Raw genomic sequence first — 72,089 nt, 5'->3', positions numbered from 1 at the left:
TTGGATTATAGAGCCCTATAGACTAAAACAAAATTGTTCATCTTACATGCCCTATGTCAGATTTAGCTTTTTGGGAAACCACCGAACTTTCTCCAGAAATGTACCAAATAGGCTTCTTAAAGTATACGTCTTCCTTCTAACAAAAAATGCCTGACAAACATAAGCAAAGAAATACCGAAATCCTAAATATAAGCATTAGGAGCACGTTTAGCCCACCTTTTCAAATAGTCAAGAGCCAAGCATTGTTAGATTTCACCTATATGCTTACATCCAACTTTTTCTCAGTGTCTTCGTCTCATTTGTGAGAGTACTAAATCGTATTGTTATTAAAACTCATGTAAATAGTTGTAAAATGCGGTGCATGTTTAATATTTGTATATAGCAAATTTATTAAAGCGATCATTATGTAGTAACCCAAAAAAATATATGCAAATGAGATTTTTTACCGCGCGTCCTCGCCGCAAACAAAATAAACAACAACCCCAGTCATGTGGCGGCAACAACAAAATAAACATTGACTAACGTCATATTGTGGTTACACTTTTACAAATCCTTTCGTTAAACTTTTGCATCATCATATCACGTTTTATGCGTTTTTGTGATGAAAACTAAAATGATAATAACGAAACACGTAGCCACACAGACATACACACACACACGCAGAGAGAGATATATGTGGTGAGGGTATGAAAATTCACATACGCACAACGCACTTTGGGAGAAACTTCTATAAGGCTCGAGCATATTTGCACAACTTTACCGCTGAAATGCTGATGTATGAACATATTATTATGTACATTAGGTTGTTGCAGGTTAATTTGCTGTTGAGGGTTTTCGGGGAAGTATTTGAATATTATTTTTCTTCGGATGTAGGTGTCATTTTCTCATAAGGCATTATTTAAAGTGTTGAGAGAGTTATATTGAACGTCGCAAGAATTTCAACTTAACCTAATGCATCCTTCGCATTTCTGTGTACGTGTTAATACATTTGTTTACAAACATTAATATTAGTGTTCGCCACATTAAAATCTACACTAAAATTTTGAAATCTCATTACTTAGTGCATCAAACGTAATCATATTTTGAACATGACAGTGCATGTGCACATAGTATATATCGGTGGATGTAGGTTTACGCATTTGCGCTAGTATACAACTAGGACCTATACCAATGGCTTATTTCATTTAAATATGACATTAAATAAAACAACTTAAGCTAAGTATCTAATGTCTGTTTGTATACACATGTACTGACATGCGTTATGTTTATTCAAACTTTTGGCGCTTCATGGGGGTGGAACGATAGGGTCGACCAATATTGTCTATTTCATGTCTGACCTAAGTCTGATATAATTATTACAATGGGCCAGATATACTGACTGCTTTCTGAGATTTGTGCAATTTTTTTTTTTTTTTTTTGAAAAATTTCCAAATGATTGCGGAATACCAGTTACAGTGTCTGGGATTTCCCCCCGGAAGTTATTTTTAAAATATTTTTAAAATAACTTCTGGGGAGAAAATCCCATACAAAAAACAAGGGAACTGATTAGGATTGGTGGCTCTTTCCGAAACCTAGGTATTCCCTGCCTTACCCCTTGGTTAAAATTGCCATCGTTCGAATTGGTCACCTTTGGCACGAATTATGGCCTTCAAACGGCAATGAAACCGTCACACGCAGCCCTGCTCTGCGGTATTTTGGCCCATTCCCAGCGAAGGGTTAACATTTTGAGTAGTCGTAACCTAAATGGTCTGAGGGTATACATCTGTCGGCAAAATCGACTGATACTTTTTAACTTGTTTTGGTTTCAAGTACACCATACTTGAATATACAGGGTGAGATAAAAAAAAAACCGCAACAAAGTGAAACCCCATAATTTTTAAATTTTTCAAGTTTTATTGAATAAAAGAAAAAAAAAATTCGGAATTATCATCAAATTTTAGAATAAGTTTAGATTTGTTCGAATTGGTCACCTTTGGCACGAATTATGGCCTTTAAACGGCCAATGAAGCCCAAATGTTGGCCTAGGGGTATTTTTGCCCATTCGCGGCGAAGCGGTTGCTTGAGGTGATCGACACTTTGGTATTTTTTAGTGCCAACATTGCTTTCCAAAATACTCAAGACACAATAGTCCAACGGATTGGTATCCGGAGATTTTGGTGGCCATTGTGCGCTGGAAATGAAGCGAGGAACCTCATTTTGTAACCATTCTTGGGTGGCGCGTGCTGAGTGCGATGGTGCTCAGTCCTGTTGGAATGTCCAATGTCTGCGGCCAAAATGTTTGCGTGCTCAAGGATTTAATACACCCACCAGAATATTTTCGCGTTGTTATGGCGGCCCACACCATTACAGTGACCGGCGCTTGAGTTCTGGTGGCTAACCGAAGGTGCACATTTCAGCTGACCTCTTTGGCAAGTAAACACGATAATTTTGTTTGTTTACAAACTGCTGGACAGCCATTGTTTTCTCATCGGAGAAAACCAAATTCGGCAGTTCACCATTTTCGAAGTAACTCTTTATCTCTTTTGAGTCTATTTTTTTCTGCTGCGGTATAAGTTCTAGCACATTTTGGAATTTCAATGGTTTTACCCCGAGCTCATTTTTCAATATTTGTTAACGATATGTTCAGTTAACGAGCGATATCATACATACCCCACTTCGACGCGGGTTTCGTTTAAGTCGCTTCTTTCCTTTTGAAGACTTTCTGATAATTGTTGTTGTTTTCTTCCATCTACTTCCTTGACGTCAGGCAACGCTACCAGTATCACGATAATGAGCGATGGTACGAGGCACAAGAAATTTATTCACATTTAAATGCTGGAGTGCTCTAACGATATCCACTTGTCGTTTTCCAGCCAAATATAAATAAATCACATTATCACGCCTGAATCCCATCACGAATAACTTTTTTTCTGGAAAATTCTCACCAAAATGCTCTTGTACGCTTGTAAATAATATAATGAGCTGTCACTGGAATAACTTTAACAGCTGTCGGACGAGTGGCTTAGAAATGACAGCAGTCAGAATACTGACAAGAATATTGGAATGGGCAACATTTAAAGAAAATTAAATACTTATTTTATAGGAATAATTGTTAGTCAAAAGTTTAACCAGAAGTAGTGAGCGGTTCTGGTTAATAGAAATATTGTTATACTCGAAATTTGATGAAAATCTCTGTTTTGTTTCAATTGTTAAAAGTATTAATTATTAATTATTCAAAATGTTGACCCCTTGTGAGGGAGCTACCAGAAGTATTTCAATAAACTCGATATTCCATATTCCGGTGGAATCCTATATAAGAACTATATCAAAATCTTAACCGAGAATTTCGACCAAATTTGACAAAGGCATTTCCGTTCCTTATGAACGAATGTAGCCATAGCTATATTCGAATTAGATGAGGTACCAGAAGGCGTCCACACAGATCTTGTGTTAGTGAAAATGTTTGTGTGTGTGAAATTCCCCATGTGGGGAAGGTGCCAGAAAAAATGGTCCGATCTCTACCATATTTATAAAATATATTGTGTTGATGGAAATATTGAGATGTTCATGAATGGTTCCGCGTTTTATGAGCTTCATGAGAATTCAAATTTTTGACCCTTTGTCCTGAGACAGATTTGGCCCAAAGAGCCCTAGGGTCTAAAACCGTTATTTCGATAAGGCACGTTTTGGCCGAATCATGTGATATATACCCTCTGTAGCCATATGGCTGAGGGTCTAAAAAATTTCTCTGAGAAAAACTGTAATTTCTATCTAAAATCTAAACGTCAAATTTTGCCAGTTTCACTAGGGTTTTATCTGTCATAACAAGTCAGCGATTCTTTACAACTTTTTATATCCAAATATTTCTCTCAGCCCAAAACACCATATTTAAATAACATTTCCCCATCACTTTATTATTCAAATTATCATCAATGGACTTTAGAATTTAATTTAAAATGTATATCCTTTATTAAACTATTAAATATAAAGTCAACACCACCACCACACCCCATTCATTTAAATTGTCACTCCCTATCAAATTTGCTCTATTGAACTTCCGAATGAAAATATTCATCTCTTGATATGATAAGATAGTCATCACTACTTTACCTTGGCATGCATCGGAACAATCATCATTCACATCATCGTCGTCGCCAGTAATATCTACTATCATGGCAATAAACTGATAGAAGCGAAAACGATAAATTCGATATGTTATCATCATTGCGTCGAGGAGTATGTATGATATTTGCCTTCCTTGTGCCGTCGTCGTACGAACTCATGTGTACAGATAGATGTACATCTGTATTTTGCTGCTGTATTCGAAACGAATGCTTTTGGGGGAAAAACAAAGTTTGCCTAACAGACAAAAAATAGTGATACAATCAACAACTCTTCCGCTCTTATTTCTTTCCTGTGCTGGTTGTGCGCTGGCTGGATGGCTCGCTCGCTGTCTGACTGACTTGGTGGTTGGCGTTGGAGTTCGTTGTCGCTGCCACAGCACAAAAAAAAAAAACTGTGCCATTTTATCGGTGTATTAAGTTCATGAAATTGACATTGATGATGATTATGGGGAGTAAATAGAATTGAAAATGTGTAAAAATTTCATAGAACGCTACGGCACAAAAAAAGAGCAATTGTCAACAGAAAAAAAAAACATTTTGCACACACAGACGCGCGCACATGTACATATGAATGTGCGGGATGTCTGTTAAACGATTCGAATGTCAATATAACCCAGTGAAGATACTGGTGGAGAAATGAATGTGTGAAACCAAACTACATATTAGAGGTGTTTCAGAAAATCAAAATCACTGACTGATAAGCTCTCCAAAAAAAAAAAAAAAAAAAAAAAAAAAAAAAAAAATCAAAATTTGTTTCCGAGAGTTGGTGGTCTTAGTAAAGGTCAAACTTTACATGTCTTTGATGTAATCTAAATTGAAGTCAGTCTCTTATCTGTTCGTATCAAGTTCGAAAACAGACATGTCGATATACCTCTCCCATAATTCTCCCGCTTATCATAGGCATTTAAAAAAATTCAATTCTATACAAGTAAAATAGTATCAGTCGGTTTTGCCAACAGATGTATACTCCCAGCCTTGAGATATGAACGTGACAGATTTGGACTATATCGACTACTCCTTGTACTTTATATGAGATATGTGCAATTTTTCGGAAAATGGAAATATGCGTCAAGTAACAGATATAGCGGACCAAAGTATTCCATTTTCATACTTCATACTTTCATACTACAGATAAAAAATATTGGTATGCGCAAAATTTGAAGGAAATCGAACATTCGTATCCAACTGTATGCGAAATCATAATTTCCGACAAATTCCATATTCATATCAGAATACTGGTTAAGAGAAATATTTAGATATAGCAAGTTTTAAAGAATCGCCGACTTGTTTCGCAAGTTATGACAGATATACAGGGTTGCCCATATTCGACGGACCCATGGGCCCATTCCAATCGACGAGGCTTGTCCGCAGGCAACATTCTTTGCGTCAATTGAATTTTGTACGGGAACAAATGCAAATCAATGCGAATAATCCGTTGTAAAGTGGACCGAGCCATGCCCAACTGCTGAGAACGGCGTTTTTGGGGTGTTCTTGGGGACCTCTCAACACTGGCTCGTACGGCAGCGATATGCTCGGCCGATCGCCTTGGTCGACTTTTATATGGCCTCTTCGGATAAGAAAGAGCCTTACCAGTCGAAAATTTTTCGTATAAACGCTTAATGGTGTTCTTAGAAGGCGCACTTCTCACATTTTTTTTTCACAATTGACTTCTTCTGTTGAATGTAAATTTCAACTATTTCAGAGCGCTCGCGTGGCGTGTATTGGTTCATGGTAAAAATCTGCTTGGACTGACGCTTCAAACGCGGTATTAAGCGATGTGACATCTCTGTCAAAAGTTATGGCGTTGCCAGATGGGTCCGTCGATTATGGGCAACCCTGTAAATATTGGAAATTGTGACCGTTTGTGGGTGAGGTACCAGAAGGGGTGGCAGATGTATATCATTTTCAAAACAGATCTTGCGTTAGCAATAATGTTTGTATGTTGGAAATTGTTGGATGGATGCATTGGGATGCTTCTGTCGAATTCCTTGAGTGTTTTGTTTCTTAAAATCTTGAACCCTATGTGGGGAGGTACCAGAAGAAATGGTACCTTTATAGCAGATCTTGTGTTGATGAAAATATTGAGAAGCATCAAGTCTGAATGGAATCGGATGTTAATTCAGCGTTTTATCACCCTTTGTGGAGGAGGTACCAGAAGGAGTGAATCGATACATCCCATCTACACACCAGATCTTGAGATAGTAGAAAAAATGGGACGTGTGTAGTATGAAGAGAACCAATGTTTATTTCGAATTCTTTGCTCGTTTTGGTTATTCAAAACTTAGACCCTTTGTGTGAGAGGTACCAGAATGAATGGTCCGATCTCTACCATCTTTATAAAAGATCTTGTGTTTAGGAAAATATTGAGATGTGCCAAGTCTGAATGGAATCGGATGTTGATTTAGCGTTTTAAGAGCTTAATAGATATTTAAAATTTCGACCTTTTGTGGGGGAGGTACTTGTTGGAGTGGACCGATATTATCCATTTTTGCACCTGACCTAGAACTGACGTTAATATTAGGATATGCAAAGTTAGAAAAAAATCGGATTATCAATTCTCTTTCTGTGCAGGAAAAAAAATATATATTTTTTTTTGAAAATTTTGACCATTTGTGGGGGAGGTACCGATATTGTTCATTTTCGCACCAGACCTAGCACTAACGCAAATATTAGGATTTGCAAAGCAGATTTGGAGCAAAATCGGATTATTGTTTATCTTTCTATGCAAAAAATATTTTTTTTTTGCAAATTTCGACTATTTGTGTGGTAGGTACTAGAAGGAGTGGACTGCTATATTCCATTTTAACACCAGACCTTGGGTTAACATAAATATTGGGATGTGTGAAATTTGAAGACAATCGGACTTTTATATCACATTTTATGAGAGTTGTAATTATTCAAAATGTTGACCATTTGTGAGGGAGGTACTTGATGGAGTGGACCGATATTGTCCATTTTCACATCTGACCTAGCACTGACGCAAATATTAGGATTTCCAAAGTTGGAGCCAAATCGGATTATCGTTTCTCTTTCTGTGCAAAAAATATTTTTTTTTTGCAAATTTCGACCATTTGTGGGGGAGGTACCAGAAGAAGTGGACCGATATTGCCCATCTCCGAACTCGATATATGTTTGACAAAAATATTGCGATATACAAAGTTTGAACCAAATATGATACTCCCTTCGAGAGTTATCGTGCGCACCAGCCAGATAGACAGACGGACGGACATCGCTAGATAGACTCCAAATGTTCTGAGACGGATTTGGTCCAAAGAGACCTAGGGTCTAAAACCGTTATTTCGACTAGGCACGTTTTGACCGTATCAAATGCTATATATCCCATATGGCTGAGGGTATAATTATTGAGAGAGTAAGGTTGTTGATTGATTCATCAACGGCCAGCTAAATTTACAATGCAGATGTTTTGCACCAGGATATTGGATATAAGAGTTGTACAATCCGTTAGACTATTGTGTCTTGAGAATTTTGGAAAGCAAGGTTGGCACTAAAAAATACCATAGTGTCGATAAGCTCAAGCAAGCGCTTCGCCGGGAATGGGCCAAAATGCCGCAGAGCAACATTCGGGCAGCGTGTGACGGCTTTATTGGCCGTTTGAAGGCCATAATTCGTGCCAAAGGTGACCAATTCGAATAAATCTAAACTTATGCTATTTGCGACATTTTTTGCTTTCATTCAATAAAATTTTGAAAAAAAAAATAAATTATGGCTTTTAACTTTGTTGCAGAGTGACAGAAAAATCGTTAACAGGTCTTAGAATTTTGTGCAAGTCAACGATAAAACTTCTCATTCATTCCCTTTTCTAAATTTCTTTACTGGGTTCTTTTTAAAATATAATGTCACAGTTTTTTTTTCAGCGTGCTCATGAACTTTCCTCTTAAGCGTAGACATCGTGAATTGGACGATTTTTTTCTTTTTCGTTGCCCTCTGTCAATCGGTAGGTAATGTGAGCATATAAATTGCAAAATCAATTGAGCGGTAAAATAGTTGAACATTCATTCGATTCGATGATGTTGATGATGATGAAGACAGCAGTTTTTTGCTGGCGTGTGTCTTCGCATATTTTTTTGTTTTGTTAGCTGTTCTTTTTATTTCGATAAAAGCCAAAACGAAAATTGTTTTAAAACTCAAGTGGTAAAGTAAAAAAAAAAACAACAACAACAACAGATGTAGACTTTACCCCCTCAAAGCAAGAATCATTTATACAGCATCCACCCTAGCAACGTTTCTCTTTAGCAGGATGGCTCAAATACAGGATGTGACATTATTCAACTCCTTTGCGATATATAATTTAAGAGTAACTCTTGTGGCAGAAAGTTAAGTTTTGCAAGGCGTTTTCATGTGGATTCTATTAAAGGGTTACTTTCAGCTGAATTGGGAATTAAAGGTAGAAATGTTTTCAGTTCACATAAAAGTTTATGTTTATTCCGTTTGCATGAAGCAGGGAGATATGTAGGACACATGTCCCAGGAAAAAATAAAGTTACTGGAGTGATGGATGAACTTTAAAATAAACAATGAATTAAAAGAGGAATGGAATTTTTGAAGTTACTTTTAAAGAGAAGAAAACCAGCATGGAAAGAACAAAAGTCTGGGGAGGCTGAATAATGCAACTTTATGTATTAACGAAAAGATTTTCGAAATTTGTACGTTACTTTTAGGGATTTATGTAAATAATCAATAGATGTATATTACGGTTAAAATGTGAGCTCTATCTTCAACTGAACCAATTACCACTGAATTTGAGAGAAAATTCAAAAATTCATTCTGTTTGTAACTCTTTGAAATTCCTATGTCAGACCAACAAAGTATATATATTCCTGATCAGTAAAAACCGTTATAAGTCGATTTATCGATGTTCATTTGCCTGTCTGTCCGACTCTTAGTATGTCTGTTGTAATCACCCTATCTTTCAAACGAATTGAAATAGAAGGCTAAAATATTGCACACTTTTGTCTGTAGACAGGTTAAATTCGAAAATGGGTCATTTCGGTCTACGATTTTATGTAGCCCCCATATAACGGTACCTCTCAATATTCGATATTTTAATGTTTTTTGGCGACATTATTGACCGGAATTGTGTCAAATTTCGTATTGGAAGGTCTTTATAAATAGTACATATTATGACAATAATTTGCGTATTCAGGCCCCCATATTACAGTTTTCATTTAAAAGGTATATTTCGACGAAAATTAAAAAAAAAAACACCATTTGGAACGAATAATTTTCAAAAAAAATCCGTAGAAAATTCTGTTAAAATCTTAGATACCCCGAATATAGCTATTATATTGGGGTCTATACGAAGACGTGCACCTGTAGAGTCAACTTTTGTCATAAGCCATTACAATATTCAAATACGAAACTTAAAAAAAATCCTTGAATAATTTAGCTAAAACCATCAAAATACCGTTATATCCGGAATATACGAAGACCTGGCTGTTGTAATTATTAGGAACTTTATACTTCCGGAGGATAAAGTACTCAGAAGGAACTCTTTTTGTGTATTTTCAGATAATGGAAATGACGAACTTGATATACCCTCATACTATGTATGGTGGAGGGTATAACAATGCAAATTCCTTTCAAATGGTGGCGGGTATTAAATGTTCGGCCCTTAGGTGTTTATTTTTAATTTTTTTATTATTTGAAATGAAAATTCAAAGACAAAGAGTAAAATATAATTTCATATAAATCGGTTAAGTGACTGTTGCGGAATTGAAGGCCGTGTTAGAATTTCCCAAAATATTAAATTAACATGTAAAAGGGGCTTTAATTTCAGATGGATCGAACTTTTCATACCCTCCACCACCATGTTTATCAAAGTAAAATTAAAATATGAAACGTTTTAATTAAAATACCAAATACCGAAATCTAATTAGGTTGGAAATTGTGGCAGAGACCTTCAAAAAACCAAAAAAATCTTGAGGTTTCGTTATATAGGAGCTATACCTCTAGTGGGCCTGAATCGACAATTTTTAGCAAGGAGAGAACAGACCTACCGAGGACCCCAATTGTAATGTTTCAGCTTATTTAGTTGGAAATTGTGGCTGAAACCTTCCAAATACTGAAACTCTGGAGGTACCGATACATGGAGGCTATACCAAGACGTGAACTCATATAGCCCATTTACAATACTAATCAGCATGCATATCATATAAACCTTCCTGCTAAATTTCTAGATCAAATAATATGGACTCTATCGCGATTTCAACGGACAGATGGACAGACAAACGGACATTGCTAAATCGATTAAAAATTCTACACTGTCCAACTATTAACATGGTTTTTGGGGTCTCCGACGAATATTTCTAGGTGTTGACAAATTTAATATACCCTCCATTGTATGGTGAATGACATTTAGAGGTTTCAGCATTGTCTGTAATTTAGTTTGTGTATATCATCATCAACATAGGCTCGCAATTTGTTGTATACCCCATACAATCTCTCCCGGTAAAATCATATTTCCCAAGTATAACATAAATTTCAAACAATTGTTTTATTGACTGAATCTTCGGAAGAAAGTTTTTTTTTATCATATTCAACAAGTTCTAAATACTTCACAATTGATTGGGAAAAAAGTCACACATTTATGTGAATAAAGATGCATTCTCACGTTGTCGAGACATAAATGAGATTGTTTTCACTTTGAAATTGTCTTTCAACTCACAATACAATCAATTCAATTCATTTCAATATATCCGATTATGTAGATTTTTGTGGAGTCACCAAATAAACATTGAAGGAAAGAAGGGTAGCTGGCAATATGAGGTTGGTATGCTAAGAAACGGAATAAAGAACGACAAAGCGAAACAAATAATTGTAAAATATGAAATCTAAATAGAAATAAGAATAATACTATTATATAGAACACAACTTCAAAATATAACACTATGCAACACAAAAAATAATTTTGGGGAAAATGCAGCAGATTGTGAAAATTGAACAAAAAATAGGAGCAAAGTACCGTAACTAAAGGGACCAAGTTCCCCCTCTTCCACATTGTTTTTCACCAAACGAGTCTTTTAGGTCCTTCTTTCAGAATATGGTTAAACATTTATTTTAAACGGGATCGTAGTAATTTAAAATATTTTGCAAAAAAATGTTGCCATAAAATTTTACTATAGGTTCGAGAATGATGACGTTGTTTTAGAAGGAAAGACTTCAAAGACAAAAAAACTTCACTATACGTCAATAAAGAATATAAATCTCTATCAAAGCGAAAATATTTCCTATTTATATCCTCAATCATATGTCTACAGGTAGTATATATCATTTGATATGGCCATAACAAGCGTCATCGAAATAGCGGTCTTAGACTCTAGGTCTTTTTGGAACAAATCCGTTTCAGGATGTTCGGGGTGGATCAAGAGTTGTCCAATTTTGTCAAACTTTGCAAATCCCAATATTTATATCAGTTTTAGAACAGGTGCGCACATTACAATACATAATCGATGTAAAGATAAATTGTATCAATATTTTTAATATTCATGAAGTTCATAAAACGCGAAATGAGCATCCGATAATTTTCAAATTTGATGCATCAAAATCACTAGACCTGATACCTCCCCCACAAAGGGGTCAATATTTTAAATAACCAAAACCCTTATAAATGCGTAGTAAGCATCCGATTAACTTCAAATTTCACACATCTCAATATTTCTATTAACACAAGATCTGGAGTGGAGATGATATATATCGGCCCACCCCTTTTGGTATCCCCCAATAAGGGTCAGAATTTTCAATATTTTTATCTCCAATAATTTGCGAAACAATTCAGCGATTCTTTTAAAACTTGGTAACCTGAGATCTGATGTGAATTTAGATTTCGTCGGCTCAATCCTTCTGGTACCTCCCCACAAAAAAAGAATGTTTAAATTTTGATTCATTACTCGCATAAACTTAAAAATAATCCCAATATTTGACTTAGAAAGTTTCAGTTAAAGTTAGCAAAAATTCGAATCAGTATCTTGTATGAATATATCCACTGAATGTTGTAAGTTGGAAAAGTACTTGATTATCCGAACTCCTGTTCATCTTGTTCATACCTCCTAAAGAAGAAAAGTTTTTAGCGGTCAATATTTTTCACATTGATACAGCATCACATGCTTCTTCCACTGCATTTTTGGGAGCGATCAGTTTTAGGACATTTGGGACTATCTAACCAATGTTGTTTCCCGTTGGTTCGCCCAATAACTCTCGAAATTTTAATAATCTTGGCAATCCTAAATGGACATGAACAATATCCAGATGGTTTGTGATATCGTGGGCCTATATAAACAGGGGATAAAGTATTCAAAAGGAACTCCTAGTATGGATTTTCCGACAATTCCATTGATAATGTGGCTAAAATTATCAGAATCCCAAATATCGGGAGGTACCGTTATATGGGGGATATACGCTATCGTGAACCTATATAGACAATTCTCTTTAAGGGGGTGGGGTATTCAGAAGGAACTCCTTGTGTAGATTTTCAGACAATACCTATGAAAAACTTGGCTACAATCATCAAAGTACCGAATATCGGGAGGTATCGTTATATGGGGGCTATGCGAAAACATGGACCTGCAGAGAAAATTTTCCGCCATAGGTTAAAGTACCCACTGCAAACTTCAACTAAGAAATTTGAAAAAATTCATCTAAAATCATCATCAGAGGGGTACCGTTGTAAGGGGACCTAAATAGACAGTTCTATTTTATGAGATAAAGTACTCAGAAGGAACTCCTTGTGTGGATTTTCAGACAATTCCAATAAAAAAATTTGGGTACAATCATCAAAATACTGTTATATTGGGTATACATTTTTCCAGGGCGTAAAGTACACCTAAAGAATTCCTTGTGTATAAGTTCTGATTATTTCATTGAAAAGTGTGGGTAAATCATGAAAAAAAAAAACGAATATCGGAGGGTGCCGTTGTATGTGGACTATACGATATCGTGGACCGATATAACCCATCTTCGAACTTGACCTGCCTGCAGACAAAAGACTGTTCTGTGCAAAATTTTAGCTTCTTATCTTAATTCGTTTTGACTCTAGCGTGATTCCAACAGATAGATCGTCTTATCGTCTATCGTCTTAGAATTTTACGCTGATAGAGAATATATACACTTTGTTAGGTCTAAAATAATTATTTCGAAGAGTAACAAACGGAAAGACGAACCCTCCATACTATGTATGGTGGAAGGTAAAAATAGCATTTGTTTTATCTGTTGTATTCCATGTTTCTCTTTTCTTCAGAAAATTGTCATTTTTACTCCATTACTGGGTATAGTTGGATAAAAATGCACCTAAAATAAACCTCGTTTTGGAAAATTGTTTGTAATTTAAAATTATCCCTATACTTAAGGGTTTAAAGGCCCTCTTCATAGTTTTCCAACTTAATTTACCATCGTTTGGTATTTTGGATCCGTAACCAGTTATAGACTATTTCTCAAAAATATTTAGCATTTTTCCGCCTACGGTTACTGGACATAGCTGGATAGAAATTCACCTAAAATAAACCTCGTTTTGGAAAATTGTTTGTAATTTAAAATTATCCCTATATTTAAGATTTTTAAGGCCCTTATAGTTTTTCAACTTAATTTACCATCGATTGGTATTTTGGACCCGTAACCGTGAAAAACACTATCTCTCAAAAATATTTAGCATTTTTCCGCCTGCGGTTAGCCATTAGTAAATTTGATTATAATTTAAATCTTCCCATGGTATTTACACAACAAAGCCACACATGTCGGCTTTTTTTGTTTAATTTTATTTGTTAACAAATTATCGTAGTTTCGCTAATTTTATAGAGGAAATACTAACTCCAGATGTATGACCAACCTTAATATCACGAAATGGAGTTAATCTAAATGGCTTTCTGCATGATAGACGTTATTTATCAATGATTACACTTTCCCCTTAGCCAAACATCAGTGGTCGTTGTTGGTACGAAATGATTCTCTCACTCTCGCTTCTCAAAAAAAAAAAAGAAATGGCCAACATAATCAAAATTGATGATTTTTTAAGAGTTCAATCTGTGCTGTAATATCTGTGGCATTCAGTAGCATTTGCTCAGTTGTTATGTTAAGATCGCGATCGGATCGAAAAAAAAAAACAAAACACAACAGGTGTCCGGAAACCTTCGCGTGTCATTGCTACGAATACGAACGATGATGAAAACAAGCGGGAGCCCTAGTCAGATGATAAAGTGTTGATAGTCGGTATTTGTGTTTCGACAGTTGGAATTTAAGATGTTAGAGAAATTCTTTGGCTCGTTAATTGTGGCAGTCAGCAGAGCACCAAGAGTAAACGCTAAACACTGTCAGCGGTAGCAGCAGCAATAACGTCGACTTCCTCTGCTTACAAGCCAGCCACCGTCCATTATTTCAGCATCATCATCATCACCACCGTCTTCATCAGCATAACGACTGCCGTTCACAACAAACCTTTCGATTGTTTTCATTCCGTTCGCGCATGAGAAAACCTTTCTCCAGCTGTCTTCTTGTCTTTCGATTAAGACGATTCGAAGTGGCGAGCATAGTTTGTGGCCAAAAGTGTTAAAGAGCGTTTTTTAATTCCGTTTGAGATCTTCGTAAGAGTAAACGTGTCGTTTGGAGAAGTGACCCTCGAATTTGGAGATTTTCATTAAATTCTTTTAGAAGAAAATAAAGAAACAGTATGCATTTTCTGCGCCTGCGTTTCGTACTTCACATAGGTGTGCTTCTGCTACTGCTACTGACAAAGTTCAAGCTCAGCTCGACATTCGGTCACAAGTTCAGACTCATGAAGAACAGCTTTCGTTATATCCAAGAAAATATGTTGCGAACTAGTCTGAATCGGGCTCAGCTGAATAACGGAATTGTTTTCGAGTGTCGTTCAACGTAAGTGTGTGTGTGAATTTTGAAACCGTTATACATATGTAAAGTGTAAAATTATATAATTTTACTTTTCAAATGAATTATGAAAATTAAAAAAATATCTTGAATGGCAGGAAATGTAAATCCAGTGTTCGCCAAGAAAAATATAAACGAAAATTTTTGCCTTAACAAGGCAAAACTCGAAAATTAATCGTCTAGGAAAAACTTAAACATGATTGTAACTTATTTTATAAAAGAGTTGAAAAAATAAAAAAAAAATATTTAAAAAAAATTAACATCTATATAAATAAAATCTCCAACAATCGTCCTAGAAAACTAACAAAAACATAAGTTTTCGTCTTAAAAAAAATTTGAAAAAAGTTTTAAACAAGCCTTAAAAAATATTAATTCAAATGAGATTTTTTTCATTGAGATTTTTGAAAACAGTTCAAACCTTTTATCAAATGTTTAATCCCTACTACTCTTGAGTGATCCCAATTTCATTTCTTTAATGATGTCTAGCAACACGCTGCTACTTATCGTTTTACAATGGAATGTCGAATGTTGTAAAAATGGAAATCATCAATGATTGTTTTAACCTAATAATCCGCAACGAAAGTTATGCTAATTTTGATGGATTTTCAAAATAAATTTTAATATATTATTCAACAAGTTGTAAGCTATAAAATATCACTTTTTAGTTATTGACTTTTTAAATTAAAAAAAAAAATAAAATAACGGACTATATGCTTACAAATTTAACCAGAATAAGAAAAACAAAAGCCAAAGTAAAAAATAAAAATGCAAAACAAATGTCATTATCAAGGTTATATGTTATTACAGTAACAAGAACAAAAAGTGGATTTAAATTTAAATTAATTCCAAAAACAAAAAATATATATTTTAAACAAAAAAGTAGAAGAAAGTGGTAGATATAGCAGTCCACCCACTATTGGTACCCCGTATATATCCTGAACTGCACAAAAAAAAAGTTCAATAAAATGAGTATTGAAAAAAAAATATTTATACCCTACAACACTAGTGTTGGGGGTATGATAAATTTGATTGGGCCAAAAATTATGAAACACCTCGAAATATTGGTTTCCCACAAAGGAAAGTATATATGGATCTTCCTATCTCGCCGAGCTAAGGCGATCTAGCTATGTATGTCCGTCCGTCCGTCCGTCTGTCCATGTTAATTTGTAATCACTCTACAGGTCGAAATTGTGGATATGGGGCTAGGGCCAGAATAGAAGCCTATTGCTTTTGGCGATGATCGCATAATATTTAGGGGTTGAAATGGACAGGTCGCAATTATAGACCAATCGAAGCGGAATTTAACATGGGCCAAGAGCTTATGTCTGGGCTGAAGCCTTCCAATTTTGATGGTCATTGGGTAATATATAGTGGGTGTAATAAACCATAACATCTGCGTTAAATAAAATTCAAATTTTCATTAAACCGCGAATATTTTCATCCCGGCGAAATCATAAATAGACAAAAAGATCAATTCTGAGCATTACGTAGATGCCGATAGTTAATATATCGGATATGTATAGCGAAATATAGACAATATGTACATACAAAGGAAGGGGATGTTATCTAGAATGTTTCTATCTTAAGAATGGTTGGACCGATTTTGACAAATTTTGTCAATTCAGAATGCCTCTTGGCATAAAGGAATAAAATCTAAAAATTTGCATAAAAAGATGCCAATAATGATGTTAATATACATTTTGTAGTGTCTTTTTTGATATTTTTATTTTTTTATATTTTTTATCGCATGAGATTTTTTCAATTTGACTTATAATATTGAAGTGTATATTTTGTAATATTTTTTTATACCCACCACCAAAAAAAGTATGGAGGGTATATTAAGTTCGTCATTCCGTTTGTAACTCATCGAAATAATCATTTTAGACCTAACAAAGTATATATATTCTTGATCAGCGTAAAATTCTAAGACGATTTAGCCCTATCCGTCCGTCTGTTGTAATCACGCTAGAGTCTAAACGAATTAAGATAGGAAGCTAAAATTTTGCACAGATCTCTCTTTTGTCTGCAGGCAGGTCAAGTTCGAAGATGGGGTATATCGGTTCACGATATCGTATAGCCCCCATATAACGGTACCCCCCGATATTCGGTATTTTGATGGTGTTAGCCACATTTTTCAATGGAATTGTCTGAAAATCCTCACAAGTAATTCCTTGTGGATACTTTATACCTCGGCAGAGAGTTATCTATATAGGTCCGAGATATCGTATATCCCCCATATAACTATACCCCCCGATATTCGGTAAGTTGATGATGTTAGCCACACTTTTCAATGGAATTGTCTTAAAATCCACACAAGTAGTTCCTTGTGAGTACTTCACCCCCTGAGAGAGAATTGTCTATGCAGATCCACGATATCGTATGTCCCCCATATAACGGTACCCCCGATATTCGGAATTTTTATGATTTTACCCACATTTTTTATCGGAATTGTCTGAAAATCCACACAAGGAGTTCCTTTCCTGGGTACTTTATACTTTCCTGGGTACTTTATACCTCGACAGAGAATTATCTATGTAGGTTCACGATATCGTTTAGCCCTTATATAACGGTACCCCCGATATTCGGTATTTTGATGATTAGGAAAAACAAATTCCTTGTGAGTATTTTACCCCCAGACATAGATTTGTCTATATAGGTCCACAATAGCGTATATCCCCCCATATATCGGCAACTTCCGATATTAGGTATTTTAAAGATTTAAACGAAATTTTCAATGGATTTTATTTTTTTGAATATTTTCTAATTCCTTCCAAATGGTGGAGCGTATTCAAAGTTCGGCCCGGTCGAACTTTTTTACTTGTTATCTTATAACACAGGTTGGGGTTATTATATGTAGATTGCAATTATCGTCCGATACTCACGGAAAGGGTAGGGTTAGGCTCAGAGAGGCTAGGCCTATAGTTCTTAAAGATTTCCGCAATACATTTAGGAGTTAAAATGGACCAACAACTAAAAATGTTGATTTTGCAGCCATTATAAAGGTCACAAATAGAAACCAAAGCAAACGAAATCTCGCATGAGTTAGAGTTTAGGACAGCGAGTAGAGTGGACCACTAATTTTGTGTGAAGATATGCCAGCATTACTTACAGGCAATATCCGAAATACACAAAATGCGATCTTCTGGCTTTTATGCTGATTTCGTTGACGAATATAGCCAAATATCATAGACAAGCAAATCATATAGATGAGTCTAAATTTGGAGATACAGAGGTGTACCTTGTTTTTGGAGATGATCGCAAAATATTTAGCGGTTCAAATGAACCAAAAACAGAAAGAATTCTAGCTGTAAAATGGACCACAGCAACTAACAGCACGACGGAGTGCTTAAATATTGGGCAAATGTCCTTGGTCAAAATGAAAAGGGTAATAACTGGGCGGTGCTCCGTGACATAATTTCAAAAGCGAAATCTTCCAAAATGGATTTGGACATAAGAGGGCTTCTATCATATTGTAGTGTTGTAGGGTATCACATGGTCGGCCTCGTACGACCATAGCCTTTGCTTACTTGTTTGTAAACCATAATAAACTTATTACGGCATTATTAGACTTAAACATAAAATCGGATGAAACATATGTGTGGAAGCCACATAGCTTTATCTTAACCGATTTTCATTAAATCCCAAATGTTTGCCCATACTCTAAATTTGGTCATAAGTGCCAAAGCGCAAACATTGTACGCTGATATTATACGCTTGGTTCACTATTAACGTGAAATTGGAACTATATCTAAATCTGATAGATGTTGGAATATCGCAACCGATTTTCATCAAATATGACGTACATAATTGTAAGCATGTTCCAGTCATACCTGCCAAAAGTGCTCCTATTTTGGTAAATATGACACATTTGGCCACACTGAAATCGCAATCGGACGAAGAAATATGTACGTGCTATATCTGAATTTAGACCGATTATCTCTAATTTCAAAAGAGAAAAGCATACATGGATTTAGAATGTAATTCTAAATAATTCCATCAGAAAGCCAAATTATCGTGTAGCACAGTGGGGTGTAAAATAAAAAAAAACATGTAAAACAAAAAAAAAAAAAACAGGTATAGGTATAGTCCAAACTGTGCATATAGAAATACTTGTATCAAACAAAGCTCCGGTTATTTTGATTGGGCCCAAAATTATGAAACATCTCGAAATATTGGTCAAGATATAGGAAACAGTATATATATGATAGCAAAACATTTAGGGGTTTGAAAAATTTGATTTTATATTTTCTCTAGAGGTCACAATTATACTCGGAATTTAGCAAGAGCTGAATCCAATCAATTTGAATGGTCATCAAATAATGTTAAGCTGGTGAAATATGTCATATATTTTATATAAAAAAGACGGACATTTCTATTAAACCGGGAAAACTTTGTAATTCCAGATACAATTGCATGAAAAGGTAACGTCGACGGTTATATTGATGCTGATATCCAAGACATCGTATATATAGCAAAATATATTCAATCCCATACATAAAAGGCAGCTTATGCCTCAAGAACGGCTGGATGGATTTTCCACCAATTCAGAATGACCTTTTGGCCATACGCATTAAGTCGTATAATTTTCCATACAAATGGTAAAATTTTTGGAAATTCATATAATGTGATTATTTTTCGGGATTTTCCTAAACTTCACACATCCAAATATTTCTTCCAAATAATAGTGGAACATTAGAAAAATACCAACCCATATGGATAAAAATTAAATAAAAATAATTGTCTATCCACCCTAATATAATTAAATGACTTGGCTCTTTGTTTATTGGCTTACATATTATGCTAATTAGTATTTGAATAAACAAAAGTAAAAAAACAATACGCAGACGTATCACAGATCTACAGCTCGGAAATAATAATGGAGAAAACAAAGCCAGGTCTCAATATGGGAAATAACTTAAAATAACTCATTTTAGTTGTTAAAGAAAAAACTAATTTTCTATTATTAAATTGGAAGCAGAAAATGCGACCATGGAAGCAAAATTGTACAAAATTACAGTTACTAAAATAGTTTACAACTTTGTTAGACAATTGTCAAATAAAGAAAGGTATCTATGAATGAATACAATTAATGGTTAAACAATAAAATATGACATAATGACGAAAAGATTAGATTAATTTGCATGATGTCAAACAAAAATATAAGAGATTTTAAATCTTCAAAAATTTACTTATTCTCATAACAAAAGGATATAAATAATTTAGACAATGAGACACGTTTTATATTGTTATGGTTTAAATTTATTTTTATTATTGAGTTTATTCTAATTTTATATGGCCCGGTCCGCGTTGCCGGCCCATACTTTTAGTCTTTATGTATGTATGGTTTAATGTATAATAAATCACAGATCTGACTTATGTAAGCGGCAAAATTTTTATTAGAAGTAATAACTCCATAGTAATTTCTAAATAGAAATATATGTTCATGACAAAAGTTTTCTGTATTTTGAATAGCCTGATCTTATTTTTCAGCCATAGGCTTTAGTTGGAGTGTAGACAATTTTCCAATTAAATGAGCTGTAATTTGGATTTTGTATTTGCAACGTTTAGAATACCGTGGTATTTAGTTTTGTCCACCTCATAATTGAGGGCAGAATGATTTCATAATGGTGAAAGATGATTATTCTTTTACACCCATTACCGTAAGATGGGAAGTAATTTTGTTGTCATTTAAATTGTCCATATTTTTTTCATCATAGTATGACGATTGACAATCAATATTCTCGTTCCAAATCAATATTCTCTTGGGGCTTACAAATTCAATAGAATACAACATTTTATTTTCTGACCACACATTGGTTGGGAAAGTGGACATTGGGGTACACTGATGTGGGGACTATACTTAAATAAATGTCTTTGTGGACAATTATCTGTAAGATGGTCCTCTACCCCAGAGTAGCCGAAAGACCCCGAAAATAGGTTTAATCATATGGTGGTTATACGAAAACGTGATCAGTTATTCCAAGGATGGTTTTTTCTCAAATTACCAACATTTGCCGAAATTAGTATGAAAAATATGGTTAAAATGTATAATATGCTCGAAATCGGTTTGTACCCCTATGCGGGGGTTATGACCCATATTTTGACCTGCAAAAGGTCAAAAGATCGGTATTTCACTGATTGCAGTCCCAATGAATTTTGCATTTTGAGTTCTAATTGGACGCATTATTGTCTGTGAACGGAGTAGGTTCACGTTTTGAAATGAGTCCCATAACGCTTTCTCGGTAATTTTTGTTTTGTTTAAATGTGTTTACATCTTCAAACTGAAGCACTTTTTAGGTCCTGGAGTTTAAAATTAGATGCCAATGAAAGATGGATATTTATTATCGTATTGCCACTCATTTAAAAAAAGAAAAACATATTGAAAAAAAAATGATTAAATGCAAATCTTTAAAGGTCCTTACGAAGTTTGTCAATATAATGTACCATAATTTTGAAATTAGGTTCTATTGAAAATGTTTTCTCGATTTTTTCCGATTTTAGAGGTGGTTTTTTTTTCTTGATTTTTTAGCGATTTTGAAAAAGTAATAATCCTTTAACTACGGTGTAACCGCGTTAAAATATTTCGACATCATATATTCAGTTTAGCCACAACATGATTCGGTACTACACTTCTGTGCACGTCTGCAATTAATAGCTTATTCTCTTCTGAAATGATTTTATTCGTATAATTTTATTTACACAACAAATACATAAAAACTATAACAACCAGTTTTGTTCGTTGCCGCTTTTAAATCCTCAAAAAGACTACACATCATAATGGAATTAAAAAAAAAACGCAACAAATGTACATTCGAAAATAGTAAGTCAAAATGAAAAAACGCATGTAAAATAAAACATTGCTATTGTACATTCCAAAAGTCAAAATGAAAATGTTCAAATTGCACATTTTACACGATTTTTTTTTTTGGATTTTATCCTTTTCTGCCAAAAAACAATTTCGAATTTGCCTGAATCGTTAAAATAAGATCAGCGGTTCATGAGTTATAAGCGTAGTAACTAACACAACTTTCTTTTATATATATATACCCCAGATATATATATATATATATATATATATTTATATATATATATATATATATATATATATATATATATATATATATATATATATATATATATATATATATATATATATATATATATATAGATTTTTGGGTTAGTAGTAAACTTTTCTATAAAAAATCATTAGTATGTGATCATTCGTTTCCTGTATTTAGTCGTTTGCCGTCTGCTATTAAACTTTGAAGCAACATCTTACTACCCATAATACGGCAGCATGGTCATATCTATACCTATCCATCACTTTTGTTCATTAAAGAAGCTTAAACCTTGCAAAATTTGGAGATCACGCAAATGTTGAAAAATTGTAAATGATATGTCAATAAGTATTTGCTGAGCTGGACTATATACAGCAATAGACGTATCGACTATATCTTAAAAAATATTCCTCATTTTAGGACACCACCTGATTTTGAATATTTTAAAAGCTGAAGACACAATTTTCAATTGAATTAACTGAATTTCGTTTATAGGTCTCAGTATTTAAAATCTATTTTTGTCTAAAATCTAAAATGTTCTATATTTTGACCATGTGGTACAACAAACATATAACGAGACCTTGATGTATTTTGAAGGTTCTTACCAAAATAGTTGTACAAATACTGATTTTTAAAACTGTGAGTGAGTCAATCAAGTAATGTAAAAAAAAAATATTAATTCAGCTGTAATTTATTTCAAATATTTGACAACAGAAGTTGTTTAAATGTTTACATAATTCACACAATTAATATTTAACTAAGGTTACAGCCGAAAAAATGTGGAGTAGCATTATATGAAGCATTTTAGAGTTCGTTCGTTTAACATTTACTTTTCCCGGCCCATTTGTACTACTTCATTCATGGTATTATTCATTCAAGGTATTATGACCTCTTGTATTTGTTTGTAACATAGAAAACAGAAAGAGAAATACAGGGTGAGATGAAAAAACTCCAACCAACTTCAGACGGCTGTCATTTCTAAGCCACTCGTCCGACAGCTGTTAACATTATTCCAGTGACAGTAAAATCATTTTGGTGAGAATTTTCCAGAAATAAAATTAATCGTGCTGGAATTCAAGCGTGATAGTGTGATTACTTTTATTTGGCTGGAAAACAACAAGTGGCAGCATTTAAATGGGGATAAATCTTTTGTGTCTCTTACCATCGCTTGTTACCGTGATACTTGTAACGTAGCGCGACGTCAAGGAAGTAGACGGAAGAAAACAGCAACATCAGCAGAAATGGTTCGAAAAGTAAAGAAGCGACTTGATCGAAACCCGCGTCGCAGTGGCCGAAAATGGCTCGTGAGCTGAACAATCGCTCGCAATATTCCATTCGGCAAATGCTGAAAAACGAGCTCGGGGTAGAGTCATTGAAATTCAAAAAAGTGGAAGAACTTACACCCCAACAGAAAGAAAATAGACTCAAAAGAGCTAAAGAGTTGTTTCGCCGTGGTTGCTTTGCCGAAAGTGGTGAACAACCGAAATTGGTTTTCTTCGATGAGAAAACATTCGTTGTCCAGCAGTTTGTAAACAAACAAATGATCGTGCCAAAGAGGTCAGCTGAAAATGTGCAGTTTCGGTTGGCCACCAGAACTCAAGCGCCGGCCATGGTGATGGCTGTTATGGCGACCCACATAACAGACGATGGTCGCTCTCCGCTCGTATTAATCGACTGAGGCATTAGAATAAATGCCATTGTCGCGAAAATATTTTGGAGGGTGTATCAATGGGCCTAAATACCGCAGGGCAACATCCGAGCAGCGTGTGACGGTTTCATTGGCCGTTTGAAGGCTATAGTTCGTGCCAAAGGAGAACTTATTCTAAAATTTGATGCTATTTCCGACATTTTTAGCTTTCATTCAATAAAATTAAAAAAAAATTAAAATTTATGACGTTTGACTTTGTTGCAGTTTTTTATCTCACCCTGTATATATGTAAAAGAAATAGATCATAGTTCTTCTGCTTATAAGTCAAGATTCACTGGACTGAATTTCACAGAGAAGGATAAAATCTTAGAAAATCGCGTAAAAATATACCAACAAAAATGTGAATATTTTTTTACATTTTTTATTTCTTGTCATCTTTTTTATCGCATGCTATTTTTTGTATTTGGCTGAGAATTTTTCTACACCCGCAAGACTATGTGTTTAGGGTATTATATAGAAGTCGTAATTATCGTCCGATCCTCAAAAAAATTTACATGGGGGTAGGGTTAGGGTTAGAATTCAAGCCTACTGGTTTTGAAGATGTACATTTAGGGGTTCAAATGGAACAAAAATTAAAATTTTCCTGATTTTGCAGTAGCTCTACGCGGCACAATTGAAAACCAATCGACACAGAATTTTGCATGAGAAGATAGTTAAGGACAGGGAAGAAGCTGTAAAATGGAATTAAATACCTAACAAATAGACGGTGTGCGTAAATATTGCGCAAATTTCCCTGTCAAAAAGCTAAGGCTAACATTTGGGCAGGGTTCTACGACATCATTTCAAAATCGAAACTCCCAAAAAGGATTTGGACATAGGGGGACTGCCAATATTGTAATCTTGTGGGGAATCAAATCGTCGTGCGGGGCCGACTATAGCGTTTGCTTACTTGTTTAATTATTAAATTACAATAATTTTGAGATCATTCTAATTATTTTATTTTGATCTTTTTTTCACAGCCCCAACACATATCTGGGAAAGGAAACACATTTCACGATACAACTGGGAGATTTGCGTGGATTCGAACGGCTTGATCGTGACAAGAAGTTGGCATTTTTTCTCCATGGCTGGAACGATGAGGGCAGCAAAGAATGGGTACTCGAAATGTTATTTAGTACGTTTGAGAAATGTGATCTAATAACCGTATAAAACATAAACCCTTCCCTTATTTACTTTCTAGCCTGGACACGATATCAGCCCGATTATACGGTGTGCGTAGTGGATTGGGGTAATTTGTCACAAGTGGACTATAAGTCGGCGTCAATGTCTATATTTGATGTTGGTTTGACGGTAGCAGCAATTGTGGAATTTTTGGAAAATTTCTATCCCAGACATATGTCGAGAAAGAATGTAACAATTGCTGGTTACAGTTTGGGAGCTCATGCGGCCGGATATGCGGGATCAGTTCTCAAGGGTGAAATTGAACAAATCATTGGCCTGGATCCGGCTGGACCGTTGTTTACTCTACCGGCTGTTGTATCAACTGATTATCGTCTCGATCCTTCCGATGCACAATTTGTTCAGGTTCTACACACTTCCGGTGGTACATTGGGAGTGGGTGTAAAATCGGGTCATGCGGATTTCTATCCAAATGGTGGAACTGCACCACAACGAAATTGCAATTCATTTTTGCAATTGCAAGATATGCAAAATACAAGTAAATCACAATATTTTTCAAGAGCTTTGATGCGTAAATAATTTTTTTTCAATTTCTTTTAGATCCCATTTCCTGTAGTCATTCAACAGCTGCAGTATTCTTTAAACAATCGATGAATCCCAGCTATGTTTTTATGGGCTATCACTGTGACAGTTATTCGAGCTATACGAGAGGTTGGTGTTCGAAAAACCGTTATGGTCGTTTTGGAATACATTCCCAGAAAATGTCACGCGGCGATTTTTATTTCGATACCTTACCTCAGAAACCATATGTAGAGCCAAAGACAAGAACCCGCCATCGAATAAATTACAATAGGTTTCGTTTTGGCTGATGTAATTGTGTTTAAGTAATTTTTAAGATTTCTAAGTAGGACTTATCATAAAATATTTCTTTGTGTTCTGTCTAAATTTAATTTAATTTATTTGTTAAAAATTAGTTAAGAATATTAAATAAATTATAAAATAATTTAAATTGTAAAAAATATTACGTGTCTCAGGGCAACATTTTAGACCTTAGTGGGGGAATTGATTTTCCAAGGCCTAATTTAAATTTAATGAAAACAATTATAGAGAAATAGTTCATTTGTTTGATAGGACTATTGACTTTAAAAAAGCAGCAAAAAAAAATCAGTAGAACATTTATGTGGGATAAGCTATTTCTTTATCCGGGTACTACATTTTAGTCAAATTCAAAATATAATGGAAAAGAACTTTTGTCGCCCCTCATATCCTCCGGATCTGTTTTAGCAGAAATATACATGACAATATTCCCTTTGAGTCCATATGTATCTGTTGTACATATACCAACTTTTCTAATGTAAATAAAAAACTACAGCCAATTCGACTCAAAAATCTTGCCAATTTGGTAGGAAACTGCTAAAAAATCTTATTTTTATACCCTTCAACACCATGTGGGACAAAAATTATGTTTTACCTCGAAAAATGTGTCCTGCACATAGGAAACTATAAATGGATCTTCCTTTATCGCTGACTCGATCTAGCTATTTTTGTTCGTCCTTCTGCCCATATAAGTTTTTATGGCCCAATCCTCAGGAAATTTTGTATAGAGATGGGGTTATGCTCAGAATACAAGCATATTACTTTTGCTGGAAATGATCATAAAATATAGAAATGGACCAAAACCAGAAAATTTTCTTGATTTTGCAGTTGCTTTACAAGTCAAAATTATAGACCAATCGACGGAATTTATTATGTGGCTAGAGTTTAGGGAAATATACCATTACTTTTATGTAAGAAAATGATTTCAGTTCACCAATTCAGAATGGTCTATTGGCAGAAAAGAATAAAATATAGACAAATCTCATAAAAAGATGGCAATAAGTATTTGAATATTTTTGTCAAATTTTTTTATTGTATGGGACTTTTGTACATTTGTAATATTTTTTGTACATTTTGTACATTTTCACCTTATCACCTTACAACACTATGTGTTTGAGGTATTATATTCAGGTTGCAATTATGGCCTGATCCCCGCAAAATTTTCTTTCAAACAACGTTTTACTCTCTAGGTCTCTTTATACCAAATCCGTTTCGGGACATATGAAGTCGATCTAAGGTTGTCCATACGTCCGCCTGTCTATCTGGGAAGGGAACATCCAATTTGGTCCAAACTTGGTATATCGTAATGCTATTATCAAACTTAAATCGAGTTTGGTGATGGGTAATATCGGTCCACTTCTTCTGGTACCTCCCCCACAAAAGGTCAAAGGTCAAGGTTTATAACAAATCCGTTTCTGTCTATCTGGAAAGGAAACATACAATTTGGTCCAAACTTAGTATATATATGTTATTATCAAACTTAAATCGAGTTTGGTGCTGGACAATATTGGTCCACTTCTTCTGGTACCTCCCCCCCAAAAAAAGCTCAACATTTTCAAAAAAAAAAAAAAAAAAAATTACCTTATAAAAAGAGAAAGGATCATTCGATTTTGTGAAAACTTTGCACATCAACAGTTTGTGTGGCCATTAATCTTATAAGACGCGAAAAGAGTAATCGATTCATTTCATCGGTTCACTCCTTTTGGTACTTTCCCCACTTCGGTCCACTGTATCTGGCACATCGCGCACATTTGGACAATTTCCTAAATTAATCACATATCTTATTTAAAGAACAGGAAGTAGTCGATATAGATCAAATCTGGCACCTTGTTACATTTTTTATCAGATTAAGGTAAGATACGAAATGGACAGATCAAGTTCGAAGATGGGCTATATCGTTCCACGATATCGTATATCACCCATATAACAGTTCCCCACGATATTCGGTATTTTTGATGAGTTTGGCCACATTTTTCAACGGAATTGTCTGAAATTCTACACAAGGAGTTCTTTGTGAGTGCTTTACCCCCCTATATTCGGTATTTTGACGATTTTAGGTAAAATTCCAACCGAAATTGTTTGAGATGTCGTATTTGAACTTCGTAATGGATGCTACAGTCTATGACAGAAAATTGTCTACGCTGGTCCATGTCTTCGCACAGCTCCGATATAACGGTACCTCCCTACATACGACATTTTGATGATTTTAGCTACATTATTCACCATTTATTTCAAGTTTCGAATTTGAATATGGTAATGGCTTATGACAAACAATGCCTATGTAGGTCCAGATCGTATAGATCCCAACATAAAAGCTATATTCGGTATTTTTAAATTTTTAACAGAATTTTTTAGGGATTTTTTAGGATATTTTTTTTTAGGATTGTATTTTTTTGAAAATTTCCAAATTCATTCCAAATGGTGGAGGGTATTAAAAGTTCGGCTCTGCCGAACTTACTGCTTTTTAACTTGTTTTTTTGGGTCACTTCGGAAATAGAATTTTTAAAAAATCTGTTTTCAATAAATCAATAATTATGATATAACTCCGGAAATGTTTTAAATAACACCACTGTGACCACTTGTTGGATAGTTATTTTTATTAGCTTTCAAATCATACCTATATTGTATTGTACTTTTTCGACCTCTGTAATGCTAATAAGAATTGAAAACAATGTCGATTGGTCTATAATTGTAGAGCCCTTAAAATTTAACATGAAAGGCCGGACGGATCTACATAGCTAGATCGACTAGCTTGTCGAGCTATGGAGATAGACATCGTATTATTTCGTGGCGCTTTTTGGCCTAATTAAACGTATATATTGGGCAACTGGGCCTAAGGCTAAAATATGGAATTCAATACGCGAATTATAAGCACTTAGACAATGACAACAAATAACTAACTTTATACCATAATAATATAGAAAATCCACGTTATGCTACAGCCTACTTTAAATGCACTATACAGTTTAATTGTGCAGTGTACGTGATTAAACTGGTAGTAATGTTTAATCCACCGAAAATTTTAGTAAAAAGAAGTTAATTTAAAAAATAATAATAATAAAAATAGGTATTCTATATCAGGGGATGTAGCTCAGATGGTAGAGCGCTCGCTTAGCATGTGAGAGGTACGGGGATCGATGCCCCGCATCTCCAAACCTATTTTGCTTAAAGTCTAAAAAGAACAAGTAGAGCTTCTTTAACTGAGATAGAATACATTACAAAGTCTATCTGCAAAATTAAAATCGTAAAAATAGAGAATTTCGGCCCATAGGTAAATGTGAACCAGAAAAGGAGTACCCTGAGATGATTTTATGAGATGTAAATATTTTAAAATTTTGAACGAGTTCAGTTGAACTAGTATTTCCAGGTCAATCAACCATGTGAAAGGAATTTTTAAAATTTCATTGAAGATTTTCAATCTTAAACAAGATTCCGCAATGCAGACAGAAAATCATTGCAATATAAGAAAAATTCAAACAATGTGTTGAGGATATGTTTTTTTTCATTTCTGTGCAGATGTGTAAGTAACAACGAAATCTCACCAATTATATTTATTAAATGAGGAAAAAATTCTACCTTAATTTCCTGGCAATAAATCCGTAACTAGGCACTACATTTTCGGAATTTCAACTAAATGCAACCATTTGTTACGTCAATTATGGCGTAATTATGTTGCATTTATATCTGTCTCTCCTCTCTGCTACCTAGTGAGCCAGTGGGTGGGCCATCTATCCGTTCGTCTATGTAACATCATTACCCACCGAAATCCAGAGTAAGTATGTCTGTTTCGCCATGACTTTGCTGCATTACAGGCCATTACAACCGGTACGGATGTGGTTGTCGTATTTTGAGGTTTTATAATGTGGGTGAATCCGGCGTTGTCTGTTGGCGTAATTATTTATACTTGCCGCACGCACAATCACATGCAAATACATACATAAGTAAGGATTCACCAGCAGCTACATATTCACCGCATACGTATGTAAATATTTATGTGTATGCGTAACTCTTTGAGCAAATATGTTGATATTAAATGGTTTGGCAAGGAATGTAAATTATTCACAATGATTGTGGAGTTTATTGAAAGTTGGAATTTTGATTAGAGCTTGGTTAGTGGATGTTTCCGCAAACACAGTTAGTGGTAATTTGATGGAGGAGCTATAGGGGTGGGTGATGAGGTCGCCCAAAAATGTGATTAGCGCTGTTAATTTTATTTATTTTGTAATTTTCACAAGATTATGGCGATGGCGATTATGCCAGGGATTAATGACGGGCAAATTTGTTCAAATAGTCTCATTAGACTCGGTTGAGTGGTGGAGTTCGGAAATTTGCAATTAATAAAAGTGATGCAATTATGGTTTATAGTTTTCTAATTGGAGTGTTGATTGTTTATGAGCGAGAATTGCATTATATATTTTTGAAAGCGAATTTGCAATAATTGCTGATAAAAAAAGGTACCTTTGTTGGAGATGCGGGGCATCGATCCCCGTACCTCTCACATGCTAAGCGAGCGCTCTACTTAAATACTTCTTTGTATTTATTTTGTGAAAATGAACGATTTCGTTAAAAATATTTAGAAAGTATGTGACGGTTATGACAATAATTGTTATTCAAAATTTAAGAAGAAGTGAGCCGATGAATTCTATATTCACATCAGATCTCTGGTTACTAAATTTTAAAGAGAGATTTAAGTATTGGAAATTGTGACCCTTTGTTTTTGTGTTTATGCAAATATTGAGATGTGTGAAATTTTAGAGGAATCGAATGCTTACTTCGCATTCATGAGCGATTTGGTCATTCACAATTTTTACCTGTTGTTGATGTGTAAAATTGGAAGAGATATAATTATTCAAATTTATGACCCGTTGTGGAGGAGGTACATGATGGGGTTTGTCGATGTTATACATTTTAACAACTGACATAGCACTGATCAAAATATTAGGATTTTTAAAGTTTCAACAAAATTGGACGATGTCCTTCCACATTATTCCTTGCAAATTATTTTCTGCGAAAATCTTTACCTTATGTGTGGGAGGTACCAGAAGCAGTGGACCTATGCTGCCCATCTTCGTGCTCCATCTAAATTTGGCAACAATATTACGATGTACAGAGTTTGAATCAAATCGTCAGACAGACCAACAGTCTGACAGCCAAACGGACGGATGAAAGCATCTAAAACAGCGATGCTCAAAACAGTGTTCTAGAACATGAGCCGAACAAAGAGATTTTTTTATTTAAAATTCTGTTTTTCTTTATATTTTACGGTTCTATTTAATTGTTTTTAAACACGGATGTTTGCCAAAATAATTTATAAAGCAAATGGATAAAAAATATTTGTATAAATAATGACTTAACACTGTTTTGTTCTTGATTTAAATAAGCAAAGAGAAATTTGACTGAAAAGAGATATTTTTTCTTGAGCACCGCTGATCTAAGACCACCCAACATACCAGAAATACAATACAGCTTGAGAATAATATTATAAAAATAGAAATTTTCAACAATGCTTGAGAAACACTTATGTTTCATAAACTTTTCTCAAATCGTTTGTTGACAAATTAGTTTTGATTTTTTGTGAAAATTGTCAGCTAAAAATTTTCTTTTGCTAAAACGCAAAATAACGCGAATGTAGGACCCATTTCCGGACCGAATTCTTAAGGTAATAATGAATAAAAAATCTGGTACTCTGTGCTATATATCATTTCAATCTCATTTCAGATAGGATGGATCAAAAAAGTTGCAGGAATTCAATAGAAGTGTAGTACTAGTGGAAAAGATGCAGACGCTCAAATAAGGGAGAAGAAAGCGTCAGGGTATCAAGGCAACAGGAGGCAGTGATAGCTGGGATGTCCATCAAAGAAAAAAAATGTGTAAAATGATTAAAAATAAGTAAATATTTTATAATATTACAAAAATAAGCTTTATATAATATTATTTTCGTAAGCTTATTCTACAATTTCAAGTATAAGCTTATAAGTAAGGGTTCCATTTCGATTATTCTATACTTGTTACACAAACATTTTTCAATGTTTTCTCAAGATTTTCTCAAGCTTAAGGCTTATGTTCATAAGCTTATTGTAATATTATTCTCAAGTCATTTTGGTATGTTGCGCATTATTTCGGTGAGCCCCGTTTTGGCCTTATCAAATTATATATACTACTCTGTACCCATATAGCTGGGTATATATCAATTTGTGACACAAATCATCAAAATGCTGAATATCGGAAGGCTGGTAGGTGAAAAATTGGGATCATGTAATTTTTGTCAGAGAAGGTACCTATTGTCAACACCAAATGTCAACTTTAAATAATGTGTCTCAAATCATTAAAATATCGGATATAGGAGTTACCAATATATGGGGGCTACGGAGGCCTGTATATGCAATTTCTGTCAAAGAAGGTAGTACCCATTGCGAACTTCAAACACGAAATTTGAAAAAAAATATCCCGTGTGGCTTAAATCATAAAAATACCAGGACTATACGAAGACGTGGACATGTACATGCAATGTTCTGTCATAGAAGGGAGTACTCATTACTAACTCCAAATACCAGAAATGGAAAAGACTGTGAAAAATGTGACACAATTCATCGAAATACCAAATATCGGGAAGTACAGTTACATATGGAAATATACTAGAACTTCAGCCTACATGGACAGTTCGTTGTAAAAAAAACTGTCAATTTACTGAAAATTCGGGTTTAAATTATGATTAAAATATTCTCAACACCTTTTATCTGCCGATACAGTTTTAAGGTCGCTATACCAAAATGTGGACCAATATAATTTGCAATACCAAAAAAATTCTACGAACCAAAATGCACTTAAACGAATAGGCTAAAGCGAAACAGAATCTTATGCTGATATACTTTGTGGGGTCTAAAATGCTTATTTGGAGTATTAACAGATAAAAAAGCAGCTAAGATCGTCCGGGCCGAACTTTTAATACCCTCCACCATATGGGAGCTATAGGAAGAAGTGTTTCTGCATATATTTTTATTATCGGCTGTAGTACCCATTAAGATCTTCAAATACGAATTTGAAATAACTCCGGTGAATAATGTCGCTAATATCAAAATACCGGATAGAGGGGGCTGTACGTTTTATGTGGGCTATACCGAGGCGTGGATCTGGATTTCTATCATATGTTGTAGTATCATTACGAACTTCAAATTCGAAATTTGAAATAATTCCGGTGAATAATGTCGCTAAAACCATGAAAATACCGAATCTTGGGAGGTACCGATATGTGGTACCTTTACGAAACGTGGACCTGCATTTATTTATCTTAGGCTGTAGTACCCACTACGAACTTTAAATACGAAATTTGAAACAATTCTTGTTTATAATGTCGCTAATATCATCAAAATACCGAACAAAAGGGAGGTGACGTTAATGTGGGCCGTATGTAGGAGTGGACCTACATAGACAATTTTCCGTCATAGGTTGTAGTACCAACTAACATCTTCAAATAAAAAAATTTGAAGTGAATAATGTCGCTAAAATCATCAAAGTATCGAATCTTTGGAGGTACCGTTATACGATATAGTGGACCTCTATAGACGGTTTTCTTCCAGAGGGTAAAGTACTCAGAAGAAACTCCTGGTTTTAACTTTCAGACAATTCCATTGAAAATGTTGGCTAAAATCATCAAAAAAACCGAATATTGAGGAGTACCGTTTTATGGGGGCTGTACGATATTGTGGACCGATATAGCAGATAAAAGACTCTGTTCAAAAGATTTTACTTCCTATCTTAATTGGTTTTGACTGTAGCGTGATTACAACAGACGGACGGACGGCAGGGCCAAATCGTTTTAGAGATTTACGATAATAAAAACTATAGATACTTTATTAGATCTAAAATTATTATTTCGATAAGTTACAAAAGTATTGAAGAACTCAATATACTCTCCATACTATTTATGGTGGAGGTTAAAAATAATGAATTTAATGAGAAAAATATATACGGAGTATAGTCTAAGGGTATAGATCCATATGAATCAGTAACATTCTAACTAGTTTTAGTACCAATCTTCAGTTTAGTCCCTGCAATATTAAAAATGATTCTCTGGAGATGCGGGGCATCGATCCCCGTACCTCTCACATGCTAAGCGAGCGCTCTACCATCTGAGCTACATCCCCTGTTAAATTAATGACAATGGTGCAACAAAAAATGCAATTTTGTTGAACAATAAATTTAGTTGAATTATGAAACGTAAAAGTAAGCCTCCGATCTGGTATTTCATTCGTGATTCAAAATTTTTGTTTGCAAATCACGGTTTTATTTACAATTCAAAACTAGTTTCAATTGCCCTTAACAAAAGTTATTTTAAGCCGATGAGTTGTTACTTAGTCCACATTCAATACTGCATGTAGATACGTGACCTCTTACATTTAAATTTGAAGTAATTCACTTAATACACATTTCAGAAATATTTATTTTACCAAGTTATAAATATTTCTTCAGCTATGTCTGGGGATGTAGCTCAGATGGTAGAGCGCTCGCTTAGCATGTGAGAGGTACGGGGATCGATGCCCCGCATCTCCAAAAACTCTTTTAGGTGATTATTATCTATTTGTTCTTTATCGGCGAGGATACTCCATAAAAATGTAATTTTAAAAATTCCTGCTAACATTGTAGCTATTTTCATTATAAAGCGACATCAAATGAAATTGTGTGAAAATATAGATGTTCATAGTTATTACAACAATATATGAACGTATTTATTTTTAATTCTACCAAAAATGTTTTATTGGGATACAGCAATTTCTGTATATGTATATGTGTACCAAATACATGTTACCAGTGTTTAAAGTCGAACAGCACGACATATCATTATTAATTATAATAAAATATTTCATGACTGGTAAATGACCAGCTAACCAAAAATTCCATATAAATTGCATTTTGAACTCTTAATAAAGTAAATCTGCATTTCGTTACGAGAGTATAAACCACGTCTAGACAAAAATGTTTAGAATACATTTGCCGAACTTAATATCCAACACAACAGCCAGCACACCCACACATCCCCACCCACTCACCTACCCACTTCTCTGGCCACAACAGATTGCTGTAATTTAGTTTAGACGTGTATGTAGTTTAGAAAGTACAGTACATACAACAACAATATCATGAATAAAAACGATATACGAAAACCAACAATTACAAGAACAACAACCACTACAACTCTCGAGTAAAGTATGATAAATTACAAAGTTCATAATTAAAATGTATTAAATTCAATTTACTATCGCTACGAATATTAAAACTGCAAAAAAGCACTCAACCTCTCACTCTCCCCACTCTCTCTCTTTCGCTCTGCACAATTCTGGTTTACCATAAACATTCAAGTAGTAGTTCTTCAGACATATACCATATCTAGGTATGTTGGTAGGTAGGTAGGTGTGCGTGTGCATACTTTTGTGCATGAACGAAGGTGGATTTTGAGGATTTTTCTTCTTTTTTACTTGTTTTACTTTTCAGAAAAGTAACAAAAATATATTTATAAATATGTTTTGCCAGAGTAGAAGGATGAACAACTTTTAACATAGATTATTTGCAAACAACTACTACAGGAGGAAACAAGTTGATAGTTAAGATATGGAATAACATAAAACATAAAGATACACTCGAAGAAAAGTGAATGTTTTTCTACTCCCCAAGGAAACGAAAATACAATTTTTTAGCCAAATTGATTGGAAAATATATTGTACCGTTCAAAAATATACTCTTTATGGTTTCAAAGATTTATGTGTAATTGACGACCGCTATCTTAACCTAATGAAACATTCATTCTTCCTCAATGAGAAATTCTAATAAAACCAGAAGGAGTGTACCGATATATTCCACCTTGTGTTGATAAAATTATTCGGATGTGCCGACTTTGAAAGGAACCGGAGGCTCATTTCGCGTTTTATGAGATTCATTGTTTTCCAAAATTTTGGCTCGTTGTGGGAAGTGCACCGTTATATCCGTTCTTCATACGAAATCTTGTGTTGGTAAAAATATTGAGATGTATGAAATTGGAAGATATTCGAGTCCTTTTTTCAGATCTCATAAGAGTTATAATTATTCAAAATGTTGACCCTTTTGTGTAGGGGGTAGCAGAAGAAGTGGTCCGACATATTCCACATTTCGACCTGGTTTTGGGTTGATAAAAAATATTGGGATGTACAAAGTTTGTGTATGATCGGATGTTAATTTCGCGTTTTTATGAGCTTCGTGGTTGTTCCCTTTGTGTGGAAGGTAACAGTAATTATGGGTGAGAGGTACCAGAAGGAACAGTCTTTATACCTGATCTTATGTTGGCAAGAATATTGGATGTGTGAAATTTGAAAAGAATTGGATGTTTATTTCGTATTTCATAAGAGTTATATTTATTCAAAATGTTGAAATGTTGTTGTTGAGGTATCAGAAGGAGTGAAGGTATATATCCTATCTTCACAGCAGATCTTCTAGTAGAAATATAGGATTATGAGAGACATAACAATAGGTGAGAGGTACCAGAAGTAGTGGACCAGATATGACGAAAATATTAAGATATGTGAAATTTGAAAACCGACTCTTAATTCTTATTTTATAAGAGTTAGAATTATTCAAAATGTTGACCCTTTGTGGGGTAGATAACTGAGGGAGTTGACCGATATTGTACATTCTCATACCTGACCTAGCATAGACCAACATATTGGTATTTGCAAATTTTGCATAAAATCGAACGATCCTTTCTCTTTCTATGAGGTAAATTATTTTCTTTTGAAAATTTGGAACTTTTGTGGGAGAGGTACCAGAAGGAATGGTACCATGTTGTCCATCTCCGAACTCGATCTATGTTTGAGAATAATATTATGATGTAGCAAGTTTGGATCGGATGTTCCCTTCGAGAATTATCGTGCGCACCAGCCAGCCAGACGGACGGACGGACACCCTTATATCGACTACAAATTTTATCAACCGGATTTGGTCCAAAGGGACCTAGGGTCTAAAATCGTCATTTTGATGAGGCACGTTTTGGCTGTATCAAATACCCTCTGAGTGTATAAATACAGGGTGAGACAAAAAAAATTGCAACAAAATCTAACGCCATAATTTTTAATTTTTTTAAAATTTTATTGAATCGGAAATAGCACAAATTTTAGAACAAGTTTAGATTTGTTCGAATTGGTCACCCTTGGCACGAATTATAGCCTTCAAACGGCCAATGAAACTGTCACACGCTGCCCGAATGTTGCTCTGCGGTATTTTGACCCATTCCCGGTGAAGCGCTTGCTTGAGGAGATCGACACTTTGGTATTTTTTAGTGCCAACCAAAATTCTCCAGACACAATGGTCCAACGGATTGGTATCCGGAGATTTTGGTGGTCATTGTGCGGTGGAAATGAAGCGAGGAACCTCATTTTGTAACCAATCTTGGGTGGCGTGTGCTGAGTGCGATTGTGCTGAGTCCTGTTGGAATGTCCTAGGTCTGAGGCCAAAATGTTTGCATGCCCAAGGCTTTAAAACACCCTCCAGAATATTTTCGCGATAATATTCAGCATTTATGCCACGGTCGATTAATACGAGCGGAGAGTGACCATCGGTTGTTATGGCGGCCCACAACATCACCGTGGCCGGCGCTTGAGTTCTGGTGGCCAACCGAAGTTGCATATTTTCAGCTGACCTCTTTGGGAAATAAACACGATCATTTTGCTTGTTTTCAAACTGCTGGGCAATGAATGTTTTTCTTATCAGAGAATACCAAATTAGGTAGTCCACCACTCTCGGCCAAACAGAAACGGCGAAGCAACTCTTTAGCTCTATTGAGTCTATTTTCTTGCTGTTGCGGTGTTAGTTCTTGCACATTTTGGAATTTCAATGGCTCATTTTTCAATATTTGCTGAATGGAACATTGCGATATGTTCAGCTCACTAGCCATTTTTCGGCCTCTGTGACACGTTTCGATCAAATCGCTTCTTTACTATTCGAACCATTTCTGCTGATGTTCCTGTTTTCTTCCGTCCATTTCCTTGACGTCGGGCTGCTCTTTCGTTATCACGGTATTGAGCGATGGTACGAGACACAACATATTTATTTACATTTAAATGCTGAAGTGCTATAACGATAGCCACTTGTGGTTTTCCAGCCACATATAAAGAAATCACACTATAACGCTTAAATTCCATCACGAATAACTTTTTTCCATAAAATTCTCACAAAAATGCCTTTGTACGCTTGCGAGCAATATAATGGGCTGTCAGTGGAATAATTTTAACAGCTGTCGGATGAGTGGCTTAGAAATGACAGCAGTCTGAATTTGGTTGCAGTTTTTTCGCCTCACTCTGTATAGACAATTTTTGAAGAAATACGTTTCTGCGTAAAAGTCGATTGGCAAATTCAAATGCAAAATTTTAAAGCTCATTAAAAAGAAAAGTTCCGAGCAACGACTATGAATGACTGCAAAATCACATCTTAAATATTGTGACATTTATAATCAAAAATGTACTCTTAATCAAAAATGTACTCTTAAAATGGCCTCTACCAATTTTGTTTTTGAATAAATCAAATGAAAAATACAATATTCTCCAATGATATAGTCTAAAAAAATCATGTTTCCAACTGAGATTTTTCTTTGAGTTCATTCCATCTAACTTACATTTATCATAAAACACAACAATGGCAACAGAAGAAAAAAATCTACCAACTAATAAACTAAAAAATCCCTCACACCAACAAACACACACAACGCACTTGCACTTAGCCACCAGCCAGACACACTCATCCAGAGAAAATGCAATGCAACAGTAGCAGACAGCGGTGGCAACAGTAGTCGTAGCTGCAACAACTAACAGTTTAACACTTAAGGGCCGGTTATAATGTGGCAACAAACGTTCAAACAAAAAACAACAACCAAGCAGGCCATACCAGACCAGCCAGGATCATTTGCTAAAAGAATAACTTTCATGTTTTCGTGCTTGTAAGGACTGTGTATATTGTACAAGAATGGCAGCGTACAACGGCGAGCAACATTTACTTTATTGCTTGCAACACAAAGTTGTGGCAAGTTGCAACTCCTTGAATGCAATCAAGGAAACTTGAAAACAGGAGCGGTCATCGTTTATTGCGTTAAAAGACAAAAAAATGCTGGGAATTCACTTTACGAATTATAACTTTATGGTAGCCCTATTTGGACATGTTTTTTAAATTATAGCTATGCTATTGGGGGGTACTGCAATAGTTGGCAGAGGGTTTGACAATTAATATATTCGTGCAAATGGGACTAATCTGGGCAAATATTGGGGTGAAATTAAGAGAACTTTTTATACCCTCTACGATCTGTAGAAAATGTAGTTTCTGATCATATTTTTTCTAGAACTTTGAAATGTAATTTTTAGACACAGCATTTCCATCTCGACGACCCAAGACGTGACAATCTACAAGGATATATTTCGCAATATTTTATATAGAGCTTTTACAGAGATTTGGATTACTTGAATAATCATTGTGTTAGAAAATGGGTCATGACGTATTTGAAGTCTTCCTACTGAAATAATGCTTTGCACGAGAAACTATTTTTAAATTGATGAATTTTTGGCGTATAAATAAGATTTAGACATTAAATGTATTCTGGGACCTATAGAAGAATTTAATTATAAGACAACAAATACCTCTTTGGTGACTTGCTTGAGGGTTGCTATTAAAACTGTGATGTATGCATCTCTTATAGTTTGCTTTTACAACCTGCTGAGCTTCCAAGTAATTATTTTTTGTGTTTCACTGTGCTATTAAAACGCAAGCATATCACGGAACTCACGATTTTGGATATTATGTTGATTTAAGACATATTTTTTAACCCAAATTTGTATTTCGCCTGTATCATGGCCATTTGAGATTTTGAGAAAAAAATTATATCAATGGTTTTTAAGTAAGATCCTTCTGAATATTAGTAAGTGTTTTGATATTTTTTCTAATTCAGAGATATCCAAGAAAACACAAATTGATAAAAAAATCCATGTCTAGATACTTAAAAAAAAATCCCATAAAAATTAATTAAAAATCAATGCCTAATGTCATAAAAACTGGCTTAAAAATTCACTCAAAAAATCCATGCCTAAATACTCCCACAAATTCATTTAAAAATCTATTTCTAAAGACATCAATACTTCCTAAAAATTAAATAAAAACTTAACGCCTAAAGACCTCGAAAAGTCCCTCAAAACTTAATTAAAAAATCCACGCCTAAAGTCCTCGAAAAGTCCCTCAAAAATTCATTAAAAAATTCACACCTAAAGACCTCGAAAAGTCCCTCAAAAATGCATTAAAAAATCCACGTCTAAAGACCTCGAAAAGTCCCTCAAAAATTCATTAAAAAATCTACACCTAAAGACCTCGAAAAGATCCTCAAAAAATCAATAAAAAAATCCACGCGTAAAGACCTCGAAAAGACCCTCAAAAATTCATTAAAAAATCCACGGCTAAAGACCTAGAAAAGACCCTCACAAATTCATTAAAAAATCTACACCTAAAGACCTCGAAAAGATCCTCAAAAAATCAATAAAAAAATCCACGCCTAAAGACCTCGAAAAGTCCCTCAAAAACTCATTAAAAAATCCACGCCTGAAAACCTCGAAAAGTTCTTGAAAAATTCATTAAAAAATCCACGCCTAAAGACACCGAAAAGTCCCTCAAAAATTCATTAAAAATTCACGCCTAAAGACATGGAAAAGTCCCTCAAAAATTCATTAAAAAATCCACGCCTAAAGACATCGAAAAGTCCCTCAAAAATTCATTAAAAAATCCACGCCAAAAGTCCACGAAAAGTCCCTTAAAAATTCATTAAAAAATCCACGCCTAAAGTCCTCGAAAAGTCCTTTAAAAATTCATTAAAAAATCCACGCCTAAAGTCCTCGAAAAGTCACTTAAAAATTCATTAAAAAATCCACGCCTAAAAACCTCGAAAAGTCCCTCAAAAGTCCCTAAAGATTTCGAAAAGTCCCTAAAAAATGAATTAAAAAATCCACGCCTAAAGATTTGGAAAAGTTCCTCAAAAAATCAACGCCTAAAGATTTCGAAAAGTCCCTCAAAAATGAATTAAAAAATCCACGCCTAAAGATTTGGAAAAGTCCCTCAAAATGAATTAAGAAATCCACGCCTAAAGATTTCGAAAAGTCCCTCAAAAATGAATTAAGAAATCCACGCCTAAAGATTTCGAAAAGTCCCTCAAAAATGAATTAAGAAATCCACGCCTAAAGATTTCGAAAAGTCCCTCAAAAATGAATTAAGAAATCCACGCCTAAAGATTTCGAAAAGTCCCTCAAAAATGAATTAAGAAATCCACGCCTAAAGATTTCGAAAAGTCCCTCAAAAATGAATTAAGAAATCCACGCCTAAAGATTTCGAAAAGTCCCTCAAAAATGAATTAAGAAATCCACGCCTAAAGATTTCGAAAAGTCCCTCAAAAATGAATTAAGAAATCCACGCCTAAAGATTTCGAAAAGTCCCTCAAAAATGAATTAAGAAATCCACGCCTAAAGATTTCGAAAAGTCCCTCAAAAATGAATTAAGAAATCCACGCCTAAAGATTTCGAAAAGTCCCTCAAAAATGAATTAAGAAATCCACGCCTAAAGATTTCGAAAAGTCCCTCAAAAATGAATTAAAAAATCCACGCCTAAAGATTTGGAAAAGTCCCTCAAAAATGAATTAAGAAATCCACGCCTAAAGATTTCGAAAAGTCCCTCAAAAATGAATTAAGAAATCCACGCCTAAAGATTTCGAAAAGTCCCTCAAAAATGAATTAAGAAATCCACGCCTAAAGATTTCGAAAAGTCCCTCAAAAATGAATTAAGAAATCCACGCCTAAAGATTTCGAAAAGTCCCTCAAAAATGAATTAAGAAATCCACGCCTAAAGATTTCGAAAAGTCCCTCAAAAATGAATTAAGAAATCCACGCCTAAAGATTTCGAAAAGTCCCTCAAAAATGAATTAAGAAATCCACGCCTAAAGATTTCGAAAAGTCCCTCAAAAATGAATTAAGAAATCCACGCCTAAAGATTTCGAAAAGTCCCTCAAAAATGAATTAAGAAATCCACGCCTAAAGATTTCGAAAAGTCCCTCAAAAATGAATTAAGAAATCCACGCCTAAAGATTCGAAAAGTCCCTCAAAAATGAATTAAGAAATCCACGCCTAAAGATTTCGAAAAGTCCCTCAAAAATGAATTAAGAAATCCACGCCTAAAGATTTCGAAAAGTCCCTCAAAAATGAATTAAGAAATCCACGCCTAAAGATTTCGAAAAGTCCCTCAAAAATGAATTAAGAAATCCACGCCTAAAGATTTCGAAAAGTCCCTCAAAAATGAATTAAGAAATCCACGCCTAAAGATTTCGAAAAGTCCCTCAAAAATGAATTAAGAAATCCACGCCTAAAGATTTCGAAAAGTCCCTCAAAAATGAATTAAGAAATCCACGCCTAAAGATTTCGAAAAGTCCCTCAAAATGAATTAAGAAATCCACGCCTAAAGATTTCGAAAAGTCCCTCAAAAATGAATTAAGAAATCCACGCCTAAAGATTTCGAAAAGTCCCTCAAAATGAATTAAGAAATCCACGCCTAAAGATTTCGAAAAGTCCCTCAAAAATGAATTAAGAAATCCACGCCTAAAGATTTCGAAAAGTCCCTCAAAAATGAATTAAGAAATCCACGCCTAAAGATTTCGAAAAGTCCCTCAAAAATGAATTAAGAAATCCACGCCTAAAGATTTCGAAAAGTCCCTCAAAAATGAATTAAGAAATCCACGCCTAAAGATTTCGAAAAGTCCCTCAAAAATGAATTAAGAAATCCACGCCTAAAGATTTCGAAAAGTCCCTCAAAAATGAATTAAGAAATCCACGCCTAAAGATTTCGAAAAGTCCCTCAAAAATGAATTAAGAAATCCACGCCTAAAGATTTCGAAAAGTCCCTCAAAAATGAATTAAGAAATCCACGCCTAAAGATTTCGAAAAGTCCCTCAAAAATGAATTAAGAAATCCACGCCTAAAGATTTCGAAAAGTCCCTCAAAAATGAATTAAGAAATCCACGCCTAAAGATTTCGAAAGTCCCTCAAAAATGAATTAAGAAATCCACGCCTAAAGATTTCGAAAAGTCCCTCAAAAATGAATTAAGAAATCCACGCCTAAAGATTTCGAAAAGTCCCTCAAAAATGAATTAAGAAATCCACGCCTAAGATTTCGAAAAGTCCCTCAAAAATGAATTAAGAAATCCACGCCTAAAGATTTCGAAAAGTCCCTCAAAAATGAATTAAGAAATCCACGCCTAAAGATTTCGAAAAGTCCCTCAAAAATGAATTAAGAAATCCACGCCTAAAGATTTCGAAAAGTCCCTCAAAAATGAATTAAGAAATCCACGCCTAAAGATTTCGAAAAGTCCCTCAAAAATGAATTAAGAAATCCACGCCTAAAGATTTCGAAAAGTCCCTCAAAAATGAATTAAGAAATCCACGCCTAAAGATTTCGAAAAGTCCCTCAAAAATGAATTAAGAAATCCACGCCTAAAGATTTCGAAAAGTCCCTCAAAAATGAATTAAGAAATCCACGCCTAAAGATTTCGAAAAGTCCCTCAAAAATGAATTAAGAAATCCACGCCTAAAGATTTCGAAAAGTCCCTCAAAAATGAATTAAGAAATCCACGCCTAAAGATTTCGAAAAGTCCCTCAAAAATGAATTAAAAAATCCACGTCTATAGATTTCGAAAAGTCTTTCAAAAATGAATTAAAAAATTCACGCCTAAAGATTTCGAAAAGTCCCTCAAAAATGAATTTAAAAATCCACGCCTAAAGACCTCGAAAAGTCCTTCAAAATTGATTAAAAAATCCACGCCTAAAGACCTCGAAAAGTGACTCAAAAATTCATTAAAAATCCACGCCTAAAGACCTCGAAAAGTCCCTCAAAAATTGATTTAAAAATCCACACCTAAAGACCTCGAAAAGTCCCTTAAAAATTGATTTAAAAATCCACGCCCAAAGACGTTGAAATGTCTCCCAAAAATGCATTACAAATCCATGCCAAATGACTTCCAAAAGTTCTTTAAAAATCCACGCCTTAAGACGTCTAAAAGTCTCTTAAAATTCATTAAAAATCCAGGCCGAAAGACCTCGAAAAGTCCTTCAAAGTGTCTATAAAACTTAAAAAAAAATAATGCAGACTTGCCAATCCCAATCTCATTGTAGCAAAATACTAAAAGAAATAAACAAAAAAGAAAATTTACTTGTTAGCCATTTGTTTTTCAGGACTAATTAATATCACTTCCTTCATCCCCTTCCAACATAATAACCAATTATTAGTTTAAAAACTCTTCCCTTCCCTGTGGCCAGGATAGATTTATTATAGCCTCTGGTTAAGTAAGAATAGTTTGAAATTTCCATGTATCATTTACATTCATGTTCGGTAGTTGGAAATAATAAATTTCATAGGGCCATAAAATATAACAACTCGCCATGGTACTAAAACAAAAAGTGCAGCATAGAACTTTAAAGAGTACGTTAATATAATTGAAATTGTATCTAAGTTGTAGTCGTCGTTTTGTGTTGTATTTTTTTTTTTTGTAAATCGTAGAATTCCTGAACAAGTTGAGCAGAGTATAAACTATAACTTGTGACTTGGTTGGAATTCTTGGATTTACACTCGAAAAGAGTAGCCGTATATTATTCAAAAGATATATTATTTCAAAGATGACAGCAACACAAGATCGACGTCTGTACTTGGCGAGAATTTGTATATTTTTGTTATATGTTCAAATATTATTATTGTCGAATAAATATTCCTGATGCTGTCGTCCACCGGAGGACGAAATATAGAAAATAATAAATAAAAAAGCAACAACGACCTCGAGCTCAATTTTGTTAAACTTACATTTGAAATAATTTAAATAAAAGATCGAATTATATAAATTAAAATCAGAAAAAATACCTATTTTTGAGAGCTCTACGTCATAATGTCAATAGCTCATTTAGGACCTACAGGGTGAGATGAAAAAACTGCAACCAACTTCAGACTGCTGTCATTTCTAAGCCACTCATCCGTCAGCTGTTAAAATTATTCCTGTGACAACTTATTATAATGTTAACAAGCGTACAAAAGCGTTTTGGTGAGTATGTTCCAGAAAAAAAGTTATTCGTGATGGAATTCAAGCGTTATATTTGACTGGGAAACCACAAGTGGCTATAGTTAGAGCACTCCAGCATTTAAATGTGAGTAAATTTTTTTGTGTCTGGTACCCGACGTCAAGGAAGTGGACGGAAGAAAACAGCAACATCAGCAGAAATGGTTCGAAAAGTAAGGAAGCGACTTGATCGAAACCCACGTCGCAGTGGCCGAAAATGGCCCGTGAGCTGAACATATAGCAATATTCCATTCGGAAAATATTGAAAAATGAGCTCGGGGTAAAGCCATCGAAATTCCAAAAAATGCAAGAACTTACACTGCAACTGAAAGAAAATAGAGAATAGAAAATAGAAATAGAGAGTTGCTTCGCTGGGCCCAAAGTGGATAACTGCAGAATTTGGTTTTCTCCGATGAGAAAACATTCATTGTCTAGCAGTTTGTAAACAAACAAAATGATCGTGTTTACTTGCCACAGAGGTCAGCACAAAATGTGCACCTTTGAGTGGCCACTAGAACTTAATCGCCGGCCACGGTGATGGTGTGGGCCGCCAAATAGCTGATGGTAGCTTTCCGCTCATATTAATCGACCGTGGCATCAGAATAAATGCCAAATATTGTCGCGAAAACATTCTGAAGGGTGTATTAAAGCCTTGGGCACGCAAACATTTTGGCCGCAGACCTTGGACATTCCAACATGACTCAGCACTATCGCACTCAGCACACGCCATCCAAGAATGGTTACAAAATGAGGTTCCTCGCTTTATTTCCAGCGCAAAATGGCCACCAAAATCTCCGGATACAAATCCGTTGGACTATTCTGTCTGGAGTATTTTGGAAAGGAAGGTTGGCACTAAAAATACCAAAGTGTCAATCGCCTCTAGCAAGCTCTTCGCTGGGAACAGGCAAAAATACCGCAGAGCAACATTCGGACAGCGTGTGACGGTTTCATTGGCCGTTTGAAGGCCATAATTCGTGCCAAAGGTGGCCAATTCGAACAAATCTAAGCTTATTCTTACATTTGATGCTATTTCCGACATTTTTTGCTTTCATTAAATAAAATTAAAAAAAAAATCTAAAAATATGGCGCTTGACTTTGTTGCAGTTTTTTTTATTTCGCCCCGTATATAGAAATGTCATTTCTGACAATTGCAGCGATACTGATGGGCAAGGTATCGGGTAAATAGCAATATAGGTACGATCTATATATATAAGAAATTTATGTTAGTTATTCCGCTTATAATTCAAGAACCGCTAGGCGGATTTTGACAATTCTTTGGAAAAATGTAAAATCTATGGAAATCGGGGAAAATATGCCAATAAAAAGTAAAGACTTTTTGTCAAAAATATTTATTGCATGCCATTTTATCAACTTGACTTACAATTTTTATTTGTACTTTTTGTAATATTTTTACACTCTACAATACTGTGTGTTGGATTTTTATATTTAGGTCACAATCCAATTCTCCCCAAATTTTGCATGGAAGTAGGGTTAGGGTCAGAATAGAAGACTATTGTTTTCAAGATGTTTATTGAGGTTCAAATGGACAAAAACCTAAAAAATTTTTGATTTTACAGGCGTTTTCCAGTCACAATTAAAAAAACCCATCGGCACAGAATTTTCCCTGAGTTGAGAATCAGAGATTTTTGAAATTGTTTTCTTTTTTATGTGAAATTGTTTTAAATATAAATCAGCACGACGGAGAGGGGTAAATAAAGGGCAAATACCCGGGTTAATAACCCCAGGAAACATTTGTTCAGGACTCTAGGCATTATTTAAAAAAACCGACTAAAATGAGTTTAGACCTAAGGAGGTTTTCCAATTTATTGTAGTTATGTAGGGTATCACTTGGTCGGCCCCGCACTTCTATAGCCTTTGCTTACTTCTTTAAAATATATAACTAGTAGTAGCGAAAATCATTTTAAACATTTTATCTAATATTTTCCTCCGGCCGTATGCCCGACAATGTTTTGCTAAGTAGAACAACAAAACGCTTAAATTATGCTTTTCAAAATGTGAAAATTGAATTTAAGTTTTCCGGTGTTATTTTTTTCCCCTATTCTCTTAAATGTATAGAGTTGACTCTTGAAAAACAAAAGAAAACAACTTGAAAATCCACAACAAACTGCCAACAGCAACAACAAGAACAACAACAATAAAAGCACTTCACGCGTTCCATGATTGAAATGGTCTTTATATTGTTGTTGCTCTTGTTGTTGTTTTTGTTGACTTAAAGGTGCGGTGGTAGTGTATAACTCGGTGTATTTCGAAGTGTTGCAATGAAAGGTATCCATGCCGGAGCGGATATTTAGCAACATTCAAGTGTAAATTTATTTAGTTTGAGGTTTACACCTGTAGTTAGAGTGGATGATATACCGAACGGATAGACTAATCATTTTCAAGTGCTACAACAGAAGACAGTTAATAATAGCCGGGATGGAGTTGGAATATTTCGTGTGTATATCAACATGTAGTTCATAGTCTCCTGGTATATTTAGATAGTTGATGTGGATAATTTTTGGCGGAAAGGGTTCGTCCTTTGGTTATAAGGTAGTTCATCATACGTGTAGTAATTACTGCAAGTCAATGACTTTTTTACATTACATTATATGTTTTTATTCACTTTAGCTCTTCTATTTTGAGTTCAAGTTATAGAGATGAAGTGTAAATCTTATTGAGTTACGTAAGTAAATGGGTGCAGATCTTTGATTTAATCTTTTATGGAAATGTAACATGAAACATTCTGTATATTCACAATGATGTTTATGCATGGAGTACTTGAACGGTGATGGAGATAGTGAAGCATGAATAAAAACCAGGTATAATCTGCGACAATGCTGACGGAACGTTTTTAAAAATTTATAAAATCCCAATAATTTAGGGTTATAATTATATCCTATTGCGGCCCGAACACTACAAAAACCAATAACTGGTTTTTGGAATTTGTTAGAGTAATTTTTGGGAGGGTATGTAATGTAAATAATTAGTCTAGCCTCTACTTTTAGACTAAAGGTATATAAACGTTGTCATTCCACACCACCCCGAAATATTGGCCATCAGAATACCGCCTATCCGACCGCCATTAATTTAATTAAATTTTAAATAGACACTTGAAAAATAGGTATTGCTATTGAAAATAGTCCATCGGTTTTAAGATAGAATTAAATTTTTTTGTATTTATGATTTTCAACCTAATCAGCTGTAATTCGTCGTTTAAGGTGAGAATACATACATGAATACATGTTTTAACTGGCTTAAGTAATCGGGTGGCTTCTTAGTAAGGGAAAAATAATTTTAGCCCATAATTTATATTTGTTAGCCCGATGACTTTAGCCAGTAATAAACGTTTTATGCATTCTTACCTTAAGCCAAATTAAATTTACGAAGAAGCTAGCGGATAACTTAAGCCAGTAAAAAATCCCTTTATATACCTGCTTCTTTACAATATTTTTCTTACAATTTTTTCATTTCAGGTTCACTATTTGATATGGTATTATTTAAAGTATTAATCATAAAAAATGTTCAATTTAGGTCGAGATTTTTAGAAGAGCTCTCTATTATTTTACTGAATTTAATAAAATTCATTATTTTCAACTGCGCATGCCAAATACCCTAAATGGTTCCGAATCTTACATAGCGACCATGTCAAAAGGAACCGGCATTGAAAATGTTTAGTCCGAAATTTCATTTATAATAAGCCAAAAGGTATCAGTCGGGTTCGTCGACAGATATACACTCGGATTATGTCTGATAATAAAATAGATTACGACTTGATTATTAACAAGTAATCAAGTAATCTACAGTCGTGCGGGGCCGACCATGTAATACCCTACAATGTGTTAGAAGTCCCTTTATGTCCAAATCCATTTTGGAAGATTTCGCTTTTGAAATTATTTCATGGAGCATTGCCCAGATATTACCCTTAGCATTTTGACCAGGGACATTTGCCCAATATTTGTTAGTTGTTGTAGTCCATTTTACGGCTAAATATAATCCAATGGTCATCCAAAATGCTTAAATTCTTCCCTGTCCTTAACTCTCATCTTAGGCGTGTCGATTGGCTTCAATTGTGTGATTAAAAATTATTTTCTGTTTTAGGTTCATTTGAACATTTAAATATTTTGCGCTCATCTCCAAAAGCAAGATATAGATATAGACAGATATAGATTCGTCTATATGATTTGCTTGTCTACGTTATTTAGTTATCTTCGTCAACGAAATAGGCATAAAAATCCAGAAGTTCGCCTTTTGTGTATTTGGGATATCGCCTGCATGTTATTTTCAGCGTTTCGGTTGTTGGAAATGTTGGTATTTTTTCACACAATAGTAGTGGTCCATTCTCTTTGAAAACAATAGGCCTAGCCCTTCTGAGCCTAACTCTACCCTTGTGAAAATTTTCGTAAGGATCGGACGATAGTTGCAATCTGTATATAACAAGGCTAGACAAAGAGTATCCCATGGGATATCTGTGTGTTATAAGGTGAAAAAATATTACCAAATACACACTTCAATATTATAAGTCAAATTGAAAAAATCGCATGCGATAAAAATTATGGAATAAATAAAAAATGTCGCAAAATACTACAAAATATATAAATCTAATCAATTAAATCAATATTGGCATCTTTTATGCGATTTTTTTTAGTTTTTTTCTTTTATGTCAATAGGGCATTCTGAATTGACAAAATTTGTCAAAATCGGTCCAGCCATTTTTGAGATATAAGCATTCTAACATCCTCTTGCTTTGTATATACATATCGGCATCTACGTAACGGCCAAAATTGACCTGTTCGTCTATTTATGACTTCGCCGGGATTAAAAATATTCGCGGTTTAATGGAAAATTTTACTTTTATTAACACAAATGTTGTGGTCTATTTCACCCAATAAATATTACCCGATGACCATCCAAATTGGAAGGTTTCTGCCCAGCCCTAAGCTATAGCCCAATGCTAACTCCCGCGTCGATTGGCCTACAATTGCGACCTGTAGAGCAACTGAAAATCAGGAAAATTTTTAGTTTTGGACCATTTCAACCTCTAAATATTATGCGGTAATCTCCAAAAGCTATAGGGTTCTATCCTGCCCCAAGTCCAACCTCCATTCTAAATTTCGTGAAGATCGGGTCATAATTGCGACTTGTAGAGTGATGACAAATTAACATGGACAGACGGACGGTCGGACATACATAGCTAGATCGACTCAGCTCGACGAGATAGGAAGATAAATATGTACTTTCATATGTGGAAAACCAATATTTCGAGGCGTTACATAATCTTTTGTCCAATCAAAATTATAATACCGCCAACACATAGTGTTGTAGGGTATGAAAATGCTTACCCTTTTATTGAAATGGTAGACTATATCGTGTGCTTCCTCTTATTTGAGAAAGTAGCACAATTTTTTGGAAAGTATTTCAGGGGATAGGAGAAAGAGTGGACCTATGTATTACAACAGATAATACTAAAACTGGCAATCAACATTTCTTATATTTTGTGGGTGAGGTACCAGAAGGAGTGGTCCAATATATTCCATATTTACTCCAGATCTTGTGTTACTTGATAGAGTGAATGGATATTGTTCTTTTTTGTACCCGATCTAGCACTGCACTACAATTCACAATAACGCTTCACCAAACATGGACAATGCATATGAATTTTTATTACATCCAACTGAGTCTGAGTTCCCTCTCTAAGTGCCTAAAATATGATTTGGAGATGCGGGGCATCGATCCCCGTACCTCTCACATGCTAAGCGAGCGCTCTACCATCTGAGCTACATCCCCATGTATGGAACGCAGTCTAACTTGGTAAAATTAAATATATTCAGGTACAACTCATTTCGATGAATCGCGTGCGCATGCGCATTACAATGCACAACCCATACTCCGTAAGAGTGCTTTGAAAGTCAATACAATGCAAAGTGAGTTTTGGGCTATGGAAGCCCAATATATGTAGCATTCTATGAGAGTTAAAATTAATTGCAATTTTGATCCATAGTGGGATAGTACCTAAAAGGGTAGACTAATATAGTAGGACCTGTTAATGTTAATTTCTTGTTAAGGATGCTCAAGAAGCTTCCAATACTCACTTCCGACACGAGCTCGATGTAAATAATACCATGTATAAGATTTGGATTTTTTTAAATAAATTATTATGGCTACAGGGTATATATCATTTGATACGGCTAACAAGTGCCTCAACCAAAATAATGATTTTTAACCCCAGGTCAGACGACATTCGTTTCAGGACATTTGAAGTCGTTTATGGACACCTGTCTAGCTGGCTGTTTAGCACGATTTGATTCCAATTTCTAGTCCAATCTTAGATCCAGTTCGGAAATGGACAATATCGGTACATCCCTTCCAAATTTTAAAAATTATGCAAAAAGTATTTTTTTCATAAAAAAAGGTCCAACAATTTGAATAATACGACGAAATCCCTCCTACGAAATTCAAGATTTTTAATAATAACAGCTCTCATAAAATGTAAGGTTGGTGTCGCAGCTTCTTTAAACTACGCAAATTCCATTACTTTTGCCAACATCCGGTGCCTTGGTATTGGTACTTTTTAGTGCCAACCTTGCTTTCCAAAATACTCCAAACACAATAGTCCAAGGGATTGGTATCCTGAGATTTTGGTGGCGTAGCAACTCTTTTGAGTCTATTTTCCATCTGATGCGGTGTAAGTTCTTGCACTTTCTGGAATTTCAATGGCTTTACCCTGAGCTATTTTTTCAATATTTGCCGAATGGAATATTGCGATATGTTCAGTTCACGATTTCTACACCACTGCGACGCGGGCTTCCATCAAATCGCTTCTTTACTTTTCGAACCATTTCTGCTGATGTTGCGTTTTCTTCCGTCCTCTTCCTTGATGTCGGGCTACGATACCAGTATCACGGCGATGGTACGAAGCATAAAAGATTTATTCACATTTAAATGCTGGAGTGCTCTAACGATAGCCACGGGTAGTTTTACAGCTAAATATAAAAAAATCACACTATCACGCTTGAATTCTATCACTAATAACTTTTTTCTGGAAAATTCTCACCAAAATGCTTTTGTACCCTTGTAAACAATACAATGAACTGTCACTGGAATAACAGCTGTCGGACGAGTGGCTTAGAAATGACAGCAGTCTGAAGTTAGTTGCAGTTTTTATACCCTCCACCTTGGAAAGGAGGGTATATTAACTTTGTCATTCCGTTTGTAACATCCTTAAATATTCGTCTTAGACCCCATAAAGTATATATATTCATAATCAGCATAAAATTGCAAGTCGATTTAACGATGTCTGTCTGTCCGTCTGTCTGTTGAAATCACGATACAGCCCACATTATTTGATGTAGAGCGCCAAAATTTAGCAGAGCAATTTGCATTGTGTCTTGGATGGTTGGTATTGAAATATCGGTCCACATTCTGGTATAGTCCCCATATAACGGTACCTCCCAATATTCAGTATTTTGATGATTTATGCCACATTTTTTCACCGATTTGTCTGAAAATTGGTATTTGTGGGTTATAACGGGTTTCTGTGCGTGTGGCAAAACATGTTGCATGTATAGGTCCACGTTTTGGTATAGCCCCCATATAAAGGTACCTCCCGATATTCGGTATTTTAGTTTTTTTTGCCACATTTTTTCACGGATTTTTCTAAAAATTGGTATTTATGGGTCATATTGGTTTCCAGCTCCGGTGGCGAAACATTGTAATTATAGGTCCACGTTTTGGTGTAGCCCCCATATAACGGTACATTCCGATATTCGGCATTTTAATGATTTTTGCCACATTTCTTCTAATGTTTCTTTTACCCTAAGGTGGAGGGTATTAAAATTTTGGCCCGGCCGAACTTAATGTTTTTTTTACTTGTTTCGTTATAGCCTGTATATTGTAGATACATGTTCTATTTCCCTTATATTTAGCGCATCCTAATATTTTTATTAGTATTAGAAGTGGAATTATCACATATCTCATATATAAGGTGCAGGAAGTAGTCGATATTAGCCAACTCCGACACCTTGTAATATTTATATCAGACTTATATCAGGTACGAAAAGGACAATATTGGCCAACCCCTTCGGAATCATAACGCAAGTCAAAATATATTTTAATAAACTGAAATGTGTTGAGGGTATATATCTGTCGGCAAATTTAGACTGATACTTTTTAAATTGTTTAAACTTCTTTTTGCAAAAATATTATCCTTCTGATATTTCTCCTCTCAAGAGATATGATGCATACATTTCAGCTGTTATTTCTATGAGGTCACGAAAAGACAATCTTTAATCAGGACAACTTTTGACCACGTATTGAAATATTTTTCAATGAAATCAATATCAAAAATTTTGAAAAGTTCAAAGTCCCCCTCCCCCTACGGCTTAAACCAACAATCGATTGACAATACTTTAAACAAAACCTTGATTTCTTTTATTATCTTAATAATCGGTTATTTAAAAAATATGGGCAACTTTACTTTGTATAAGTAATATTTGCAAGCTGTATCGAAATCAGAGCCGATTTTGTAAGACCCATTTGCCTTAGAGGTTACATTTCAATATATGTTATAACTTTACCCCAGGTATATCCTACACAATGATATTTTAAGACATTTTAATATAACTCACAATTTTATTTTCTGTTATCCAAAAATTAATTTGGAGATGCGGGGCATCGATCCCCGTACCTCTCACATGCTAAGCGAGCGCTCTACCATCTGAGCTACATCCCCTTATATAAAATCAATTTTTTATTCACCAAATAAAATTAAGTTATTATTCATTAAATCCAAAATATCATTCACGCATGCACTCTTTGCATCGAATTAAAGTCACCGCATTAGCATAGTTATCGTGACCTGAAAGATAATGCATATTGACAATTGACATAGTTAAGTTAATTCAATTTATAAGGTATTTGATGAATCGTCTTTGTGTAGGTCAGTAATGTTTTATTATAAGATACATTTACCTTTCATTAAATTTTGTGAGATGAACAGTTTCTTAACCACATTACTGAAATGACTGTTACAATATATGTTTGACACAAACCAACATGTTGAACCAACCAACTCCTGAACAAATACGTAACGCACATGTTCATATGAAAGAAGCTGTATTATCATTGATTTAAACTTAATCTTAAACCTGAAAATCTGATGAACTCACCGGCATCATTTAGTTTAAACGATAACATATTTCGAGACATGCATTTTTTAAATGCACGGTTCGAATAACGATTTAAAAGTTTAAGTTTAAGTTTACTTTCACATCGACTTTAATGCTTCATTCGACCTTTTGCACGTGTTACCCGTAAAACATGTTCTCCGATTTAATTATTTTCGACTTGTTCGCCTCTGTTAAAAAGGCAAGCCATCGGACAGGCGACTGCATTTATTATGTCTATATTGAAATGCAGATTCATGACTTTCATGCCAACCATGCCAAGTGACACATATTTGAGGACTGGCCTATATTTCGGCAAATATGAAAAATTTTAAATGCAAATGTGGGAATATTTTGTTTCAAAAATTATTTTTGTGTGCAGTCATTAAATTTATTTTTATAGAAATGCATTAATTTTATGTGGGGGATGTAGCTCAGATGGTAGAGCGCTCGCTTAGCATGTGAGAGGTACGGGGATCGATGCCCCGCATCTCCAAACTCTAGTTTTATTGCAGGGTATTCAATAAAATTAGGCAATTATTATTATTGACTTATCTTCGAAACTAAGTCATTCTCATAAATGCATTTTTGATGTCTGTGAATATTGACAACAATATAAATGAAAATATATAGACATACCTTGGATTAGGGATAAGTTGAATTCGGAATTACATTAACGTATCTGAACAATGATAAATCAATCAACGTATTGCATACATATTATCAAAAATATTAGAAAACAAGTAAGCAAAGGCTATGGTCGTGCGGGGCCGACCATGTGATACCCTACAACACTATAATATGTTAGCGGCCCACTTATGTCCAAATCCATTTTGGAAGATTTTGCTTTTGAAATTGTGTCACGGAGCACTGCCCAGATATTACCCTTAGAATTTTGACCAGGGACATTTGCCCAAAACTTATTCACTCCGTCGTGCTGTTAATTGTTGTGGTTCTGTAAAATGATAAATATAATCCAATGGTCATTCAAAATACTAGAATTCCTTCCTGTCCTTAACTTCAATTGTGTGATCAGGAAATTTTTTCTGTTTTTGGTTCATTTAAACCCCTAGATATTTCGCGATAATTTCTATTTGTGATTTCGCCGGGATTAATGGAAAATTTTACTTTTATTTAACACAACTGTTATGGTCTATTTCACCCACTAAATATTACCCGATGACCATCAAAATTGGAAGGCTTCTGCCCAGCCCATTTCAACCCCTAAATGTTATGCGATCATCTCCAAAAGCAATAGGGTTCTACTCTGGCTCTAGCCCCACCTCCATTCGTGAAGATCGGGCTATAATTGCGGCCTGTAGAGTGATTACAAATTAACATAGACGGACATATATAGCTAGATCCACTCAGCTCGGTGAGATAGAAAGATCCATATATAATTTCCTATGTGGGAAACCAATATTTCGAGGTGTTACATAATTTATGGCCCAATCAATCTTATAATACCCCCAAGCACATAGTGTTGTAGGGTATAAAAAATATAAACCACATTTAATGATGCTCCTAAAAGTCTCAGCAAGAAAAACAAAACAAAAAAAAAAAAACATTTTTATATAAAATTATTTGAATTCAACCGTATTCCACTTTAAACTACAAACATCAGTAGTGGGATTCTCTAACTCATTTTTTGAGTTCCGACAAAAATCGGTAACTTTGAAACCTAACATTTCGATATAAAAAATAAGTTAAAGTTGACAACATTGGTATCTATCGGTAGGTCTTAGGACTACTTTGATTTCGTCGTTAACTTACCGATAAATTTCGTAAATTAACGAAATTATAAGCATTTTGATTTAACCGACTTTTGTCGGTAACTCAAAAAATGAGTTAAAGAATTCTACTACAGTGCTGTTACACTTTTCGAAAAAACATAAAGTGGGTGAGGCCATAATATAGAGGCCATGCCAAAACGGGAACCTATATAATTAAATTTATACTTCAAGGATTGTCATCTACAAAATTTTCTTAAATACCAAATTTTAAACAATTTCGAGGGTAAATGTGACTAGGATTATCAAAATACCGAATATCGGTGGGTATCTTTATTTGTGCGCTATAGGAAAATGTGGACCTACATATTTTATGTTCTGCAGCCAGAGCTAGAACCTATTATGAACTACAAATACCAATCCGCTGAAAAATGTGGCAAAAATCGTCAAAATACTGAATATCTGGAGGTTCCATTATGTGGGGGCTATACGAAAACGTAGACCTATACATACTTTGTTCCGCAACAGGAGCTGGAACCCATTACGAACTACTAATACCAATTGTTGGACAAATTCGGGGGAAATTTTGGCAAAAATCAACCAATGCCGAATATCGGGAGGTACCGTTGTATGGGGGCTATACCAACACGTAGACCTACAAGTACCATGTTCCGCCACCGGAGCACCGGAGAACCCATTACGAACTTCAAATACTAGTTTTTAGACAAATCTGGGGGAACATGTGGCAAAAATTATAAAAAATACAGGATCGTTATATAGGGGCTATACAAAAACGTGAATCTGTACATATAATGTTTCACCACCGGAGCTAGAACCCAGGGAGGTACCGTAATAATATAAATTTGAAGGCAATTGATTTTTTTCCCATTTTATAAGATTTTCTATATTTGTGCTGAGCCGACCATATGATACACTACAATATGTTAGATGCCCCTTAGGTCCGAACTTATTTTGGTACTTTTCGTTATTAAAGGAATGCAAAACAATTCTGCAACAATGCTAACTTTGATTTTTTGCCGGTGGCCTCTGCTCTGACAACCGGTATTCAAAACAATTTCACTCTAAAGTTGTGGTCCATTTACCTGCTATATTTCCGCCCTGTCCTAAACTAAAACCTAATACAAAATTCCGTGTCGATTGGTGTTTAGTTGTGACATGTGGTTTGATTACGAAATTATGAAAATTTTAATATTTTGGTCTATTTAAACCCCTAAATAGACCTCTTCAAAAACACTAGGCTTCAATTCTGACCCTAACTTTACCCCATGCAAAATTTCGTGAGGATCGGACGATAATTGTTATACCCTCAATACATAGTGTTGTAGGGTGTAAAAAGTACTATTCAAAATTGTAAGTCAAAAAGACAAAATAGCATGCAAGATAAAAATGACACAAAAAGGTATCACAAAAAATATTCAATACCTACGTACCTAAATTTCAACGAAGTTTCACTACACGTCAGCATATTAATTCCTACAGACAGAAATATAGACATCGTTAAATCGGCTTAGAGTTTAATGCTCACCATGAATATATATACCCTATGGGGTCTTCGAGGTGTTGCAAATGCAATGAGAGTATAAAAGTTCCATGCTGCCCTTTTTGCAAATAACATATAGCAATCAAAATTACGCAATTAGGAGGAACCGCAGAACCAAAAGGATGTATAGAAATGTTGAAGTTAAAATTCACTATTTAGTTGGAAAGCACATCTAAAATCTTGAAGAGGTGCCGGATACAAGACAACACTGATACTACATACGCTCATTGAATTAAAAATTGAATTGAATTAAAAATATCTTAAATTAGGAGCTACTACCATATTAGAGCTGTACCTTAAAGAGGTACATTTGCAATAGGGTTATACGTTAGGGTATATTTGCTCCGTTTTAATCGCGAGAGAAACATATTCGTTTACTCTTCACTCTCTCGTTTTGTGCGGGAGCGCTATCGACTTACTCCAAGATTGGGAGTAAAAATGCTTGAAATAGAGTAGCAGTTTATACTCAGAGTAACATCGAGAGGAATAATTTTTTCTCTGATTTGGGGGTTTTAACAGCTTTGAATGTTGTGGGCGAGAAAAACAGCAGAAGCAGTGTCGTAATATTCTATCAATAGCAATCTCTTGAAGATCACTGTTTTAAAATATGTTCAAAATAAATTGTTGCATACCTTAAGGCTTTTCATAAACTCTATACTAAACGTTTAAATATCAACATTTAATTGCACCACTTAAAAATATGTTACAGCGTGTATTCACAACAGCTAGACTAACTTCATTCAATGTAAGAAATAAAAACTCATTAGAAGTTCAGGAAAAAAAAAAAAAACAAAAACAAAACATGTAAATTTGTGTTTTTTTGTTTGCTTTTCAAACGCCTTCTATTTATACTTTTACACCTTTTTCGCAACTTTCACTGCCTCAGAACCTTTGTTACTTGTCTGAACAAAAAATAACACCGTATTGTGTACAAACGAACACAGTGGGTGGGTGGAATGAGGAAGCAACGCAGAAACACACATCACCGCACAATGGCAAGCCACAAATTAATGTAACTTCTTGAGTGTGGCCATTAACAAGGAGTAAGCAAGCAAAGCGGCAACGGCAACGAACGCCACCTGCAAAGCTACCGCACGGCTCAACATGCAACTCTTGGCACGAGCTGCACCGCCACCAACAGTCATTATTAACAAAGTGGCAACAATGGGGCAAACTCAAAGTATGCTGCTAATGCGAAAATGACTTGCATCAAAATGTGTCTACAAGATGGCAGATGAAAGGCAAATGGCTATGGCCGATGAAAACAAGAAATTCGCTTAGAAAGGAGAACTGCAACAATAGCTGAATGAACGAGCGAACGAACGACAGGATTGGCAATATTGTCGGACATCAAACACCCACATCTAAAAAGAAAATACAACACGTGCATATTCGCACTTAGACTCCTTTGTCGCATTTTTACAACATTTTGGTGTGGTCTGCAGGCAAATGTTGGAAAAAAAGAAAAATAAAATTCAAAAAAAGTGTATATTTATGAAATATAATGGATAAAGGACTTTCCTATTATTATTTTACTCCTTGCTTGTAAAGTTGGGAACAAAAAAAAAAAAAATAAAGTTTTTGCATCAAAAGTGCATGTCGTTTTTTAGTAGAAAGTTTTTTTCAGAGATCAAAATTCCAAATATATTTGTGTCAAGTATTAATTTGTGTAAATGGGAGAAAATTGAGTGGAGACCTCTGGATGACAAATGGAAACTAAATTTTTTAGTTTTGCCGCATTTTATTTTACATTTAAATAATTACAGAAATATTCGAAAAAAGATTTTTATACAACACTATGTGTTGGGGGTATTATAATTTTGATTGGGCCAAAAATTATGTAACACCTCGAAATATTGGTTTCCCTATTGAGTCCAACTAGCTATGTATGTCCATCCGTCCGTCTCTCCATGTTAATTTGTCGCAATTATGGACCGATCCTCACGAAATTGAAAATGGAGGTGGGGTTAATGTCAGAATAGAACCCTATTTCTTTTGGAGATGATCGCATAATATTTAGGGGTTGAAATGGAACAAAAAGTGAAAAATTTCATGATTTTGCAGTTGCTCTACAGGTCGTATTTATGGACCAATCGACGCGGAAGTTAGCATGGGGCTAGATCCTAGGGTTGGGCATAAGCCTTCCAATTTTGATGGTCAGCGGGTAATATATAGTGGGTGAAATAGACCATAACATTTGTGTTAAATTCCATTAACCGCGAATATTTTTAATCCCGGCGAAATCACATATAGACGAAAAGGTCAATTCTGACCTTTACGTATATGCCGATTGTAAATATATCGGATACATATAGCGAAATATATACAATTTATATACACAAAGGGAAGGGATGTAAGCTAGAATGCTTATATCTCAGGAATGGCTGGACCGATTTTGACAAATTTTGACAAATTTTCAAATTCAGAATGTCCTCGTGGCACAAAAGTATAAAATCTAAAAAAAATTGCATAAAAATAAGTCAAAAATGATGTTAATATAGATTTTGTAGTATTTTGTGACATTATTTTTTCATTTATTTTTTATATATTTTTTTTGTCGCATGCGATTTTTTCAATTTGGCTTATAATATTTTTTAATATTTTTTCACCTTACAGCACAGGTTGGATTTATTATATAAGGATTGCAAATATCGTCCGATCCTCACGAAAATTTTCACAAGGGTAGGGTTGGGCTCAGAAGGGCTAGGCCTATTGTTTTCAGAGATGTCCGCAATATATTAGGGGGTTGAAATTAACCAACAGCTAAAAAATTTTTAGGACAGCGGGTACAATGGACCTCTAATTTTGTGTGAAAAAATACCAGCATTACTTACAGGAGATATTCGAAATACACAAAAGGCGAATTTCTGGCTTTTTTATGCTGATTTCGACGAATATAGCCAAATATCGTAGACAAGCAAATCATATAGATAAGTCTAAATTTGGAGATACAGAGGGGCTTCTTGCTTTTGGAGATGATTGCAAAATATTTAGGGGTTCAAATTAACCAAAAACATAAATGTTTTTTCCGATCACACAATTGAAGCCAATCGACACGCCTGTGAAGAGAGTTAAGGACCGGGAAGAAGTCTAGCATTTTGGATGACCATTGGATTATATTTATCTGTAAAATGGACTACAACAACTAACAGTCCGACGGAGTGCATAAATGTTGGGCAAATGTCCCTAGTCAAAATCCTAATTTTAAAAGCGAAATCTTCCAATATGGATTTGGACATAAAGGGGCTTCTAACATATTGTAGTGTTGTAGTGACTATAGCCTTTTCTTACTTGTTTAAAGGTATTCTTTTATTTTACGCCTAGTGGATTTTTTTTTTGCATAAAAGTCAATTTGAGGCCTGTATAATACCTTTCGAAGGCCATTAAACTATAGACGAAGTTTAGACGACGTTTTTCTAATAGTAAAGCTTTTGAAGGTATTTTAACCCTAGAAGATCATTTGAAAATTTTTTATCTTAAAAAAAATAATAAAAACTTACATCTAAAGAAGACCTTTTGAAGGTCCTCGTAATTCAAATTGTCTCTTTGAAGGACGTCTATTTCTTGAAAAACTCTAAAACACCAATTTGAAACAATTTACCCTCCCCTAACCACTAGTTATGAGTCAAAAATAATTTAGCATTTTGCCTTAACACCCCTCACAGAATTATGTTTTATCTACTACTTTACGTCACAATTTCCTGCTCTATGCTTAAAAGCACCTTCTAGGTAAATTAAAAAAAAAATACAAAAAATATCATACCTAAAGAGAGAGGCAGCAACGAAAGTGTTTTTTTTTTTGGTGAGTAAGTTGTTGAATTACTTCGTCCTGTTTTTCTGCCTGAATTCTTAAGTGGCTGAAAATTTACTTAGAATATATTGTACTTAAGCAAGGTGTTGTGGCAAAAAAGGCCATCCAGGCAGCAAGAAGGTGTAAACAGTAGAAGGTGTAGATAGCAAAGATGATGTGGGAGCAAAAAATTCCAGGTGGCAGTTGGTTTTCTTTTAGATTTTCCCCCAAAAAAGATGAAATATGTTTTGTGGGGGACCTTTCATTTACAGAAGGTAATTTATTAAAAGTTGAGGCCAGTAAACTATGTTCCTCTTTTTATCTTTGGTGAGGCTTTCTCTCTCTCTCTCTCTCTCTCTCTATAGAAAGACAATAGAATGTAGTTTTTTTTTGTTTTAAAAATAGTAATTGCTTGTTGGGTTTCAGAATTAACATTTTTTGTGCTAGTTTCATAAATGTTTTTAATGAGAAACTATGAAACAAAAGGTGTTGACGTACTAACTTTTAGAAATATGTAAATTAAAAGAAGTAGCTCAAGTAAAAGACGGAAGTTAAATGGTTAAAATAATATGTCAAAAGTATTTGCTTCTTCTAGTGTAATATCCAAAAAATAGGTTAACATAGAGGAATAAGTGGGTGTTGTTTTAACACGAGACTCCTTTATACCAAAATGTGCTAAAATCGGCTTGAGAGTGCATCAAATAAAAACCAACATTTTATTACATCATAAAAGTTGGAATTTGAACACAAATTCTTTGAAAATCACTAGACCCATTTGTGTGATCCTTATAACATAATGGCTAAGGTGTTAGTTAAAAAATAAAATCTATATTCGTCTGAAAATTTTAAAAAAAATTAAGATCAGATTCTCCTTACAGCATTTTTCTTATGGTTGAAATCCTGGATAAGTACCTATGTCGGTAGCAATGCAATACCAAAGATCTATCTAGGGATTTTTGTCGCTCCAGGGAGTAATTATGGGGAAAATATTATAGCACAAGACCTAAGCTGCTAAGATTATTTTCCTTAAAAATATTTGAATTTGTAACCCCCAAAAAATTGTTGGGAACGTAGAATACCGTACGTGAATTTACCATAAAATTATAAATTAAGCTGTGAATTCAAAGCCTTTTATGAGATTTGCCGTTATTACCCAACACCATTCCTTCCACTTCGAATTTCTAAGCTCTCAGACAAAATTGGTTAAGAACGTGGACCTGAGAGGAACGGCTATAAGGACCATCATCAAAAAAACAAAAAAAAAAAAAAAAAACAAAAAAATGCCTGCGATTTGGAGTTTTGCCACCAACTGCATTTGGAATGGCCCTCGAAGAATGTTACGCCAGGAAGTAATTTTATACAGTTGCTACTCCGAAATATTGACCAACATTGACAATGTTATGACATTAGAAACCAATATGCCGAATAAGGGCCAAATGAAATGCAAAATAAGATTTCAGAAATAGCCGAAATCATATGTGGGTTATACCAAAACGTGCGCTTATAATGATAATTTTCTCCAAAAATAATTTTCTCAAATTAATATTATGGAGAAAAATACTTGAAACCGAGGTATACACTCAAATGGTAGCTATGCCAAAAAATGGATCGGGTGAGATAAAACAGCTGCAACCAAATTCAGACTGCTGTTATTTCTAAGCCACTAGTCCAACAGTGACAGCTCATTATATTGTTTACAAGCGTACAAAAGCATTTTAATGAGAATTTTCCAGAAAAAAAGTTATTCGTGATGGAATTCAAGCGTGATAGTGTGATTTCTTTATATTTGGCTGGAAAACCACAAGTGGCTATAGTTAGAGCATTCCAGCTAGGGCATTCCATCGCTCGTTACCATGATACTGGTAGCGTAGCCCAACGTCAAGAAAATAGACGAAAGAAAACAGCAACATCAGCAGAAATGTCTCGGAAAGTAAAGAAGCGACTAAAGCGAAACCCGTGTCGCAGTGGCCAAAAAATGGCTCATGAGCTGAATATATCGCAATATTCCATTCGGCAAATATTGAAAAATGAGCTCGGGGTAAAGCCATCGAAATTCCAAAAAATGCAAGAACTTACACTGCAACTGAAAGAAAATAGAGAATAGAAAATAGAAATAGAGAGTTGCTTCGCTGGGCCCAAAGTGGATAACTGCAGAATTTGGTTTTCTCCGATGAGAAAACATTCGTTGTCCAGCAGTTTGTAAACAAACAAAATGATCGTGTTTACTTGCCAAAAAAGGCCAGCTGAAAATGTGCACTTCGGTTGGCCACCAGAACTCAAGCGCCGGCCATGGCGATGGTGTGGGCCGCCATAACAGCCGATGGCCGCTCTCCGCTCGTATTAATCGACCGTGGCATCAGAATAAATGCCGAATATTATCGCTAAAATATCCTTGAGGCTGACCTTGGACAAACCAACAGGAATCAACACCACGTCTTTATACAGCCCCCATATAACGGTTTCCATTTGAGCAGTATATTCCGACGCATTTTTTTTTGAGGATATAAAAAGTTCGACCCGACCGAACTTAGCTGCTTTCTTACTTGTTTTCCGTAATATGGTTATCCACCTCCAAAATAGGCCAAATACAAATTTTTAGCGAAATCGATTGAAGAATCCATCGAAATAGATAAAATCAGGAATTGAGATAAAGATGTGGTTTGATAAAATTGTAAGAAAAGTACTAAATAGTACTTAATATGATATTGGATGAAGGGATTGTGCTGGAATTTTGAAATTTGTTGTGGATGTCACTTTTGGTGTCTGTGATTAAGATATGTAGGTGTGTTTGAAAATTCGATTGTTTGAAGGGCAGCTGTCAATTTTCAGGACAATTTCCTATTTCTTTGAGCTGGCGAACTACAATTGTACTAAATGGTACAAATTTTTGTAATAGGGGAAATTACGGGACTAAAATCCTGAAATTTGGTATTGAGGTCACCGTTGGTTTGTAGGATTTAGATATGGAGACGTTGAAACTGTTTTGGACAGAAAAATTGGAGGAGCAAGTTGAGTTTAGGGGATATTCTCGGATCATTTTGAAGTTGGGTATTTTTAACCTGTTCGGGGGAAATACTCGGTTACCCGGTTATTTGACCCGAAATTTCTGATACATCATCCGGTTTTTATCAGTTCTACAAAATCGTTTCCTACAAAATGGGTATCATTTGAAAGCTAATGGAAATACCTATTATTGGAACCGGTTCCGGAATAATGCAAGAAACGTGGTATTTTTATACCAGTACTTTTTAAAAAACCCCGTAAGAACTCGAAAATGGACTCATGTTACACTCTTGCCTTTCCAATATGGTATGTGCTATTATATCTTATAGTTCCAAAGATATTAGTGATGCAAATCATGAAAATGAGATTTTCTCCACTAATTAGCATCTAACCTTTTTTAAGTAGCATGCCTTCGGCCGGGGCTCGAGGTTTTCTCCCCTGGGGTATGTCCAAAACCGACTACGCGATCCATAGTTTTTCTAAACATTGTAATTTTTGTAAGTAGGCGGCCTTCAGCCGGGATATTCTCTTCTGTGGTATGTCCAACATCGGCTACGCGATCCATAGCTTTTCTAAACATTATAATAGCCGAAATTCGACTTCAAATTCAACATCTTCTGAACAAAGCTATAAATGTTAGATACATATTAGTGGAAAAAATCTGAATTTCATAATTTGCACCACTAATATCATCGGAACTACAAGAGTTATCAATACATATGGCATCCTTTTGGAAAGTGTAGGCTACAATGTAGTATGCAGTTTCTAATACCCCATAATGGTTCCATTTTTAGGGGGTTTTCAAAAAGTTCCGGTTCACAAATACCAATTCTCTTGTATTACTCCGGAACCGATGTAAATCAACCCATTGTATAGCCAATTGTTAGATAGGTATTTCCATACGCTTTCAAAAGATACCCATTTAGTACATTTCAGTTATGTAGAACCGGATAGAACTCGGATGTTGTACCCGAACTTCCTGGTCTAATAATCGGGTATTTCCCCCACAAAAAATTACGTGTCGTAATCAGGTTGAAAAGATCTACACGTTGTAAAAATTCAGCTCAATCCGAGCACAGCCCCCAAACTCAATTTTAGCCAAATTGAATGTGGATCCATGGTGCAACGGTTTTACTGATATCCTCCCTGGTAAACTTCAAATTGAAAGCGAAACATTTTCATATTATTCTTTCCGAAAAAGGAAAAATTTGAATAATATATAAAACCTTGAAAATCTTAAAATTTAGTACGATCTATGGAGTTTTTATAAAAAAGTTTGGAAAAGCTGAACAAATTGTCATAAAATAATTTCAGATTCTAGTAGAGGAAAAATATGCACATAACACATATAACACATATTATTACTTGAATAATGGCAAATATAAATAATTCGCTACTAAAAATTCTTTACCAGAAAATACTAACCTAAGAAGACCACCAAAATCTAACGAAGCTTTATTAAAATCACCCAAACAATTCAAAAGGGATCCGTTGTTCGAGGCAAAACTAAATTCCCTAACAAATATTTGTTTATGCATAAAGTGAAAACAATCTCCATAAAACCAAAATTTCGTTAAGATTTTCGAATCAAATTCTTATGAATATTGTTGTTATGAATAAGTAAATGAAATTTAATTTCACGCTTTGTAAAACTCGTAGAGCAAACAAAATGGAAGCCAAAAAACAAACTAGTTTTGGTAAAAGGACCATCGACTTGGCAAAAACTCATAATTCCTGGTATGTATGTGCATATTTTCGTGCTGCCTATTTTCCACTCCTGCCATTCCTTTAACGAGATAATAACGCATGTATAGATACGTGGAGAACTAGAGATTCCTTGCCATCTTTTTCTTCTTCTTTTTTTTTTGCAATATATATGCCTTATGCAGGGTTCGGATACGCGTGTGTGTGCGTGTTTTTGTGTAGGATTTTTGTCCACCCACACGCATAAACTTTACCACATCCTCGCCTATCCACGTTTGTAATAATTTCCTTATGAATGACAAACTACACGTCCGCTTTTTCAGCTAACCATACCCCACCCCACCCCATCTCATCTTGTCTAAGACGGCTTAACTGCTATTCATTCAGTCGGATGGTTGGCTGGTGCAAAAATATGAACGGAATATTCATAAAATCGTATAAAATATTGAAGTTCGTAAAAAACGCACACACACTCACACAAACCGAAAATAAAAAACTATATTCTTCTGCGATATAGCATTTGTACGGGAGGGGAGGGGAGCGACAATGTAAGTGTTTGTTATATACATCGTTGGGTTGAATAGAACGTGGTAGTAAACTTCATAAAATTAGAAAAAATGTAACAAGGCAGAACGTAATCATACTTGGTAGTCGTACTTCACATCACAAGTAGTAGTGGTCGTAGTTTTTATGGATTGTCTTTTCTTTGGGCCTTTTTCTTTTGTTATTACTAAAGGGATAATGAAAGTGAAACAGTTTTCATAGGTTCTGGGCAATTTTGTGTTGTTACTGTTGTCGTCGTTTTGTTTAGGTCTTATGTAGTTCCATGAAAATACTACCGTTCCGCAGGCAGAAATGAATATAAGTTCCCAAAAAAAAAAAAAAAAAAAACTGAAACATATCACAAAAGTAATGGAATCTAATAATAACTATGTTTGTTTATTAAAATAGGTTTTATAAAAGAAATCTTGTGAAGGCAAGAAGAAATCTGTATCTCATATAATAAACTGTCCGCGTTGCTGGCCCGTTGTTTGAGTATTCTCGCATATTTTTAAGGGCATAATATTCTAGAAATTAAATTTAGTTTTCTAGTCCATATTTGGTGCAATCTTATTAGTAATGTGCTCCAAAACAAGTAAGCCAAGGCTATAGTCATGTAGGGACGACCATGTGATATCCATTTGAAAGATTTCGCTTTTGAAATTATGCCACGGAGCACTGCCTAGATATTACCCTTAGAATTTTGACCAGGGACATTTGGCCAATATTTACGCACTCCGTCATGCTGCTAGTTGTTGTGGTTCATTTTACAGCTTAATATAATCCAATGGCCATCCATTTTGGTTCATTTATATCCGATATATTTACTATCGACATCTACGTAACAGTCAGAATTGACCTTTTAGTCTATTTGTGATTTCGCCGGGATTAAAAATAGTCGCGGTTAAATGGAAAATTTGACTTTTATTCAACAAAAATGTCATGGTATATTTCACCCATTAAGTATTACCCGATGTCCATCAGAATTGAAAGACTTCTGCCCAGCCCTAAGCTCTAGGCCCATGCTAACTTCCGCGTCGATTGGTCCATAATTGTGACCTGTAGCGCAACTGCAAAATCAGGATTTTTTTCAGTTTTTGGTTCATTTCAACCCCTAAATTATGCAATAGGCTTCTATTCTGGCCCAAGCCCCACCTCCATTCTAAATTTCGTGAAAATCGACCTGTAGAGTGATTACAAATTAACATGGACAGACGGACGGATGGACATACATAGCCAGATCGACTCAGCTCGCCGAGATAGGAAGATCCATATATACTTTTCTATGTGGGAAACCAATATTTCGAGGTTTTACATAATTTTGATCCAATCAAACTTGTAGGGTATAAAAAGGAGACAGACAGATGGACATTTTGTAGTCGACATAGCACTTTACTCTGATGAAGGAGAACTTCGTTACTGGGTTCAATTACGATAAGATAGAGCTATATCATAAAATATAATACATTTTTTTCTATGGTTTCTTAGCTCCTGATTCTATCCTCACGAAGAAAGCAAAATATTTTGTGGTTAGAATTGACAAAAAATATAATTTTCCTGATTTTGCAGTCACTTTACAGGCATATTTAGAGAGTGAAATGTGTGAGAGATATAATAACTTCTATTAAGCCGCAAATATGTTTATCCTCGGTGAAATTACAAAGACATAGAAAGGTACTTCTGTCCGTTAGATTGATGCTGAGAGCCAAAATATATACAGGGTGAGATGAAAAAACTGCCACCAACTTCAGAATGCTGTCATTTCAAAGCCACTCGTCCGGCAGCTATTAAAATTATTCCAGTGACAGACCATTTTATTGTTTACAAGCGTACAAAAGCATTTTGGTGAGCATTTTCCAAGAAAAAGTTATTCGTGATGGAATTCAAACGTGATTGTCTGTTTTCTCTATATTTGGCTGGAAAACAACAAGTGGCGATCTTTAGAGCAACGTGATTGTCTGTTTTCTCTATATTTGGATGGAAAACAACAAGTGGCGTTCGTTAGAGCACTCCAGCATTTAAATGTGAATAAACCTTTTGTGTCTCGTACCATCGCTCGTTACCGTGATACTGGTAGCGTAGCCCGACGTCAAGGAAGTGGACGGAAAAAACAGTAATATCTGCAGAAATGATTCGGAAAGTAAAGAAGCGACTTGAACACGTCACAGAAGATGAAAAATTTCTGGTGAGCTGAACATATCGCAATATTCCATTCAGCAAATATTGATAACGAAATGATCAGCTGAAAATGTGCACCTTCGGTCGGCCACCAGAACTCAAGCGCCGGCCATGGTGGTGGTGTGGACCGCCTTAACAGCCTATGGTCGGTCTCCGCTCGTATTAATCGACCGTGGCATCAGAATAAATGCCGAATATTATCGCAACAATATTCTAAAGGGTGAATTAAAGCCTTGGGCACGCAAACATTTTGGCCGCAGACCTTGGACATTTCAACAGGACTCAGCACGCGCCACCCAAGAATGGTTGCAAAATTAGGTTCCCCGCTTTATTTTCAGCGCACAATGGGCACCAAAATCTCCGGATACCAATCCGTCGGACTATTGTGTCTGGAGTATTTTGGCACTAAAAATACCAAAGTGTCGATCACCTCAAGCAAGCGCTACGCCGGGAATGGGCCAAAATACCACAGAGCAACATTCGGGCAGATGGGGACGGTTTCATTGGCAGTTTTAAGGCTATAATTTTGGCCAAAAGTGACCAATTCGAACAAATCTAAATTTATTCTAAAATTTTATGCTATTTCCGACATATTCTCCTCTAATCAATAAAATTAAAAAAAAAAAATTAAAAATTATGGCGTTCTACTTTGTTGCAGTTTTTTTTCATCTCACCCTGTATTGTATCTATTTTGCTACATATCCAACGTCTTGGCTATTAGCATCACTGTAATGTTCAGAAGTGACTTTTTAATTGTTTAGCTTCTGCCCAGCCCTGAACTTTAACGCCATGCAAATTTCCGCGTCGATTGGTTTCAGCTCTATGTTTGTGGTCCATTTCAACCCCTAAATATTGTGCGATTATCTGCAAGTACAATAGGGTTCAATTGTGACCCTAACCCCACCTCCATTTTCAATTTCGTGAGGGTCGGGCCACAATTGCGACCTATAGCATGATTACAAATTAACATGGACAGGCGGACATATATAGCTATATCGACTTAGATCGGCGAGGTAGGAAGATCCATATATAGTTTTCTACGTCGGGTACCAATATTTCGAGGTGTTACATAATTTTTGGCCCAATCAAACTTATAATACCCCCAACACATAGTGTTGTAGGGTATAACAAAATGTTTTAAGTCATTTTGACACAATCCGACTCTAGAACAGAAGTGGATTTCATCTAGTTCATTTGAAGTAAAATTCCCTTCTACGAAAACATGAAATGAAAAATAATTTTCTTTAAATTTTCTTCAATTTGACATTTCTATCCATTATAAAAGTTTGCATAGAACAATAATTGAGGGCCTGGTTATGCCATGGCAAAAACAATTTCTACGTCTGTTTATTATATTTTTAAAAATGGTAACAAAATATTTATACAAAGATATTTTTAACCAAAATCTACAAAAATGGCCACAATAATTTGAACAGTGTGGTTCCGCTCTTAAGCAAAATATTGACGTAGGGTAAGTGTACCAGCAGTCGGCACTTTTAGGATTTTCGCGTTTTTAATAGCTCACCATTCTGAGTGGAACTTTTCAATTTTTACAAAGTTAATTTATTCAGATTTTCAGAAATTCAGAAATTTTGTATAGTTTTTGTAATAATAAATAAAGTTTTAATAACTTTTTATTAAATTTCATAAATTTGTAGTTTTATTAAAACAATGCTTTTTTGCCAGTAGTCGGCACCACTTGCTAATTGTCGGTATGGCATGTTCCAACAGTCGGCATACCAATTTTTTTGTAAGAATAGTGAATAATAATAATAAATTAATTCATTAAAATATAATATTTTTGTTTAGTTAAACTGATTCGACGTCATTATTGTACTTTTCTTAAGAATATGGATTGTTGAGGACCTTCACAGACAAAAATTTAATTTTTATTAGAATAAATCATCTTTTCTTAGCGAAATTGTGCACAATGATAGCTGACAATGTATTTGAAGTAAACAAAATACATTTAGTTATAATAGTTTCATTTATTTGGGCTTAAAAATAAAAATAAATCAAAATGCCCAAGTGCCGATTCGGTTGAAAAACGTAACTAAGATCTTATATAGGCGTACTCTTATATAGGCGCTATAACCGAACATGGGTCTACGTCGACATTCTATTGTGGAGATGTTTCTGATCTCGTCTTAAATATTCAAGAAATTAAATTATGATATTAAATTATAATATTAAATCACATATCAAGTTATTATTTATAATTTTCGCAAGATATTTTAATTCGGATTGTAAATTAAAGCTTAATCAAATTATAATTTATTATATTATATAAATTATAACTACTGGGCATCTGTAAACAGAGAACTATAATTCCCACAAACATACAAATATGCACTCAAATCTATTTTTTTCAAGAGAGATGTTATCATCATATTGTTAATAGAAACAAATTAAAAATTATTTCCTCATTTTCATGTTGAGCGCCAGTTGCGGAATGCATGTAACCCACGAACTTCATGGATATTTATACAGTTATCAACGATTGGATGAGTGTGGTATCATGGCATGAGTTTGCGCTTTGGCTAGTGGTGAATTTTGTAGTTGTTCTCTTTACTTTCCATTTAGGAAGAGCATTTGATGGATGTAAACAAAATAAATCAACAGGTGCTTTTTGGAAGGAATATAAACATTTTTCACTTGGGAAAATGCAATGGAAGTGGAAGGGAAATTTTAACAGAAGTTAAATGTTAAAATTCTGTTATGTTACACTGCTTGGTTTACCGATAACATTAATTGAGCCTTACAGCACATGATTCCGTATTGGATTAACATGAGTCGTTTTCAGAAGGAATTCAGAGTGTATTTCGAGAGTTAAATTGTAAATAAAAAAATGTTGGTCCATTTGAACATTCTTAAAAAACAACAGGCTTTTTTTTAGACCCTTACCTTACCCCTATGCAAAATTTCGAGGGGATCGGAGGTCAATATTGGTCAATATTGGTCAATATCAATATTGTCCATTTCATATCGGACCTAAATAAATATGATGTAAATATCATTATAAATATATAAGGAAATCGAACATTTATATCCAATTTATGGGAAATTATAAATTCCATATTAATCTCAGGATTCTGGTTGAGAGACAGATAAAAATATTGAAAATTTTGTCCCTTTGTGGATGAGGTACCAGAAGGGGTTTGCAAAAGAAATGGTCCGATCTCTACCGTCTTTACAACAGATTTTGTGTTGATGGAAACATCGAGATGTACCAATTCTGGAATGGAATCGGATGTTGATTTAGCTTTTTATGAGCTTCATGGATATTCAAAATTTTGAACCTTTGTGGGCGAGGTACCAGAAGGAGTGAACCGACATATTCCATCTTAACACCAGACCTTGGGTTAGTATAAATATTGGGATGTGTGAAATTTGAAGACAATCGGACTCTTACATCACATTTTATGAGAGTTGTAATTATTCAAAATTTTGACCATTTGTGGGGAGGTACTTGATGGAGTGAACCGATATTGTCCATTTTCGCACCTAACCCAGCACTGCCGCAAATAATAAGATTTG

General features: G+C 34.8%; 1 protein-coding gene and 3 non-coding genes across 4 annotated transcripts; all 4 read left to right on the top strand.

The window, feature by feature from the left end:
- Positions 1-14,182: 14,182 nt before the first annotated feature.
- On the top strand, positions 14,183-25,746 carry LOC101887649 (pancreatic triacylglycerol lipase-like). Its single transcript, XM_059120230.1, has 4 exons — positions 14,183-14,980; positions 24,718-24,872; positions 24,939-25,415; positions 25,478-25,746. The coding sequence occupies exons 1-4, from the start codon at positions 14,778-14,780 to the stop codon at positions 25,744-25,746; spliced, it is 1,104 nt and encodes a 367-aa protein (XP_058976213.1). The 5' UTR covers positions 14,183-14,777.
- Positions 25,747-28,833: 3,087 nt separating this feature from the next.
- TRNAA-AGC (transfer RNA alanine (anticodon AGC)) lies at positions 28,834-28,906 on the top strand. Its single transcript has one exon. It is a non-coding gene; the product is annotated as a tRNA-Ala (tRNA).
- A 5,324-nt stretch (positions 28,907-34,230) lies between these two features.
- On the top strand, positions 34,231-34,303 carry TRNAA-AGC (transfer RNA alanine (anticodon AGC)). The gene has a single exon. It is a non-coding gene; the product is annotated as a tRNA-Ala (tRNA).
- Positions 34,304-54,469: 20,166 nt separating this feature from the next.
- Positions 54,470-54,542, top strand: TRNAA-AGC (transfer RNA alanine (anticodon AGC)). The gene has a single exon. It is a non-coding gene; the product is annotated as a tRNA-Ala (tRNA).
- Positions 54,543-72,089: the final 17,547 nt, after the last annotated feature.

The sequence above is a fragment of the Musca domestica genome, unplaced genomic scaffold (assembly GCF_030504385.1).
Source record: "Musca domestica strain aabys unplaced genomic scaffold, Musca_domestica.polishedcontigs.V.1.1 160, whole genome shotgun sequence".
NCBI classification, from domain to species: domain Eukaryota; kingdom Metazoa; phylum Arthropoda; class Insecta; order Diptera; family Muscidae; genus Musca; species Musca domestica.
Note: the sequence above shows the minus strand (reverse complement) of the source record. Positions and strands in the feature narration are given on the sequence as shown.

Excerpts from the sequence above, each read along its gene's own strand:
- LOC101887649 (XM_059120230.1), top strand. The coding sequence starts at position 14,778 with ATGCATTTTCTGCGCCTGCGTTTCGTACTTCACATAGGTGTGCTTCTG. Across the intron at positions 14,981-24,717 it reads GTTTTCGAGTGTCGTTCAAC|CCCCAACACATATCTGGGAA; the intron begins GTAAGTGTGTGT and ends TTTTTTTCACAG. Across the intron at positions 24,873-24,938 it reads GGTACTCGAAATGTTATTTA|CCTGGACACGATATCAGCCC; the intron begins GTACGTTTGAGA and ends TTTACTTTCTAG.